The sequence below is a fragment of the Cervus elaphus genome, chromosome 2, assembly GCF_910594005.1.
Source record: "Cervus elaphus chromosome 2, mCerEla1.1, whole genome shotgun sequence".
Taxonomy (NCBI): Eukaryota; Metazoa; Chordata; class Mammalia; order Artiodactyla; family Cervidae; genus Cervus; species Cervus elaphus.
In genome coordinates this window covers 17,539,423-17,610,779 of record NC_057816.1, presented here as the reverse complement: position 1 = coordinate 17,610,779, position 71,357 = coordinate 17,539,423, and the positions used below count along the sequence as shown (strand labels likewise).

At 47.0% G+C, this 71,357-nt stretch overlaps 3 protein-coding genes across 4 annotated transcripts; all 3 read right to left on the bottom strand.

Moving 5' to 3' along the window:
- Nucleotides 1–783: 783 nt before the first annotated feature.
- On the bottom strand, nucleotides 784–2,604 carry LOC122706258 (MLV-related proviral Env polyprotein-like). Its single transcript, XM_043921350.1, has one exon. It carries the CDS (start codon nucleotides 2,602–2,604, stop codon nucleotides 784–786), a length of 1,821 nt encoding a protein of 606 aa, XP_043777285.1.
- On the bottom strand, nucleotides 2,463–5,661 carry LOC122674735. Of its 2 annotated transcripts, none has more exons than XM_043873252.1 (2): nucleotides 4,727–5,661; nucleotides 2,463–3,562 (listed from the first exon to the last, which is right to left on the bottom strand). In XM_043873252.1, the coding sequence occupies exons 1-2, from the start codon at nucleotides 5,225–5,227 to the stop codon at nucleotides 2,891–2,893; spliced, it is 1,173 nt and encodes a 390-aa protein (XP_043729187.1). In that variant the 5' UTR covers nucleotides 5,228–5,661; the 3' UTR covers nucleotides 2,463–2,890. The 2 variants fall into 2 exon arrangements, 1 of the variants encoding a protein (XP_043729187.1); XR_006335026.1 differs by lacking the exon at nucleotides 2,463–3,562 and adding an exon at nucleotides 3,793–4,584.
- Nucleotides 5,662–40,134: 34,473 nt separating this feature from the next.
- On the bottom strand, nucleotides 40,135–69,971 carry JAM3 (junctional adhesion molecule 3). Its single transcript, XM_043873239.1, has 9 exons — nucleotides 69,824–69,971; nucleotides 45,251–45,316; nucleotides 44,686–44,799; nucleotides 43,660–43,812; nucleotides 43,131–43,333; nucleotides 42,619–42,718; nucleotides 41,408–41,537; nucleotides 41,270–41,324; nucleotides 40,135–41,015 (listed from the first exon to the last, which is right to left on the bottom strand). Exons 1-9 carry the CDS (start codon nucleotides 69,954–69,956, stop codon nucleotides 40,980–40,982), a joined length of 990 nt encoding a protein of 329 aa, XP_043729174.1. The 5' UTR covers nucleotides 69,957–69,971; the 3' UTR covers nucleotides 40,135–40,979.
- Between the last annotated feature and the right edge of the window lie 1,386 nt (nucleotides 69,972–71,357).

The window sequence follows — 71,357 nt, the reverse complement described above, 5'->3', positions numbered from 1 at the left end:
TCAGCAAAAATGATGTCTCTGCTTTTTAATATGCTCTCTAGGTTTGTCATAACTTCCCTTCCAAGGAGCAAGTGACTTTGAATTTCATGGCTATACTCACTATGCAGTGATTTTTGACCCCTCTCAAAATCATGAATTATCAGAAAAAGGCAAATCAAAAGTCCAATGAGGTAAGTCCTCACATTTGTCAGAATGACCGTCTCAAAACATCTTAAAGAATAAATCCTAGAGAGGGCATGGAGAGAAGGGAAACCTTCTGCACTGCTGTTTGCAATGTACATAGGTATATCCATAAGGGAGAACAGTATTGTTAGAAAATGCCGCGGGAGAAAGAAAAAGCCGCCTCTAAGGACCGGTGGTAAAGGCCTTTTTATTAAGCGTCGCTCTCGCTCTCGGGCAGAACTCCCGGGGGGCTGGTGAGTGAGGAGACAAAGGGAGTCTGCAAGGTATGAGGGGTGGGGAGGGGTTTTATAGTCCGGGCAGGGCGTCCAGGCCAGGTCTTTTCATATAAGGAAGAAAGCGCGGGCTACAGCGGTGGTCAGTGTCCGAGGGCTGTGTTGGTACCTGATTGGACCAGGCTGCAGGGGGCCAGCCCCTGAAAGTTTAGCCAGCCTCCGGAATTTGCCTTGTAGCACTTTCCCGGGGGCATGCCCCGACCTTTCATCCCGGCCTTTTAGTTATAGGACAAGGGGCGCCGGTTCTCTCTGGCTTCTTCCTGCTGAACGGGGGCGGCGAGGGGTAGCGTGTGGCCGGGATGACAGGGAGCGTCTGCCGTTAATTTTGTCACAGAGTGTCCGTTGGAAGCCCTTGGTACTGCTGTCGCAATACCATCAGCTGAACCGTGTTGAGCCGCTGTTTGACGAAGGCCAAGAGCTTATTTAAGAGACAGGGCCCGAAAGTTAAGAGCAACAAGAGGATTATGAGTGGTCCCATTAAGGTCGAGAGCAGGGTGGTCAGCCAGGGGGAGTTTTGGAACCATGATTCGAACCAACCTTGCTGGGCTTCCCGTTCCCTCTTTCTGCGCTCTAGTCCTTCTCTTACTTTGGCCATGGACTCTCTCACTACCCCTGTATGGTCTGCGTAAAAGCAACACTCTTCTTTGAGGGCTGCACAGAGGCCCCCTTGTTGTAAAAAAATCAGGTCTAGGCCTCGTCTGTTCTGTAACACCACTTCTGACAAAGAGGTTAGGGATTTTTCCAAGGCCATCATAGACTTTTCTATTCGTGCAATGTCTTCATCAATGGCGACTCTCAGGGTGATTAGGCCCTGATGTTGTGTAGTCAGGGAAGCAATGCCCGTGCCCGTTCCGGCCGCCCCCAGGGCGAACAGTGTTGCTAGAGTAATAGCTGTAACGGGCTCCCTCTTATGTCTGGGAGCTGGGGTATCTTGGTCCCAAAAGTTGTAGAGGACCTCCTCTGGGTGGTATGTAATCTTGGGTACTACTACTACCATGACACAGAATTCTCTGCTCTGGTCGAAGACAGCCAAATGGAGACAGGGCGTCAGCCCAGTCCGTGAGCATATCCACCACCCCCCGATTTCGGGAATGACATAGGTCTTGTCGGTGAAGTTGGTGTCATTGTCAGTCTGGGCACACAGGGTTTGTTTATCTGTAGGAACCGTGCCTAAGCAGGTCCCCGAACCCCATACTTGTTTCATGGTAAGGCCCACCTTGCGGTCTCCCCAAGAGCACTGTGGTGGGTTAGAGAGAGTGGATAAGTTGTAGGTGGCATTTAAGCCCACGGCCTCGTAGTAAGGTGGGTGTGAGGTGTAACAAAGCCAGCAGGATTGAGTCGCATTAGGATTGGAGTGGTTAAGGGCCCCGTAGGTTTCTTTGATCAAGGCCCACAGGGGTTCTTGGGTTTCTGGTGGGTCTGTCTGGGTTAGCTGAAGAGAGGGGGTAGGGGTAGGCGAGGTCACAACATTTGCGGCATTTGTCCCTTGTGGTGAGGGGCGGGGGGGTGTAATAATCTGGTTGGGCCCCATAACTTGGGTCTGGGCGGGTTGTAGGACTTGCTGAACATACAATGTTGCACTATTGCTTCCCGTACCATAGGTATCATATATCACTACCCCCCAGGACAGCCCGGAAATCCATCTATTTTCAGTCCGTCCCTGCTGTGTGAATGATAGTCGGATCTGGTCGCTGCATTGCCCTGGGTTGGAGGGTCGTCCCTGCCAATCTGATTTTGGAAGAGGACCCGTGAAGGACATATTGATCAGGTCTGGCCTGGTCACCGACCACTTCCGATACCCATCATTGGAAGTAACACAGCCCCAGGATTTACAGTAGCGGCTCACCATTCCCCCACAGGTTTTTATGTTTTCTCGCTGATGTCCCGGGCAGGCATAAAACCCGAGAGACCTGACCCTACACTTGGAGTATCCTGATTGTTCGATTAATTTTGTAAGGTTAAAATATAAGTCCGGCCACCACTTATCTTTCGGTTGGGTAGCTGTGGTCCGGTTTAGCTCTTCGTAGGTCTCTCCATTTTTTAAGATCCATGTGACTTGAAAAGGCTGGTGGGGGTTTTGGTAGGTGTGCCCCCCTTTTTCCAGGACCCCCAGTACCCCCAGAGTAACCCAGAGTAGAGAGTCCCGCATTGTTCTGAGGTTGGGGTGAAGGGGGTGTGGCGGACAACCAGCCTCGTGGGTCTCGTAGGGATGGAGCCGGTAACCAGGTCAGGGTGTCCCAAGGGAATAGCACCCCAGGAGTAGGAAGCAGATGGCTAGGTATGTGAGGGCCAGGGACAGTCGAAGAATGGAGGACCAATTGCGGGGGGCCGCGGCCGCTAATCTAATGGCAAAAAGTATGGCCAGAGCTGTGATTGTTAGCAGCCACAGCGGGTGATGCCAGGTCAGCATCGGATATCAGGATGTGGTCCCCCAATTATTTTGGGATTGACGACAGAGGGGTTCGGGTGATGGTCAGTTTGGTCGGCCCCGTGAGGGTGGAGTGGTAGGAGTAATTGAGAGGAGGGGCCTGGGCCGGGGCCGCCCCTGTCTCTGGGAGACCCGGGGGAGCTCGTTTGAGCCGGGTCAGGTGATACCAGGGCTCGTGTCCCAGCAGTTTGGCTGCCGTGGGAGTGGTGAGGATTACAGTATGGGGCCCCGTCCAGCGAGGTTGTAGCAGGCGGGGACTCAAGGTTTTTAGCAGTACCTGATCTCCCGGGGCCAGAGGCTGAGTTGGCCCCTCGTCGTCTGTCGGTTGTGGCAGGACCCGGTTTGCGTGTTCTCTCAGCAAGGATCGTAGGAGGGAGAAGAGGGGGAGGTACCCCGCAAGTGGGGGAGCCTCTCCCTCTGGGAGGTGAGTCAGGAGATAGGGCCTGCCGTAGAGCAGTTCGAAAGGGGTCAAACCTGTTTTGGAGTGTGGTGTGGTGCGAATGCGAGTGAGCGCCAGAGGAAGGAGGTCGACCCAAGACAGCCGCAGTTCTGAGGCAAGCTTGGTCAGGTGCGTCTTGATGATGCCGTTCACCCGTTCTACTTTGCCTGACGACTGGGGCCGATAGGGGATGTGGAGATGCCAGTCGATGCCCAGAGCCGTAGCCACCTGCTGGGAGATCTGTGAGATAAATGCAGGCCCATTGTCAGACTGAAGGGAGTTTGGCAACCCAAATCTGGGAATGAGATGGGTCGTCAAGACTTCTGTCACCGCCGCTGCCGTCTCTCGGGCGGTGGGGAAGGCCTCGACCCATCCTGAAAAGGTATCCACCAAGACCAGCAGATAGCGGTAGGTTCGATGTCTGGGCATGTGAGTGAAGTCTATCTGCCAATCTTGTCCGGGCATATGTCCCCTTAGCTGGTGAGTCTCCTGTGGGGGTCGGAGTCCTCCTTGAGGAGAGGTGGAAGCACAGGTTAGGCAGGAGCGGTGGACCGCATATATGGTCTGTCTGAGATGTAGGGGAGAAAAGACAGGGCTGAGAAAGGAAAAGAGAGCCCTTGGCCCGATGTGGAGGGTATTGTGGATTTGGGATATTATGGCCTTAGCCTGGCGCTCAGGAAGCACCGGTTTATTATGGAGTAGTATCCATCCCGACGGGTGCCTCTGAGCCCCTTCCTGTGCCAGCAAGGCTCTGGCTTCTTCGCTGGAATAATCTGGGTTGAGGGTGGATCTCAAAGTCAGCAAGGGCTCGGGGGCTTGTTGTAAGGTGATTTGTCGAGCCACTTGATCTGCCATATTATTACCCAGAGCGACACTGTCATGAGTATTTTGGTGTCCCTTGCAGTGTATGATAGCGACCTCTTTGGGCAGAGATAAGGCATCTAACAGTCGAATAATGTGGGGGGCATTACAGATGGGGGATCCTTTAGTGGTCAGGAAGCCCCGCTCTTTCCAGATTGCCGCGTGAGAATGGGCAATCAAGAAGGCATATTTGGAGTCTGTGTAAATATTGGCCCTTTTTTCTTTTGCTAGGTGTAAGGCTCTAGTTAGGGCTGTTAGTTCAGCCTTTTGAGAGGTCGTCCCGGGTGGCAAGGGCTGAGCCTCCAGGACTTCTCGGGTGGTTACCACAGCATAAGCCGCCCTTCGGTTTCCATCAGGATCTCGCTTTGAGCTCCCATCGACGAACAAAGTTAGCTCTGGATCTGGTAGAGGTTCGGAAAACAGGTTGTGAGGTGGTTGCATAAGGGACTCAAGGACCTCTGAGCATAAGTGGGCTGGGGGTTCTGAGGAGAGGGGGAGGGAGGGCAACGAAGAAAGCGGGTTTAATTGTGGAGAATGACTCACGGAAACTTGCGGATTGTCCAAAAATACCAGGTGAAACTGCTGGAGCCTGGATTCGCTGAGGTCAGAGAGAAATCTAGAGGCTAAAAGATCGCCAAGGCGATGAGGTGAGAAGATGGTCAGGGGCTGACCATGAATCAGCTTTTTAGCATCAGCGTACAATGTTGCTGCTGCCGCTAGTGCCCGCAGGCAGGGGAACCATCCCCTGGCTGTGGGGTCAAGTTGTTTGGATATGTAAGCAACAGGCAGCAGTTCGGGGCCAATCGGTTGCACCAGGGCTCCAAAGGCTATCCCTCCCTTTTCATCAGTGTATAGATGGTGTGGATAGTTGGGATTTGGGAGAAAGAGAGGGGGTGCAGCCAATAGGGTTGAGCGTAAAGCGTGGAAGGCCTTAGTCACTTCAGTGGGGGAAGACAGTGGTCCTGTGGGAGTCTCTTTAGCAGCGGCATATAGGGGTTTGGCCAGGGTGGCGTAGTTTGGGACCCAGTGTCGGAAGAACCCCATCAGTCCTAGGAAGGACAATATCTGGTCTCCGTTGGCCGGAGGACAGATGGACCTGAGGAGGCTACACCGATCTGCCGTCAGGGCCTTAGTGGTAGGGGTGATTTTGAGGCCTAGATAGACAACAGAAGTCTGAGTCAGTTGGGCCTTGGATTGTGAGGCTCTGTAACCCTGGGAGCCAAGGAAATTAAGAAGAGTTGCAGAATGTTGTCGGGAGGTTTTTTCTGAGGGGCTGCAAAGGAGCAGGTCGTCTACATATTGGAGGAGGGTGCTAGGGCGGAGCGAGCATCTGGCCAGGTCTCGGGACAGAGCCTGTCCGAAGTAATGGGGACTGTCTCTGAACCCCTGAGGGAGTACAGTCCATGTGAGCTGGGTGGTAAGCTGAGTGTCGGGGTCAGTCCAGGTAAAAGCAAAGAGGAATTGGCAGTCGGGGTGGAGTGGGATGGTAAAAAAGGCATCTTTGAGGTCAATGACGGTGAAATGAGAGGTTTTGGGAGGTATGGAAGAAAGGAGAGTGTAGGGGTTAGGGACAAGTGGATGGGCAGGGACCACCGCCGCGTTGATCAGGCGGAGATCCTGCACTAGCCGGTAGTCTCCTGAAGCCTTTCGAACAGGAAGGATGGGTGTGTTACAGGGGGAAGTCGTGGGGATCAAAAGACCCTGTCCTCTGAGACGGTCGATGATGGGCTTTAGTCCCCTGAGGTTATGAGTAGACAAAGGAAACTGGGGCCTGGCTGGGAAGCAGGTGGGGTCTCTTAGCCGGATGAGGACTGGAGGGTGGTGCCGAGCCACCACCGGGACTCGGGTGTCCCAGACCTCAGGATTAACAGAAGAGGTTGGGGGGTCAACAAGTAACATTAGGAAGGCCCCTGACGTGGGAGCCGATCCTGGAGTCAGGTGAAGAGTGGCCTTCAGCTTAGCGAGTATATCTCTTCCCAAGAGAGGAGTAGGGCAGGAGGGGATGACCAAAAAGGAGTGGGTAAATAGGCAGGAATCTAATTGGCAGAACAGTGGTTGGGTTTGGAGTGGACACGAGGGTTGGCCATCAATGCCCATAACCGAAACCTGGGAAGGACGTAAAGTGCCCCCGAAAGAGGAAAGGACCGAATAGGTAGCCCCCGTATCAACTAGAAAGTTGATGGACTTACCCGCTACCTGGAGCGTTACCGTAGGCTCGGCTTGGGTTATTGGGGTCCCCGAGTCTGGGCGGCATCAGTCATCATTGAAGCTCAGCAGTTCCGAGGCCGGAGGAGGGCAGGAGGTCTCCCTGGGGCGCTCTGGTCTCCGGCCCCTAGAGGTCGGAGCCCGAGAGGCCCGGGGACAGTCACTAGCCCAGTGTCCTCGTTGTTTGCACAACGGGCATGGCTTGGAAGGAGGCCGCGGATTGGGGCACATCTTGGCCCAGTGTCCTTCTTGGCCGCACTTGAAGCAGGCCCCCGGAGGGGGGTTTTGGGGCCCCGAGCCCGCCGCCGGCCGGAGGGCTGCTACCAAGGCCTGGGTTTGCTGGTTTAGGAGGCTTGCCTGAAATTCGGCCTTTTGTTTGAGCCTTGCCTTTCGGCTGGCCTCAGCAGTTTCTTCACGGGCGTTATAAACTTTAAAGGCCATTTTTACCAGGTCTCGAATAGGGGTCTGAGGGCCATCCTCAGCCTTGGCCAGTTTTTTTCGGATGTCAGGTGCGGATTGGGAGATAAAACGATTGGCCAAGGTAGCTGCCCCCATGGGGGACTCAGGGGACAGTCTGGTGTATTGAACAAGGGCCTCAGTCAGCCGATTAAGAAACATGGCTGGGTTTTCATCGGGCCCCTGAGTCACCTCATCTAGTTTGAGGAGGTTTACCACTTTATGAGAGGACGTTTCCATCCCATCAAGGAGACACTCTATCATATAGCGTACCCGCAGCTGGCCGCCACCCCCTTCCTGGTAGTTCCAATCAGGGTCGGTGTCAGGAACTGCCTGAGCTCCCGGGGGGCGCTCGGGGGAGGGGTTGGCACTATGCCGCTGGTCGGCCTTAGCCCTGGCTGCCGTCCAAATGGCCTGCCTCTCCTCGGGGGTGGTGGTAGATCCCAGGATGACATATATGTCCTGCCATGTTAAGGCATAGGCGCGGGTCAGACCAGTAAACTGCTTAATGTACTGAGTGGGGTTGGAGGAAAAGGATCCCAGCTTGGCCTCAATCTGTGCTAAGTCCTGGAGAGAGAAGGGGACGTGGACCTGGGCCAGGCCATCGGCTCCGGCCACTTGCCGCAGAGGGAGTAGCGGGGCTGGGGGAGGGGGAGGGGAGGCCCCTGGAGGGTTGCTATGGGAGCGAGTGTGGGAGCTAACCGGAGACGAGTAGGGAGTGACGGGGGGAAGGGGAGGATACAAGATAGGGCTAATGGCCGGAGAATCTGGGGCCGGCGGTGAAGCCTCAGGGGCGGGAACAGGAGCAAAAGAGGCCGGAGTAGGGTTAGAGGGGGAGGGGTTAGGAGGGGCCGGAGAGGAGGGGGAAGAGGTAGGAGGGGCCGGAGTGGAAGGGGAGGGAGTAGGAACCGGAGAGGAAGGGGAGGGGGCCGTGGGAGAGGCGTAGGGAGGGGGGGCCACCAGATCTTCTGGGGGAACAGAGAAAGCAGAGGACTCAGAAGCGGGAGGGGTTGGCTTAGCTCGGGAGGGTGGAGTCGGGGGGGCCATGGTGAGTAGGATCTGGCTAGGAGCACACGTAGTGCACAGGGTGGGGCGAGAGCGCAAAGCCCAAAAGGCCTGAACATAGGGGACCTCAGACCATTTTCCCGTTCTCCGGCAGTAATTATCCAAATCACGGAGGACGTCAAAGTCTAGTGTCCCTGTGGCTGGCCATTGTGAGCCATTATCTAGGGAATACTGAGGCCAGGCCTGTGAGCACAGAAAAGTGAGCTGCTTGGGACGGATATCTCTCTTTAGCCCTAGAGTCCGCAGGTTAGCTAGCAGGCACTCTAAGGGGGTGGAGTATTGGGGATCGGGTTTGGAGGCTGTCGATCCCATGGCGACCACAGGGCGTGGAGGCAACCCCCGCTGTCCGAACGTCTTCGGACGAGTCGAGGGGAGCCGGAGGTCCGTGTAGTCGCGGGGAACGTCTTCCTCACGGCCGCAGGGACCCGGAAAGGCCGAAGCCGGAGGTCTACTCAGCCGCTGGGGACGTCTCCCCACCAGCTGGTGACCGGGAAGGCCGGAGCCGGAGGCCGAAGCCGGAGGTCTACTCAGCCGCTGGGGACGTCTCCCCACCGGCTGGTGACCGGGAGGGCCCAGTAAGTGCGCACTGGTTACGGAGCCCTAGGAAGTGATCGCCAGGGAAGGCAGGCCCCAAAGCCGAAGGGACTTACCCCGTATCCTGCCGTCCGGGGGGTTGGTCAGCCGCCTGGGTCCGGGGCTACCGCGGCGGTGGAGCTCGAGGGGGGGCCCCAACGGCGAGTGCCGGGGGCCCCTCAACCCGAGCCCCACGTTGGGGCGCCAGATGTTAGAAAACGCCGCGGGAGAAAGAAAAAGCCGCCTCTAAGGACCGGTGGTAAAGGCCTTTTTATTAAGCGTCGCTCTCGCTCTCGGGCAGAACTCCCGGGGGGCTGGTGAGTGAGGAGACAAAGGGAGTCTGCAAGGTATGAGGGGTGGGGAGGGGTTTTATAGTCCGGGCAGGGCGTCCAGGCCAGGTCTTTTCATATAAGGAAGAAAGCGCGGGCTACAGCGGTGGTCAGTGTCCGAGGGCTGTGTTGGTACCTGATTGGACCAGGCTGCAGGGGGCCAGCCCCTGAAAGTTTAGCCAGCCTCCGGAATTTGCCTTGTAGCACTTTCCCGGGGGCATGCCCCGACCTTTCAAGTATGGAAGTTCATTAAAAAATAACATAGAACTTATTTATGTTATTTACTTTAGGACCCAGCAATCCCAAGGCTGGGCATAAATCCGGAGAAAATAAAAAATTGAAAAGACAAGCACAGCCCTGCAATCTTGGCTCCACTAGGTTCAATAGCCAAGAGAAGGAAGCAAGCTACATGGACCAGGGTTTATGAATGGATATAGAAGGTGGGGTACGTATACACAACGAAACAGTTCTCAATCATAAAGAAGTAGGCTCTAATGCCAAATCCATTCACAGAGGTAAACATCATTTCAAGTGAAGTAAGGGACACAGAGGGAGACATGTATCATATAATATCACATCAAGGTGTCTCTAAAAATGGATACAAATGAGCTTCTTTCAAAGAGAGACACAGCCTCACAGACTTAGAAAAGGAACTTCTGGTTGCCAAGAAAGTAAGATGTGGGGCAGGGAGAAATGAGCTGCTTCAGCCCATATGCACACTACTGTTTATATAATAAGTCACCAGGACCCTCTGTGTAACACCAGGACCCTCTGTGTAACGCAAGGAAGCATACCGAACACTCTGTCATCACCTATATGGAAAAAGAGCCCCCCAAGAAACATGTATAGGTGTATGTGGAAATGAACCAGTTGCAGTATTTGAAAAGGAAAAAAAAAAAAAAAAGATTGGAATTCACCTATATACTCCAGTTCAAATGGAAGGAAAAAAACAGAAAAAAAGAAAAAAAAACGCTGACTCTATTGCCCTCAGGCCATAGTGACCTGGGCTGGTGTCACATCCCTGGAGCCAGTGGCTTGTGTCCCAAGGCTGGAGTGTCCTGGGGCTGAGGGAGCTGGGAGCAGGGGGCAGGTAGAGTGTCTCCGCAAAGAGCCTGTATTGCCTGTTGCCCACTGCAGAGCCCCCAGCCTAGATACACAGGCGGGAGAAATTAAGAGTTTGGAATTAACGTATGTTGGTGATCAAAGTTCATACTTAATAGCACAGGGATGTTTATGAACATACTGTAATTATCTATATATGAAAAAGGACCGAAAAGAGAATAAACACCTATGTGTAACTGAATCAAGTCCCTATACACCTGAAACAAACACAACATCAGAAATCAGCTATATTACAATATAAAATTACAAGGAAACTATGGGGGTGGTGGGGGGGTGGGGTGGTTGGGGTGGGGAGAGAGACTGTGCCATGGAGACATGCTGCTCCCTTTTGGCCATTTTCTGTAACACCACCAAGAAGAGCTGTGCTGCTGAGCTTGTAATATTCACAAGGATCCAAGGGTTGAAAGTGAAAAAACAGTTGCCTTAGAGAAATGTCCTAAAGGTAGCAATCGAAAACAAATCCAGAACAAGACAGGAGTTTAAGAAGCCAATTTCAAGTGGTAAGTTTAACTCACACCCTTTAAAAAAAAAAATCACATGAAAGATGTTAACGGTACTAAATGCTAGAGAAATGCAAATCTGAACTACAGCAAGGTATCCCATCACACCAGTCAGAATGGCCGTGTCAAACATTCTATGAACAATAAGTGCTGGAGAGGGTGTGGAGACAAAGGGAACCCTCCTTCACTGATACTTGGGATATAAATTGGTAACAGCCACTATGGAAGACACTGTGAAGCTTCCTTCAGCCATAAAAATGACAATGAGATTAGATTACTCCTAACACTGTACAAAAAAATAAACTCCAGATTGTATAAATACCTAAATGTAAGGACAGGTACTATGAAATTCTTAAGAAAAATATAACCAGGGCATGATTTGACATAAATTGCAGGATTTTTTTTGTGTGGATCCACTTTTTTAAATCATAAAAAATAAATCACAAATCAGAAACTGGACCGAACTAACCTTCAAAGTATTTGCATAGCAATGAAATCCATAACAAAAGACAAGGAAAAGGATCAGAATAGGAAAAATATAACCCACTGGACATACCCACAAGAAATGCAGCTCCAAAACATATGAACAGATCTTGCAACTCAGTATCAAAAATACATACAACCCAGGAAATAATGGGCCAAAGATTGAAATGGATATTTGTCAGGAAGCATTTAACAGGAAGCTTCCTGTGTGCTGTTCTGGATCCGTCAAGAATCCTCTGTTCCTTTTTAATTCCTGAATATTCAGAAATTAGGAGGAGAGGCAAGCCTCTCCTGGGGCTGAGGAATCCATGCATTTCCTTCCTTAGTTTTTCTATACGTGATAAGTAACTATTTACGACCCTCTTTTGTTATGGATCGCCTCTTGGCCTTCTGGCCTCTATTGCTCCTTGCTTCCTTGGTAAACTTGTAAAGTCTGGTCTCTTGATCTTTATCTAAAGAAGCTACTGGTATATATACTCTTACAGAATTCAGTAAAGCACCTTTGCTCCATCAGAGCTTGGGTCCCTGTGTCTTTCTTTCTCTCTCTCTCTCTCTCTCTATTTCTGGCTGATCCCTGGAACACAAAAGCCGGCTGCGTAACCCAGGGAATATTAACCTCTTTCCTTCTTTCACTTTCTCATCGTCGACTCTGGACCACCAGGTTCCGGTCCATTAAAAGATCAACAGATATTTCTCCGAGGAAGGGCTACAGATGGCAACTGGCACAGAAAAATATGCTCAGCATCACAAATTATTAGAAAAAGGCAAATCAGAAGTCCAGTGAGGTGGCTACTCATACTGATCAGAATGGCCTCTCATAACATCTTAAACTATACATGCTAGAGAGGGTGTGGAGACAAGGGAACCCTCCTTGCACTCCTGTTTGCAATGTACATAGGTACATCCAGTAGGAAGAACAGTATGTAGGTTCATTAAAAAATAAAATAGAAGTACCTCAGGAACCAGCAATCCCATGCCAGGCCATAAATTCAGACGGAATAAAAAATTGGAAAGCTATGTATATCCGTGTTATCTTGGCCCCACTAGGTACAACAGCCAAGACAAGGAAGCAAGCTGATTATAGCATGACAGATGATGGATACAAATGATGACATACACAATGCAATAATTCTCAACCACAAAGAAGTAGGACATAATGCCAAGTCCAGCCACAGAAAAGAAAGTAGACATGATCTTTCCAAGTGAAGTAAGGGAGACAGGGAGATACAAGTATACTATGATATCACTTCTAGGTAAAAACGGATACAAATGAACTTCTTTCCCAAAGAGACACTGCCTCACAGACTAATAATAGAAAAGGAACTTCTGGTCACTTGGAAAGGCAAGTGTGGGGCAGGGAGAAATGAGCTGCTTCAGATTAACATATGCACATTACTATTAAAAAAAAAGTCACCAGGACCCCATGTGTAACACAAGGAAACATACGCAACACTCTGTAGAATCTATAGGAAAAAGAACCCCTCCAAAAAACATGTGTACATCTATGTGGAAGTGAACTAGTTGTGATAGCTTGAAAAGGAAGAAAACAAAAATACCAACAAGATTGTAATTCACCTATATACTCCAGTTCAAATGATAGGATAAGAACTGAAAAAAAGAAAAAAAAATTCTGACTCTCAGGCCATAGTGACCTGGGCTGGTGTCACATCCCTGGAGCCAGATTGGCTTGTGCCCCAAGGCTGGAGTGTCCTGGGACTGAGGGAGCTCGGAGCATGGGGCACGCCGTGTGCCTCCAAAATGGACTCGGAGTGTCTCTTCCCCTCTGCAGAGCCCCCAGCCTAGAGATACAGCTGGAGAAAAATTAAGAGTTTGGAATTAACATATGCCATTTATATATATCAAGATCCAAAAGTAACTTGAAAAGCAGAGGGAAATTTATTGAACACACTCTAATCACCTCTATGTGAAAAAGGGCCCAAATGAATAAATATCTACGTACGTATAACTGTATCAGGTTCTTGTACACCTGAAACAAACAACATCAGAAATCAACTATATTCCAATATAAAATTACAACGAAATTACAGAATTTAAAAAAAAAACTGTGGCATGGAGAGGTGTTGCCACCTTGTGGCCATTTTCTGTAACAACACCATGGAGAACTGTGCTCCTGGGCATTTAATATTCACAAGGATCCAGGGGCCCTCTAGAAATGTCCTAGAAGTTGTCATCAAAAAACAGCTCAAAACAAGGCAGCCATTCAACAAGCCAACTTCAAGAGGTAAGTTTAATTCACACCCTTTAAAACAATAGTCACATGAAAGATGTCAGCATCACGAAATATTAGAAAAATGCAAATTTTAAACTACAATGAGGTATCACAGCACACTGGTCTGCGTGGTCATTGTCAAACACTCTGCAAACAAACAGCGCTGGAGAGGGTGTGGAGACAAAGGGAACCTTCCTCTGCTAATGCTTATGATGTAAATTGGCAACAGTCACTATGAGGACACCGCGAGGGTTCCTTCAACCATGAGAATGAGGTTAGAATACTCCCTAACACCATACACAAAGATAAACTCCAAATAGTATAAATATCTAAATGTAAGAACAAGTACTAACAAGAAATTTTTGAAAAAATATAAACAGGACACGATTTGATGTAACTTGCAGCAAGTTCTTTGTGGAGCCACCATTTAGAATAATTAAAAATAAACCATAAATCAGAAACTGGACTGAACTAACCTTAAAAGCATTTGCATAGCAAGGAAAACTCCACAGAAAAGACAAGGATATCATTCAGAGTAGGAAAAAATGTTTCCAATTGGAAACACCCACAAGGAATTCATCTCCAAAACGTATATTAAGAGCTTGTGCAACTCAACATCCAAAATACATACAACCCAAGAAAAAAATGAGCCGAAGATCAAAATGGATATTTTGCCAAAGAAGACCTACAGATTTCAACTGGCACATGAAAAGATGCTCAGCATCATGAATTATTAGAAAAATGCAAATTAAATGTCCAATGAGGTAAGCACTCATATTTGTTGGAATGGCCATCTGAAAACATCTTGAAGAATAAATACTAGAGAGGCTATGGAGAGAAGGGAATTCTCCTGCACTGTTGCTTGCAATGTATGTAGGTATATCTAGTAGGGAAAGCAGCATGTAGGTTCACTAAAAAATAACTTAGAAGTAATTTAGGATTGAGCAATCCCATGCCTGGGAATAAATCCTGAGAAAAGAAAAAACTGAAAATACATTCCTACCCCTGCTATCTCAGTTCCATGAGGTACAAAAGCCAAGACAAGGAAGCAAGCTAAACGTACCAGGACAGATGAATGGATACATAAGGTGGGGTACATATACACAATGAATATTTCTCAACCATAAAGAAGTAGGAAATAATGTCAAGTCCACCAGCAGAAAGTAGACATGATCATTTCCAGTGATGTAAGGGAGACAGAGAGAGACAAGTATCATATGATATCATTTCTAGGTGTAGTCTAAAGATGGGTAGAAGTGAACATCTCTGCCAGAGAGACACAGTCTCACAGACTTAGAAAAGAACTTCCAGTCACCCAGAAAGTAAGATGTGGGCAGGGAGAAGTGAGGTGTTTCAGACTAACATATGCACGCTACAATTTATGAAATAAGTCACCAGGACCCACTGTGTAACAGAATAAACTTATACAACACAGGCTAATAACCTATACAGAATAAGACACCTACCAAAAAAAAAGGTGTATACATCTATGTGGAAATGAACCAGCTGCAGTAGATTGAAAAGGAAAACAAAAGACTCCAACAAGATAGTAATTCACCTATATACAACAGGCTGACTCTCTTCCCCTCAGGCCATAGTGACCAGGGCCGGTGTCAGTCCCTGGAGCCAGATTGGCTTGGGTCCCAAAGCTGGAGTGTCCTGGGGCTGAGGGAGCTAGGAGCATGGGGCTGGTGGTGTAAAGAACCTGGAGTGTCTGTTACCCACTGCAGAGTCCCCAACCTAGAGATATAGGTGGGAGAAATTAAGAGTTTGGAATTAACATATACACATGATTCCTGGGTTGGGAAGATCCACTGGAGAAGGGATAACCTACCCACTCCAGTATTCTTCGGCTTCCCTGTGGCTCAGCTGGTAAAAAATCCTCCCGCAATGTGGGAGACCTGGGTTTGGAAAGATCCCCCGGAGAAGGGAAAGGCTACCCACTCCAGTATTCTGGCCTGGAGAATTCCATGGACTGTATAGTCCATGGGGTTGCAAGGAGTTGGACACGACTGAGCAACTTTCACTTTCACATTAATATATATCAGATAGATGATCCAAAACTAACTACTGAAAAGCAGGGGGAAGTTTATCAAACACACTGTAATCTCCTATACATGAAAACCACCCAGAAAGAGAATAGATAAATGTCTACATACAGCTGACTCAAGTTCCTGTACACCGAAACAAACATCAGAAACTGACTCTATTCCAATGCACCATCACGAGGAATTTACAGGAAAAAAAAAAAAAGTGTGGCATAAAGAAATGCTGCCACCACGTGGCCATATCCTGTAATAACAACATTTAGCGCTTGTGTTGCAGGTCATTTAATATTCACAAGGATTCAAGGTCTGCAAGAAAAAACAAATACCCTTAAGGAATGTCTTAGGGGTTGTCATCGAAAAAGAATTCAGAATGAGGCAGGCATTAATGAAGCCAATTTCAAGACAGAAGTTTAACTCACACCCTTTAAAAAAATCACAAGAAAAGATATCAATATAATATTGCTATTAGAGAAACGCAAAGCTAAACTACAGCAAAGTATCACTTCACCTACAGCAAAGTATCACTTCACACTGGTCAGAATGCCCATTGTCAAACTTTCAAACCATAAGTGCTGGAGGCAATGGAACCCTCCTTTACTGGTGCTTGGGTCGTAAATTGATAGCATTTTGTAGTGGAGGACACTGTGAAGATTTCTTTGACCATGAGAATGAAATTAGAAAACTCCTTAACACCATACACAAAAATAAAGTCCAAATTGATTAAATATCTAAATGTAAGGATGGTTACTGTGAATTTCTTGAGAAAAATATAAACGGGACCCAATTTGACATAAATGCAACAAGTTCTTTGTGGATTCTCCTTGATGGATGAAAGCCTACAGTGTTCCGCCAGATTGGTGGTCTCCAAAGGATAAGGTTTAACTCAGGGACCAAAGACAGTCTCAGTCACGCAGAGCTTTGTATAGTAGAATTTTTATTAAACTGATAATGGCAGAAAAAAGCTTCTGACATAGACATCAGAAGGGTCAGATTACTTCCTTGTTAGTTTTAAGCAGGGCATTGTATACTTTTCTGTTAGCTGTTGAGAATAGGAAAAAAAAATACCTCATGGCTGTGAAAATTTTTCCCACACCCTTTCCTGTAACATACATCCTGGGATGACGTCAGCATGAGATTAGTCAGAAGGAATGGGTTAACCCAGAGCTCAAGGCTGTGGAAGTTTTACCTGGACCTTCTCCCATAACATACATTCTGAGCTCAAAAAAAGCATGTCCTTGAACAAGAGACACCACTGTCTACAAGGCCTACATGTCTAAGTAAAAAGAATGTGAAAAAGAATGTTTACCTCCCCCTTAAAAGGGCCTTAGGCTTGGGCTCCTTATCAACCTGCCGAAGTTAACTCTCTCAACCTCCTAGAATAATGAAAAATAAATCACAAACCAGAAAATGGGACAGAATTGATCTTAAAAGCATTTTCATACCAAAAGAAAATTCTTAAGGAAAGACAAGGACAATCCTCAGAATAGGAAGAAATATTTACAAAGGAAGATACCCACAAGGGATTCATCTCCAAAACATACAAACGGCTCGTGCAACTTAATATCAAAAACACATACAACCAAGAACAAAATGGGTCAAAGATCAAAATGGGTATTTCTCCAGCAAAGGCCTACAGATTGCATTTAGGCACATGAAAATGTGCTCCACATCACTAACAAAGAGACGCAAATTGAAAGTCCAATGAGGTAAGCACCCACATAGTTCAGATGGGCCACCTCAAAATGTCGTAAAGAAAAAGTGCTTGAAAAGGTGTGGAGAAAAGGGAACCTTCCTGCGTTGTCTTCACAATGTACATTGGTACATCCATGAGGGAAAACAGCATGGAGGTTTGTTTAAAAAATAGCATAGAAATATACCTGGGGACCCAGTAATCCCACACTTGGGCATAAATCCAGAGAAAGCCTACAAGTTAAAAGACACGGGTAACCTTTGATTTTGGCCCCACTAGGTACAATATCCAAACCTGGGACACAAGCTAATTGTAGAAATTACAGATGAATGAATACAGGTGATGGGTCCATATACACAGTGCAAAATTTCTCAACCATAAAAAAGTAGGAAATAATGCCAAATCTAGCCAGAGGAGAGAAAGTAGAGATCATCATTCCAAGTTAAGTAAGGGAGACAGGGACAGACAGGTATCACCTGAGGTCACTTCTGGGTGTAATCTAAAAGTGGATACAAATAAAGTTCTTTATCAAGAGACATAGCCTCACAGACTTAGAAAAGAAACTCCAATCACCAAGAATATAAGATGCTGGCAGGGAGAAATGAGCTGCTTCAAACTATATGTGTATTACTATTTATAAAAACGTCACCAGAACCCTGTGTGTAACACAATGGAACTTACTCAATACTGTGTAATAACCTACATGGAAAAATAAACCAGATATATATACAAATACATATATGTGTATATATATTCGCTTCTATGAGGAAGTGAAGCAAGTTGCAGTAGATTGAAAAGAAAAAAAAAACCCACAAGATTGTAATTCACCTATATTATTTGATAAAAACAGAAAAAAAAAAACCTGACTGTATCCCGCTCAGGCCATAGTGACGTGGGCTGGTGTCACATACCTGGAGCCTGTGTGGCTTGAGTATCGAGGCTTGAGGGTCCTGGAGCTGAGCGACCTAAGAGCATGGGGCAGGCTGTGTGCCTCCACACAGGGAAGCGTGTCTCTTCCCTTCAGAGCCCCCAACCCCAATACAGGCGGGAGAAACTAACAGTTTGAAACTAACAGATACGCATTAATAGATATTAAATAGATGATCAAAACTACTGAATGGCATAGGGAAGTTTATGCACACACTGTAATCACCTATATGGGAATAAGAACCCACAAGAGAACAAACAAACATCTATGTATAACTGAATCACGTATCTTCACAACTGAAACAAACACCATATCAGAAATCAGCTATATGCCAACATACAACTACAGGAAATTATAGGCAAATAAGACTGAAGCCTGAAAAAGTGCTGCTCCCTTGTGGCCTTTTTCTGTAACAACAACATGAAAAGCAGTAGGGCTGGGCATTCAGTTCAGTTCATTCGTTCAGTTGTGTCCAACTCTTTGCAACGCCATGAATCACAGCATATGCCAGGCCTCCCTGTCCATCACCAGCTCCCGAAGTTTACTCAAACTCATGCCCATCGAGTCGGTGATGCCATTCAGCCATCTCATCCTCTGTCGTCCCCTTCTCCTCCTGCCCCCAATCCCTCCCAGCATCAGGGTCTTTTCCAATGAGTCAACTCTTCGCATCAGGTGGCCAAAGTACTGGAGTTTCAGCTTCAGCATCAGTCATTCCAATGAACACCCAGGACTGATCTCCTTTAGGATGGACTGGTTGGATCTCCTTGCAGTCCAAGGGACTCTCAAGAGTCTTCCCCAACACCACAGTTCAAAAGCATCAATTCTTTGGCGCTCAGCTTTCTTCACAGTCCAACTCTCACATCCATTCATGACCACTGGAAAAACCATAGCCTTGACTAGACGGACCTTTGTTGGCAAAGTAATGTCTCTTCTTTTTAATATGCTGTCTAGGTTGGTCATAACTTTCCTTCCAAGGAGTAAGCGTCTTTTAATTTCATGACTGCAGTCACCATCTGTAGTGATTTTGGAGCCCCCAAAAATGAAGTCTGAAACTGTTTCCACTGTCTCTCTATCTATTTCCCATGAGGTGATGGGACCAGATGCCAAGATCTTAGTTTTCTGAGTTTTAAGCCAACTTTTTCACTCTCCTCTTTCACTTTCATCAAGAGGTTCTTTAGTTCTCCTTCACTTTCTGCCATATGGGTGGTGTCATCTGCGTATCTAAGGTTATTGATATTTCTTCCAACAATCTTCATTCCAGCTTGTGCTTCATCCAGCCTGGCATTTCACATGATGTACTCTGCATATAAGTTAAATAAGCAGGGTGACAGTATACAGCCTTGATGTACTCCTTTCCCGATTTGGAACCAGTCAGTTGTTCTATGTCCAGTTCTAACTGTTGCTTCTTGACCTGCATACAGATTCCTCAGGAGGCAGGTTAAGGTGGTGTTGTAGGTGAAAAACACCTGCCCTTGAGATAAGCCCTAGGGGTTGTCATCAAAAAAGAATTCAAAACAAGGCAAGGTGTTCAAGTGGCCAATTTCAGGGTGGTAAGTTTAACTCACAACCATTTAAAAAAAAATCACATGAAAAGATGTCAACTTTTTAAATATTAGAGAAATGCAAGTCAAAACTGCAATAAGGTATTTCCTCACATGGTTCACAATCACCATTGTCCAACAGTACAAACAATAAATGCTGGAGAGAGTATGGAAAAAAGGGAATGCTCCTACACAGTTGCTGAAAAAGGTAAATTAGTAACAGCCACTATGGAGAATGGTATGCAGGTTTTTGAAATGATAAGAGGACTGAAATTAGAAATGAATGAAATAATGTCTAATGAAATTAAGAAATGATAATAGGATTTAAATTAGAATACTTCCTGACAGCATACACAAAATTAAACTCCAATTAAATTAAAGATTTAAATAAAAGGATATATACAATGAAACTCTTGAGGAAAAGAGTATATAACATGCTTTGACATAAAATGCAGCAAGTTCTTTTTGGACCCACCTTTTGGAATCATGAAGAACAAAACAAAAATAAATGGGAACTAATTCCCCTTAAAAGCACTGGCACAGCAGAGGAAACCATAAACACAACAAAAAGACAACCCTCAGAATGGAACTATATTTGCAAACAAAGACATCAACGAAGAATTTATCTACAAGACATACAAATAGCTTATACACCTCAATATCAAGAAACAACCCACAAGTTTCAAATGGACATTTATCCAAAGAAGACATAGAGATGGCCACAAAACACATAAAAAGATGCCCAGCATCTGTAAGTATTAGAGAACTGAGAATCAGAAGTACAATGTGAGATCAACTCATGCAGGTCAGAATGGTCAGCTTCAAAAAATCTACAACAATAACTGCTGGAGAGAGTTTGGAGAAAAAACAACCCTCCTCCCTGTTGGTGAGAACAAAAGTCAGTAAATCCACGAAGGAGAACAGAGCAAAGTTTCATTAAAAACAAAATAGAGAAGTACCACAGGACCCAGCAATCCCATTTTTTGGGCATCGATCCAGAGGAAACCACAATTTGAAAAGACAGGCGCATGCCAACGTTCATGGCAGCACTATGAACAATAGCCAAGGCATGGAAGCAACCTAAGTGGATAAGGACAGATGAATGGGCAAAGAAGACTGGGTACTCACACACCGAGCCACATCACTTAGCCATTAAAAGGGTGACATCATGCCATGCCCAGCAACAAGGAAGGAAGTAGAGAGGATCATAATAAGTGCAGTGAGACAAAGAAAGACAAGTATCATATGATACGACTTAGAGGTGAATTCTAAAAATGGACACACATGAACTTCTTTCCAAACAGAAACAGCCTCACAACATAGCAAAGCAACCTCATGGTTACCAAAAGGGAAAGGAGATGGGCAGTGAGAAATGATCTTATAAAATGATCAACAAGGACGCCTAATCAACACTGCATAATAAACTCTATGGGAAGGGAACCCAAAAAAGGACACGTCCACATCTATGCAAAGGGAATCATGTTGCTGTACAAAGCACACCCTATGACCTTATAAGACACCTATACACAAATACAGATTATAAAAAGAGAATGCTGACTCTATTTCCCTCAGGCCTTGGTGACCTGGGCTGCTGGCACATCCCTGAAGCCTGGGCAGGCTTGGTTCCCGAGGATGGACTGTTTTGGGGATGATGGAGCTGGGGAGGATGTACAAGGCAATGAGCCCTGCCCCATGGACCTGGCATGCCTGCTCCCCTCTGCATGGGCCCACAACCTCCAGATCCACGGGGTCCTCCTGCAGTGAAACTATGCCTACTGCACCCAAAGGATGGGGAGCCTCTGGGCTGAAAGAGCTTTGAAAAGACCCGTGGGCTCCATGTCTCCTGGTACGGGGGTTCCCACCTCCAGCCTCCTTCCTTGGGGTTTCCCCACCTATGGATGAAAGCACCCTCTACATAGTGGTGTTAAAGGAACTGAGATTTGTCCCGGGGATGGGGGAAGGAAGAAGGAATGGGACACAAGCCTGGGGTGTTTCTCCTGTCACTTTCCACTCTGACAATCCAGGAATAGGACTTTCCCTAAGGCTCTGGTCCCCCCAGTAATCAGAGTTGAGCATAAAGACATGCTGCCTTGTGGCCATTTCCACAGCAACTTTGAAACCATTGCTGATGGGCACTTAATATTCACAAGGCCTGTGGGGCTGTAAGTAAAAAGCAGCTGCCCTCAAGAACGGCTCTAGGGGAGGTCATCAGAAAAATATTCAAAACAGGGCAGGTGTTCAAAACACCAATTTGAGTAAGTAAGTTAACTCACATTGCTTTTTAAAAAATCACATGTAAAGATATCAACATTGCTAAATGTGAGAGAAACACAAATCAAAACTTGAGCGACCACCCAGAATGGCCATAGGCAGAAAACTCTACAAACAATAAATGCTAGAGAGGGTGTAGAGAAAAGGAACCTTTCTACACTGATGCTATAAATGGGAACTGAGAACAGCCACTATGGAGGACATGGGTCAGGTTTCTTAGCAATGAAAATGAGTGAATTAGAATACTTCCTAAATCCATACTCAAAAAGAAACTCCAAATAGTTTAAAGATCTAAATGAAAGAACAGCTACTATGAAATTCTTGAGGGAAAAAGCAGAACACGCTTTGACATAAAATCCAGCATTTGTGATCCACCTCTTAGATTCATGAAAAGTAAACAAATGGGACCTAATAAACATTAAAAGCATTTGCACAGCAAAGGAAACCATCAGTGAAAGAAAAAGACAACCCTCAGAATAGACAATATTTTTGCAACCAAAGACACTCACAGGGAATTTATCTCTAACACATACAAACAAGTCCTACAGCTCAACAGCCACCCCCCCCCCAAAAAAAAAAACACCTAATAAAAAGTCGTCTAAATATCTAAATGCACATTTTCTGAAAAGAGTCATAGAGATGGCCATAAAGCACATGCGAAGATGCTCAGCATCACTACTTCTTAAAGAAAGGGAAATCAGATATCCAGTGAGGTATCACCTCACATCAATCAGAATGACCATCTCAAAAAATCTACAAGTATAAATTCTAAAGAGGGTGTGGAGAGAAGTGAACCTTCCTACACTGTTGATGGGAACCAGTACACCTACTAGGGAGAATATTTTGGGCGTTCTTAAAAAAAAAAAAAAAAAAAGAAGTACCAACTGACACAGTAATTTCATACCTGGGGTAGATCCAGAGAGAACCAAAATTTATAAACAACACCTGCACCCAAAGATCATGGCACCACTGGGTACAATAGCCAAGATGTGGGAGAAACTTAAGTGTTCACAGATGGATGAATGGATACAGAAGATGGGCTATGTACACACAATGCAATATTACTCAGACCTAAAGAAGGATGAAATAATGCCATTTCTAGTTACAGGGAGGAAACGAGAGGTGATCATATTAAGTGAAGTGAGACGGGGAATGACAAGTGTCATATGATACCACTTCTGGTGGAATCTAGAAATGGACACAAATGAACTTCATTATAAAGAGAAACAGATTCACAGACTTAGGAAAGAAACTTATGGTTACCGGAAGAAATATAATAGAGGGCAGAGAGTAATTAGCTGGTTCTGATCAACATATATACCTTAAAACGGGTACTGTTTAAGTACTGCTGTTGTTTAGTCACTCAGCTGTGTCCGACTCTTTGCCATCCCATGCACTGTGGCTCCACCAGGCTCCTCTGTCCATGGAATTTCCCAGGCAAGAATACTGGAGTGAGATGCTATTTCCTTCCCCGGGTGATCTTCCCAACCCAAGGATCAAACCCACGTCTCCTGCAAGTCTCCTGCAATGCAGGCAGTTTCTTTACCACTGAGCCAGCAGGGAAGCCACAAAACAGATGCTGAAGGGCTCCTAATGGTCAAACTAGCCCAACAGGGCTTTAAATGACACCTGCCCTCAAGAAAAGTACCCTGAGTAAATCATCGCAAAAGAATTCCAAACAACCACGTTTCAAGAAGCCAGTTTCAAGAGGTAAACTGCACTCACAAGGTGAAAAAGAATAAAAGCACATGGAAACATCAAAAGATACTCCACATCGATAATTATTAAATCAACATCAATCAAAACTACAATAAGGTATCACCTCACACTGGTCACAATGACCATCATCAAAAAGATTTACAAAGAATAAATATTGCAGAGGATGTACAGAAAAAGGTATCCTCCTACAATCTTGGTGGGAATGCAAATGATGAAGCCACTATGGAAAATAGCACCGAGGTTCCTTGAAACACTAAACATAGAGATCACAAATGATCCTGCAATCCCATTCCCGGGCTTCGATACAGAGAAAATCGCCATTCAGGATGACACGTGCACCTTGATTTTTAGGGCAGCACTATTTACAATAGCCAAGACATAGAATCCACCAAAGTGTCCATTGACAGAAAAATGAAGACTAAGTGGTACATGTATACACTGGAATACCATGTGTGTGTGCTCAGGGATTTCAGTCGTGTCTGACTCTTTGCAGCCCTATGAATTGCTGCCCCCTTGGCTCCTCTGTCCAATGGAATTCTCCAGGCAACAATACTGAAGTGGGTTGCCATGCCCTCCTCCAGGAGATCTTCCTGGCCCAGGGATTGAACCCACGTCTCCTTCATTGCAGGTGGATTCTTTACTGCTAAGCCACAAGGGAAGCCCCACACTGGAATAATACTCAACCATAAAACACAATGAAATAAGGATACTGGCAGCACCATTGATGGACTGAGACATTTTCATACTAAGTGAGGTAAGTCAGAGAGAAAAAGACAAATACCTTAAGATATCACGTACAGGTGGAATCTACAAATTCATACCAATGACCTAATTTACAAAACAAAAACAGACTCACAGCCTCAGAAAACCAAATTATGATTATCAAAAGAAAGTTAGAAGGGAGGGCTAAATTAAGAGTTTGGGATGAACATATGCACACTAATAGATATCAAATTGATAATGAAAAAGGACCTACTGAATAGAACAGGGAACTCCATGGGAAAAAAACCTGCAGCATCCTATATAAGGAAAAAAACAGAAGAATAGATAAACGTCTATGTATGCCTGAATCAAGTTCATGTACACCTAAAACAAACAAAACATTGGAATTGGAATCAACTCTATTCCAATATAAAATATCAATAAATTACAAGTTAAATTACATGAACTCAGTCTAGAGGAAAGCAGACTGTGGTGCCCTATGAATTAGATACGTGATATGCTATGATTCGGACTTTCCTTGTGGCTCAGCGGGTGGAGTCCACCTGCAATGTGGAAGACCTGGGTTCGATCCCTGGGTTGGGGAGATCCCCTGGAAAAGGGAAAGGCTACCCACTCCAGCATTCTGGCCTGGAGAATTCCATGGACTGTATAGTCCATGGGGTCACAAAGAGTCGGACACGACTGAGTGACTTTCACTCTGTGCTATGATATGACTATCGCACCAGCAGAGATTCTCACTCAGCAGAAGACAGTAGCAACTCACTCCAAAGTGCCTGGCCTCAAATGAATGCAACAAGGTGACGAGAAGAAAAAGGACCACAGGTTAAGCAGGGCACCATCCTCAATTCAGATGCTGGGAATCTCAGAGGGGACAGGACACACTGCAGGTAAAGAGCAGACAGGCGTCTCCAGGTACAGGTTCCAGACCCATGCAGCTGTGATGAGACCCACACGATCCCCAGACCTGGCACCTGGGGACACATGTCCACAGTCTCCAAGGTGACACCACCTCCCCAGGCCCTGCCCCTGGGGTGGCATGACCCTCAGATAGGACACCAGTTGCTGCTGGTTGGGTCCTTAAGGTAGAAACGAGTGGGTTGTGGTAACCTCCTGGGATGGTAGAAAGAAGTGCAGGGTCAGTCCCCTCTCCCCACACTTTTCCAGAGAAGTCCTCCTCTTTTCCCTTTGGTTCTGTGTGATATTAACTGTTTTTATAGCTGTCATGATAATGTTGAACACACGACTTAGTTCTGGCAAGCTTGGTCCTTTCTTGTCCCACTGAGATGCTGAGAAAACACAACATATGCAAGGCAGGAAGACGAGGGGCAGGTCTGGTTTCTGTTGAGTAGAAGCAGTCAATCTGATGAAGATCACAGCGGCAACCTCACCTGTTGCCCGTTGACTTCTTGCCCGATCTCTGATCCCTGGAATCAATTCATCAGGTGAACCTGCCTCCCTACTCAATGTGAAGGTGCTGGAAAATTGGAATGGTTGCTAGGTAGCCCACCTGAGGCGTCTCCAGGAGCCCCAGGGAGGGTGAACCTGGCAGGGGAGAGACTCAGAGCCTACTGCAGCACTGCCCCCTGGGAGGGCCATGGAACCCCCTCAGAGAAGAGCACATTACCCAGAGAAGCCCATCTCAGCTCCAGAGCCCAGGCATGTGAGCTCTGACATTCAGACGCAGGCGCGGAGTTTTCCAGGACAGAGGCCAGGCCAGGTCTCTACCCAGGTCTCCATGTCCCAGTGCACAGAACAGGGTCAGGTGTAAATGTTCTCATTGTAGAAAGCCCATGGTCTCATCTATACATCATCAGTGTATACAGGACTTAGGGGTGTAAATCCACCATGTAGACTGAACCTGGTCAGGTGTTAACTAGCTTAAAGCTGCTCTCCCAGGAGGCACAAGTCACACACAGGCAGAATCAATCACTCATTGTTGGAGGGGGCTAACCTGCATGTGGGAAATAGGATGTACATTTTGAAGAAGAAATCGTCACTGGGCTTCACAGTTCACCTACACCAGGGAACTGAAATAATCTGTGTCATTGCAACAGGCAAAAGAAAAATGTCACCAATTTCTCTGACCACGTGATGGTCAGGATCCAGGGGAGAGCCAGGAACTTCTTACAGTGCAGCCCAGTGTCCTGTAAAGACAGGAAGTGGCCTGAATCCAGCATTCCAGGCTTCCAGCAGGAGGCAACCACACTGGAAGCTTTCTGGAAAAGGATATTCTTTATCAGAATAAAAATATATTGTTGAAATTGCAAGCATACTAGTTATTATTTGTAAACCTAAAATATTCTTAAAAGCTTGCCACCCTGATCTTTGTGGTTCCCATTGGTTCCTTGGTATTCAGATTTTCTAGGTAGAAGCAAGCCATCATTTCAAATTAGTTTCTTCTATTTATGTTATTTCTTATCAATGAAAAGTCACATTTGAAAAAAAATAAGAAAATTCCTGCAAACAATTAGTGATTCAAAGAGCACATAAGCTGCATATACTTCATCTTCTAACAGTCTCATTTTTCTCCCTGAAGAAACCTGAAAAAATAGGCCCCCTTATTTTTTGCTTCTCTATTCAAACTGAGCTAAAATGAAACTGATAGTCATATCAACAGGTAAGAGTTTCTGAGGTTTGAGATGTCATACCAGGGTGACAGGGCCTGGAAAAAAGGGTCTACTTCTACGCTATTGGTAGGCAAGCCAAATCCTAAAAATAACACTTAAAATAAAGCTTTTGGGTGCACCGTGATTCCCTCAGGATCTGTTATGAGCTGAACTATGTCCCCCTGCTACCCAAATTCTTATCTTGAAGCCCTTACCCTCAGCACTTCAAAATGTGACAATATGTGGAGATAGGGTCTATAAAGAGGTAAGTTAAAACGAGGCTCTTAGGGACCCTAATCCAATTTGACTAGTGTTAAGAAAACAGGAGGTTAGAACACAAGGGATGATGTGTGTGCAGAGGAAATATCATGGAAAGACACAATAAGAAGGTGGTCAAATGCAAGCCAAGGAGCAGCCCAGAAGAAATCAACTCTGCCAATATCTTGGTCTTGAACAGCTACCCTCCAGAACTGTGAGAAAAAATATTTCTGTTGTTTAAGCCACTTGGCCTGATACTGTTATGGCATCCTAGCAAACTGACATGGGTTCTGTTTACACTTTCCCATGTTTTTTCCTTTCTGCTCCCAGACTGGATAATGTCAAGTTTCCTATCTTCCAGTTCACTGACTCTCTTTTGCCTGCTCAAACAAGCTGTTTATCTAGTCCAGTGAATTTTTCATTTCAGTTACTACACTTTTCAGGTCCAGAATTTCTGATTTCTTTTTATAATTTCTCTTTGTTTATACTTTGTTGCTCATACAATGTTCTCCTGATTTCCTTTCCATGTCTTCCCTTAGCTCTGAGCATATGTAAGACAAATAATATTAGTCTTTGTCTAGTAAGTCCAATATCTGGGCCTTCTCTGGGATAGTTTCTATTCACTCATTTTGCTCCATTGAATGAGCCACTTTATCCTGTTTATTTGTATGCTGTGACTTTTTTGTTGAAAACTAAACATCTATTATGAAACATTTCCTATGGCAATCAAATTCTCCCTACCCAGGGTTTGCTGTGTGTATTCAAAATTATTGTTGAGGGCTGGAGGAGTCCATTTGTCTTGAGTTCCAAACATTTTTCTCAAACATTATTTCCTTTTGAGCATGATCACTGAGGTTTCTTTACCTCATCTTCAAATTAAGATTCCCCTGACTGCCAAGAGCTGAGATAAAAATGAGGGGAGAGGAAGAGAGGGAGGATCCCCCGTCTCAAGTCTTTGCAAACTGACTCTGCAAAGACGGAGGACATTTCTCCTCCTTCCCGCTTCAGCTAGGCTTGCTCTGAGTGCAGGCTTCACCATGAGATCCAACGTGGTTGCTTTCACCCTAGTATCCCTGTCTTACCACAGCTTCTCTCCTCAGCCTCAGGTGGTCTATTGCAGATACACCTCCACCAGTATCTTTTTCAGGCAACTGAGGTATTGTCATCCCCCTGTAGCACTCACAAGCAGTGCCTGCTGCCTTTCCCACCCACATCCTAAGTCATGGAGACTAAGACTGATGTCCATCCTCCACTATCCCCAAGCAGCTAAGAACAATGGACACGATAGTCTACAAACAGGATTTGCTCTGCTCCCTCCACTTTGGTGAGAGGAGGAGAAGGGGGCGAGGCATTAAGGGTGAGTACACGTGTTATGAAGCTTTCCTACCATTTGAAGATCTTTGTTCTTGATCGGGCATTTACTTGGTTACTATGAACCTTTGACCATTTCCAGGACTACAAAGTTGGTTCAGCTCCAGTTTGCTTCTCCAATGTTTCTGTTGGGGAACAAGGGCCTGGAGTTTCCTATTCTACCTTTTCCTGATGTTATTCCAGATGAGCACTGCTGCTCTTCTTCTTTTTTATTTCATCCATTCTTATGTATCTTTGCACCTCCAATTCCCTACCATCATACCTGAGATGCAAGGGTTTTTGGAAATGTTTTTGACTGCCAGTGAAGAAGAGACACGATTTCAACACAATGTAATAAATATCATGAAAGAAGCCTGCAGAGCATGACAAAGCTGGCCAGGGCACCAGGATCCAAGCTGAGAATTGTCCCACTCACTGTCTTTGCTCTTTTGGTGTCATTTCTGGGAAATGTACATTGGGAAACTGGCAGGTTTGGGTTCCATGATTTCCCAGGTTTCATTGCTTTAAATGGGACTGACTAATGTGTTTTCAATCTGGAAGAACTATGTGATCTGTCCAGGACAGAGGACTGATCAGTCTTGGGCTTAAAAGTTTCATTTTCAAAGCTCTTCCATATGCTAAAGCTAGGAGCTGACAAGAAATCTGGACACTATTTTTAATATTCCTACCTAGTCTCAGTGTGATTTTGTAGCCCTCACTTTTTCCAACTGTAAAATATTATCAGAATATTTCACCAATTGTTATTACTGTTTAGTCACTAAATCATGTCTGACTCTTTTGCAACCCCGTGAACTGTGCCCACCAGGTTCCTCTGTCCATGGGATTTCCCGGACAAGAATACTGGAGTGGGGTGCCATTTCCTTCTCCAAGGGATCTTCTTGACCCAGGGATTGAATCTGAGTCTCCTGCTGGCAGGCAGATTTTTACTTCTGAGCCACCTGGAAAGTCCATTTCACCAATAATTGATGATAAACACTTAGAAGAGGAGTCATTTATTATCATTGTTATCATTATATTTTCTTTATAGGGACCAACATCCTTCTAGTGGCCCAAGAACATTAAGTTTCCAATTTAATGGCTCTAACCCTGAAATCAGAAATTATATTAACCCTGGATACCATGAATGGAATAGTATAAATGAGAATCCCAAGAAAATTCAATGTCTGAGAAAGGAGGATTTGAGACAGGCTAAAAAAAGAAAAGGGAAGGGAAGAAGGGGAACAAGAGGAACTGAAAAGGAGAGGCCTGAGAGGCAGCAAAAAAAAAAAAAGAAAAAGAAAACATCAAAGTGATGATTCCTGACTTTACACCAAATGCAGAAATTCTAAACTTTTGAGCATCAACATATGCTTGCACTCAGCTGGCAAAGGCTGTTGGTCTTCTGGCTCAGTGGTGTTTAAACACAGCTGGGAATCAGATCAGTTCTGAAGATGCACACACAGAGTCCACTCCTGGGTGGCCTGTCTCTGAAAGTGAGCAGAGATGACAAAGGATTTATGAAATCCTACAGAATGGCATTTCCAACTACATTAAGGAGAAAACCTGACCTCAAAGTGGTCTCTTCTCCAGCAGATAATAATTACAAAAATATATCAGCTTGGTGCTGAGCCAAGGCTAAAACCCAGGAGGGAAATCTTTTTTTTTCCCTTTCTTTTTTCTTTTCCTGTAAATAACACCCAAAAGGCTCTGATTTTATTTTTACAAGCAAAAACAATCACCACTTGGCTCCCTGTGAGTGTCAGTATGTGCTTTCTGCCCAGAGGTAGCTCATACTAATCTACCAGCCACGGTGCCCACACACCAAGGCAAGAGGGCCAGGTTAGGAGCTGAGGACACAGGCCAGCATCACGGGCCTGTCTTCCTCTTCCTGTCCTCTGTGACCGTCTTCATATTATTCTAGGAGCAGCAGTGGTCATTTCATTCTCCATGGGGCCTAATTGCCTGAAAAACATTTAATTCATATCTCCAGAGGCATCATGCTTTGAAGTGGCTTATTACAATGGCATTCTTATTCTTGAAACCAAGTCCATCAGAGGTGGCACAGGCACTTCATTAGAGGTGGGGATGACTCTAACCCCTTCCTCAGTTCACCCTTAAAGACGGTGATGGTGAGTGGTATCCCAGGCTATGGAGCAGTGGGGAGGGACTGGCCTTCGCAGAGGATGAAGCTTGTCCTGAGACTCCGAGTCCAACACTCTTTCTGCTTCACTGTATTTCTACAGTTCCTTCTTGTCCCCACGACGTCATCAAAGAATTCTTAAAACGTGGCTGGTTTTATATGTGGTGCACGTGTGACAGGAAATGTGGCCGATGATGGAAAAGTCTCAGAATTCTTCCTCTACAATCTAACCACTTATTTCCGTGATGCTAAAGGACACTAAAATGGTCCCCTAAAGGCAAGGCTATTCCATGACGTGTCAGGGCCAGGCTCCATGGTGCCAACCACAGCACGTTACTAGAGTGCCACGGGCACCCACCCCCTCTCTGTAAGGCTGACATGGTATAAGCAGCAGGACTTGGGGAGGAAGCGACAAAGCCAAGACTTAGACAGGTGACACATGGACATGCCCGGCCATAAGCAGCAGCGTCTGGTACAGGTCTTCCCATAGGGAGACCTGACCAAGGCTGACTGTGGTCCTAACTGGTCACTCAGCCATCTCCACTGCATGTCTCAGACCACGGGGCAGTGCCCTTGCCAAATCTGGGTGCTGAGTCAGGGGGTCAAGGTGCTACTGTGAGTGAGGGGGCCAGCTTGGGATCCCACCCGGAGAATTCAGACAGGCCTCCAGCCAGGAGGTCTGCACTCAGACACAGACGACAGAATCATACACACAGGGACCTGTGGGGCCCGAGAGCCTGGCCTCAGCCAGAAGCCAACAAAGAGACGGTAGTGGGGTGGGCGTTTCACTGCACGAGTCACTGCGTGGACACCCTCCTTTGCCCCTTGGCTGGGGCGCCAGCTCAGCAGATGCAGAGTAGGGGCCAGAGGGCCAGGTCAGTGTCTAAGTCCCAGTGTCATCTGGTTAGGAGACTGAACTCTGGAAGGACAAGGACCACACCCCTCTGGACAGTGGTCTGCAAGGGAAACGGGTGCTCTTCCTAAGAGACTGGGGTGGGTGCAGATGAGGGAGCCAGATGGAGAATGAGTGTCAGGGTCAGCAGCGGGAGGAGCGAGGCCTGGACATGCACCAGCAGCAAGCGTGGGGTCGGGGCTGCTTGTGGCTTGACCATCACCTGCTGAGAAGGAAAACTGAACCGCTGGGGTTTTTCTCAGAACAGGACTGACGCCCAGCCTGCTGAGGAAAGAGCCAAGCAGGAGGGGCGGGAAGGCCCGGGTGCTGCCGGGATTTCACCCTGTGGGTTGGCTCCAGCACCTTCTGAACACACTGCCCCCTCCCAGGTCCCATCGGGGGCGGGATGACCACGCACCCAGCTGGTTCACATCTACGTCTGTGTTTATGTCCAAGAGGTACGGCCCCTGGACTTGATAGGCCTCCTGGTTCCGGGAGAGGGTGCCACCCACATGGGGGCCTGTGGGCAAGGGGAGTCGGGGCCACGCAGGCCCAAGTCCCCGCCAGGCTGCCCCCACAGGGCAAATCCCAATGCCCACACCTGAAACAGCATCACTCCCCACACAGGACTCAGAGCATTCTGAGGTTAATCTCATCAGTAGAAGGAAACAGCTGTACCTGGAATCCAAAACAAATACCTTAAAGGCAGTTTTACTGACCTAGACCTCACAGGATGTTTAAGTGGATTTAGCACAGTTCAGGACTCAGAGATCTAGGACAAAGAGATGGAGTCTCAGGGGATGCAGAGCCCTTCACCCCCACCCCGCCAACCCCCGGGGAGATGGCAAATCAACAGAAAACTAGAACACATGCAGAGTGCTCAACCAGAGGTGACAATCCAGTGCTGCAGGCAGAGGGCCCATAAGGAAGAGCCGGCATCAAAAGTAAAGCAACCACGGAAGGAGAAGCCCCAGTCTGAACCAAGATGGTGACTGGCTGAGCCTAGGGGCCTGGGATGCGTGAGAAAGAGGCAGAGACACAGCCCTGAAGGGTGATGAGCCTCACCTGACCGCTGGCCAGCCCTGCAATGAGGCCTCCCCGGCACCCCACAGGCCCCTTGACATAGGTCAATGCAGCCTCTCACTAAGCTGGATGGTAGGCCTTCCTGGAGACTCAGGGCTCCGTCCTCTGCCGCACTGTCTGCTCCCTGGCCTCCCTCCCTCATCTACGCAGCCCCCACTAAGCTCAGGCCCTCCAGTCCCCGCCTCCCCGCACCTCCCCACCACCACCATGGCCACGTGGCCTCAGGGCAGGTGTAGGAGGTGGAGGTCTTCAGCAACCCTTGGCCTCCTCTGCTTCTTCCCAAGGCTCGAGTCTCCTGCTCCAGCATCTGGAGGCACACAGGACTTACCCTCAGCACATTCTGACATGAAACTGCTCAGAGAAGGACATGGGGACCTACATTTTTTATAATCCCCCCTGTCCCTGGGTGCCCATTGTCAATGAACAGCAGTGGGCGCCCCCAGTCCCTGCAGCTGCTGGTGACCGCTCTCCCGCGTCCTCTCTGGGGCCGGCCTCGGCACTGGGGGCGCCTCCTGCCCCTTCTGGTGCTGGCCCTTTCGGCCGCATGCCCCTTCTAGGACCACTCTGACAAGGCCGGCAACCCACCAGGTCTTTGATCCTTCAGTGGTTCCCCTCGGCTTCCGAAGAGCTTACCTGTCCTTGCGGTGGTCTTTTCCCAAAGCTGAGCTCTGCAGTCTCACGTGGGACCAGCGTCTCAGTCCACCACTGAGCGTCTGAGTATCGTGGGCCAGTCGGTTAACCTTGTAAAGCCTCGGTTGCTTAGGTCAAATGGGGGTTCTAAACGCTCCTTCCCTGGCATTTGTGAAGATTAATTTAGTACCTGCACCAGCTGTTACCAAACGAAACTTGAGTCTGCTGGGGTGGGGGCGGGGGAATCAATAAAGCCACACTGGGGGCTCAACTCGGTACTCTGTGACAACCTAGAGGGGTGGGACATAGGTATACCTGTGGTTGATTTATGTTGCTGTATTGCAGAAACCCAATACAACACTGTAAAGCAACTATTCTCCAATTAAAAAAAAAAAAAGCCAACCTATTGATGCCAGGGTGTTGGAAAGAAAAGTTCAGCATTTATTGTAGGACCTGGCCAGGAGTCCAGGCAGCTTGTGCTTAAAGGACTCAGATGCCCCAACGGCTTTTTTCTTTCTTTCTCCTGATTTTATTTTTTTTAATTGAAGGAAATTGCTTTACAGAATTTAGTTGTTTTCCACCAAATATTCCCCAAAGGCTTTTAGTTCAGTTCAGTTGCTCAGTCATATCTGACTGTTTGAGACCCCATGAACTGCAGCACGCCAGGCTTCCCTGGCCATTGCCAGGGTGCGTCCATCGCCAACTCATGGATCTTACTCAAACTCATGTTCACTGAGTCGGTGATGCCATCCAACCTTCTCATCCTCTGTCTTCCCCTTTTCCTCCTGCCCTCAATCTTTCCCAGTATCAGGGACTTTTCAAATGAGTCAGTTCTTCACATCAGGTGGCCAAAGTATTGGAGTTTCAGCTAGAGCATCAGTCCTTCCAATGAATATTCCGGACTGATTTCCTTTAGGATGGACTGGTTGGATCTCCTTGCAGTCCAAGGTACTCTCAAGTCTTCTCCAACACCACAGTTCAAAAGCATCAATTCTTTGGCACTCAGCTTTCTTTATAGTCCAACTCTTTACTTTCATACATGACTACTGGAAAAGCCACAGCTTTGACTAGACGGGCCTGTGTTGGCAAAGTAATGTCTCTGCTTTTTAATATGCTCTCTAGGTTGGTCATAGTTTTTCTTCCAAGGAGCCAGTATCTTTTAATTTCATGGCTGCAGTCACCATCTGCAGTGATTTTGGAGCCCCCCAAAATAAAGTCTGTCACTGTTTCCATTGTTTCCCCATCTATTTGCCATGAAGTGATGGGACCAGATGCCATGACCTTAGTTTTCTGAATATTGAGTTATAAGCCAACTTTTCCACTTTTTTCACTGCTTTCCACCAAATATTCCCCAAAGGCTTTCAGGGACCATTTTAAAGACCAGGTGATGGAAGGGGGTCGAGAGATGTGTGGAACCAGGTTGTAGACCTTCTTCTGACTGGTGAAGTAATCAGGAACCAATATCCTCAACCTGGTTCCAACCTATGCAGGTGCTTGTAAGCAGTATACAGTTAACTTCTTCCACCTGGTAGGGGTTTTGGTTTCTGCAAAACAGCTCAAAGGACATGGCTCAGAATATTATTTGTAGCACCTGAGGAGGAGCTAAAGTCCTTGACTTTGTTTAATGGCTAAACTGTGATTTTGTTTTGACTTTCTGCATTTTCTCACCTCATTACATTTATCCTTTGACTAGTTTTCTATGGATGAAAGGCAGGCGGAGGGTATGGGGCAGGGGTGCGTTCTGGGAAGGCCCTGTAGGGTCCTGCTGTTACACTAACTGCTAAATAAACACTAACTGCTCCCCCTTCACTGGCGAGCTCAGTGCTGTGACTGTTGTGTTGGTTTCTAAGCAGACGATACTTTTCTCCCTAGACCCCATCGGTCACAGTGCAGGGGGCACATGGAGCCTGGCCGTCTGGCGGGCATGGTGACAGAGGTAGTGGGGACGAGGTGGGGGCATCCTGGGGCACTGGCATCTGCTCTCAGGTGGAGCCCAGGTGGAGGGGCGACCCCTCTGAGCACAAGTGGATTTGGACACAGATGCCTTTGGTGATGCGGGAGCCCCACCAGCACATGGCAGTCATGGTTCTGTGTCCTCAGCACTCACCTTCTGCTGACCGAGCACCCAGTGAGGATGTAACCCGAATGATCTCATTTAAACCCTGCAACTCCCCTGAGGGAGGTGCCTGTCTCCCTCCCAGAGACAACGGTTCTCAGAGTGGCTTACACAGCTGCTGGGATGAAAAGTCCAAGTCAGACCACGGTGGGAGGGTGAGTGGCAGTGAACGGAGGGGGCAGCGGGCAGGACAGCATCTTCAGGGGACGGGGAGAAGCGGCAGAGAGAGGGTGGGATTCGGGGGCTCTGAGCTGCGGGTAGGGCCCTCGGGCACAACAGGTGGCTGGGTAGGAGCTGAGGCTGTGAGCGCTGGTGCTTGGAAGGCAGTCTGTCGGGTCCTGCAGGGGAGCTTGAGGAGGGAGGCCAGGCTCTGGCACCGCCGTGGGCCTGGTGGACCCGCAGCTGGATGTGCACCCACCGTTGCTCAGCTTCTCTACTTGAAGGCCTTTGCTAACCTTCTGCAAACCATTCTCCTGACCAGGGACCAGCAGTAAAACATCCGGAGAGGAGAGGAAGTCAGAAACCAGTCCCTCCAGACCAGGACCAGGATGCGCGCCCCAGGGAAGCTGGACGGCATCGAAAGTCCCAGATCACGGGGGTCCCACCCCAGGTCCCATCTCCGATATACCCAGGCCCTCAGAGGCTTTCCAACCCACACAGGTATGTCCCTGCAAGGGAATGCAACATCTCCCACAAGAGGCAAGCGCAACAGGGCCCCTGGGATGTTCAGCCTCCAGAGCTGGAAAAGAAAAGCAAACTGAGACTGTTAAGTTCTCAGAGGGCGCGTGGCCACCTGCCCACACTTTAAATGCTCACCCATGGCAGGGGCTATGATGAATAAAACTGTTGTGTCCACTTGTGTGCAGACTTTTGTATGAACATGTTTCCTTTGATCTGGGACAAATGGCCAAGAGTACAAAATCTATGTTGTGGCATGGGGAGAAACTAGCTGTTTTCCAGAGTTGTGCTGGACCAAAAATTCATTGTAGGAAAGTTTTCTTTCTAAAGTTTTGTTTTTAAACTTAGTGGGGGTACCGTGGGCCACTCTGTATTAACTTTGCAACTTCCTGTGAATCTATCATTATTCCAACAATAAATTGGAGAACATGTCTCTATTTCTAAAATGATGATCCTCAAATCAGTATGGCATTTGGAATCTACTGAATATGCAAGAAAAGTGATGTAACAGTTTTAGAAGTGTTGATATTCAGACAGATTCTTTACCGTTTGAGCCACCATGGAAGCCCATACACCAGAAAGCATATACCTAATAACTAAACTTACTTAACGACTTTTACTTAAGGCCTCCTGAATTCTTTCAATGCATATGTGAGGTAAAACATCAACTGCTGTAACTGCATTCATGACCACAGGGTATGAAGGGGATGCTTGTATGGTCACGGATAATCTGCAGTGCGTGTCACTCAGCAGTCCTGTCTGAGGTCTGGCTTTTGGACTCTTGAACCATGAGGGAGTCTGCTCTGCTACCCAACTGAAGGTTAGTGAAGACAGAAAGTTAGTCAGGGTGACGTCAAGATTTCCCCTTTATCAAATGTAGCATTTTTATCTCGGGAGATTCCTACAACTGAATGTGACATGAGGGCTCTGCCTTTGTATTCCCACTGTTTTTCATTTTCCCACATCTTCACCATTATCACTATTTAAAAATATTGCTTATCCTGGTACAACATACAGAACATAAAATTTACCATTTTAACCACCTTTACGTGTATAACTCCAGTGGCAATACATTTACATGTACAGTCAACACCACCATCCATGTCCACAACCTGTTCATCGTCCCACTTTGTCCCCAGCAAACAGCAGCTCCTACTTCTCCAGAACCCGGCCCCAGGCAACCTCCAGGCCACTGTCTCTGGATTTGACTACTTGAGGGACCTCACTAAGCGGAACCCTACAATATTCTTTCTTCTATGTCTGAATTATTTCTTGTGTGGGGGGGTGTGGTTTCCAAGGTACATCCATGTAACAAGAAGCATCATTCTACTTTTAAGGTTGAAGGATATTCCACTGAACATGTACAATCATCCCTTGGTGATGAACCAATGCCTTGGTGAACCAGGGCATTGGTTCCAGGACACCTCTCAAGAGCAAAATCCATGGGTGCTTAAGTCCCTCATATAAAGTGGCCTAGTGTTTGCATATAACCAACACCACCTCTCAAGTACTTTAAATCATCTCTAGGTTACTTATAATGCCTAATATGTCAGTACTACGTAAAAAGTTGATGAGGCTGTGAGCACTGGTGCTCGGAAGGCGGTCAGGGCAGCCGCCCAGTCTTGCAGGGGAGCCGGAGGAGGGACGCAGGGACACACTGCTGTGGGATGCGCAGCTGGACACACACCCGCTCATGCTCCACCCGCCCCAGCTTCTCCCCCTGAAGGCCTCTGCCAACCTTCTGCTCACCATTCCCCTCACCAGGGACCATCACATTCAGCTCAGAAATCAGCTACATGGTCTCACCTGGGCCAATACTTCCCCTCACAGGCCAGTCCCTTCTCATCCAGTCCAGAGATCATGCCGCCAGGCCTGCTAGAAGCCCAACTGCCTGCCTCTCCCCGGAAGCTGTCACTGTAGGCAGTTCCTTATAGTCAGTACATAGCTTCCTATGTCTGATGTCAAAATCCTGACTGTAATATTTTCTATTATTTGTAAATTTCACTTTTTAAAGATTCTTCAAATGCATAAAGGTTAAGCATGGGTACAGCCGCCTAGTACTTTTAGCACAGGGCTTTTATCAGTAGTCATTTAACAGACAGAAATGTCTGAGAAGCATACAAACAAATCTTTCCCCTTAAGGAAAAGGGACCCAAGCTTGCTTTGTTTCAGGTCTTCTACCTCCCCCACAGCAGATGTCTTAGCATAGACTGCAGTCCCTGCTTAGAGAAAACCTGTTTTTCACCAGAGCAACAGGAGCACTGCTTTGCGTCTAGTCCAGAGGGCTGTCTCTGCAGTGGAGGGGGCCTTAGGCTCCTCTGCATCGCCAGTCTCCTTAAAACACTGGTGGTGTGTGCTCTGTCCGAGAATGAGAGGAAAGAAACTCGGATGGCTCAGGTTTCATCCCAGTTCTGCAGGAGCGAAAGCACAGCGTTTCTATTTGTGTGTGGGGCACGTGGAGTGGTGGCAGGATGAGAGAATGGACGCTGTCCTGACCCCTGGCTTCCCACGTGTGAGTGGACATGCGTGCACATCTGCAGAGCACACTCTGCATGTGTGCACAGTGGAGTCAGAGGGCGGCCCCTGGGGCAACGCCCTCACCTCCGTCCAGCACTCAGAACCCAGGGCGTGCCTGACACGACGCAGGAAGGAGGGAAATGAAGAGGCCGAGCTGCTTTTTTTTTAGAAGCTTTTATAAATGAGGTTTAACAAACACCAATGTACAGGTGTGTTAGTAGCACAAGTCTGTGGCACCGGGCACAGCTGCAGCCATACCGAGGCCACAGCGGCAGGTGTGGCCTCCAGGCTCCTGCCACGTTTACATCATAAAATCTCCCGAGGCTCCTTTTCTGTCTGCATGTCTGCAGTGACGGGCAGCAACCTCCCTGACCCACACTCACTCCCCTCTCCTCTGTCAGGGCCAGGGCACAGGGCAGTGGGGTGGAGGTTTTAGGGTCCAAGAAGGTTACCCCGTCACCGGAGCTGCCCCCAGGACAGAGGGCGCCTCCCTCTCCACCGAGAGGAGCTGAGAAGGAAGGGTCCTCTCAGGTCTGCGCTTTCAGGTCACAAACTCAGAGAAGACGCTACCCCAGCAAGATGAGGGGCTGCCTCCGCTGGTGCAGTTCTCGTGGCAGAGTGTCCACACCATTTAGGAAAGAAATGTCAACACAGTCTTAGTGTTCAATTAAAAAAACCCAAAGTATAAAAAATTACGACACTGAATGTTTAACCTCATGATGACTATGTTCTTCTTCGTGAAAACTGTCTGGTGACACAGAGGAGCAGGGGCATCCTTCTGCGAAGCTCCTGCTCCAAACGGCTTCACGTTGGGAGTTAACGCAGCGGCGTGTCTGAGGCTGGGAATGCCTGCTCGCAAGCAACAAAGGCCTCTGGATGGTGTTCCTGATGCCCCTCGAAGCAGGCAGCGGGTTGGGTAGACAAAGACTTCATTACAATCAGGAAACTGTCTTGGACCCAGGCTCATGCTTTGCCCACCATCAGTCGGGCCGTCGCCTGGCCACCCTTCCTGCCATCATCAGAGGCTGGCCTCACGACCCCGTACAACAGCCTCCTGGGAAGTGAGACGGAACCTGCGCTGTCTTCAAGGCAGAGGGACAGAGGAGGTCGCTGTCTTGAAACAAATGTAAATGTGGTTGACAGGTTTGATTTCAAAACTGCCTTTGGCCCTGGGCAGTCTCATGAACTGCATGAGTAAGTAGTGTATGTGTGTGTAAGTCACTCAGCTGTGTCCAACTTTTTGCGACCCCATGGACTATAGAGTCCAGGGAATTCTCCAGGCCAGAATACTGGAGTGGGTAGCCTTTCCCTTCTCCAGGGCATCTTCCCAACCCAGGGATTGAACCCAGGTCTCCCACACTGTAGGCAGATTCTTTACCAGCTGAGGCACAAGGGAAGCCCGAGTAAGTAGAAGGAATTTAAAGGCCTGACAGCAGGGCTGCTGTGTTTTCTGAGCCACGCGTAGCCAGAGAGCTTGGGCCCAGGGAAGCCAGGCTGGGGGGGCCACACAGGGGCCCTTCCAGCCCCCTTGGCGCTATCCTGGGTGGACCCACATGGCAGGTGAATGGCACCGTCAGAGCTGTTCCGCCCACGGCCCGTGTTGGGGCATCAGGTGGACGAGGAAGGGAGGGCTGGCCTGGAGACTCAGGAGCCAACGCTGCTCCGAACACACGTGTGGCCTGTACACCTGTGTCTCAGGGCCTGGGGTAGGGGTGGGGGTAGGCCCAGGGAAGACGCAGCTGGAAGGTCACCCAGGAGCCCTGTGTCTCTTCTGCACAGACACAAATAGACCGTGAGGTTGCTCAGCTGGAGTTTTCTTAAAGGTTTCCTAAGCCACCAGTGGTGTTTCCAATTGAATAGGAGCAGTTTGGGCTCCTACCTTAAGTTGAACTTTAAAAAAAAAAAAGATACAGTATTTAACGGCGTACAACAACTTATTTACAATTTAAATAGAAATTTTCAATAATCAAAATACATCTCTAGCAAAAATTTAGACTGTAAAATTTTATAAAATAAACACCCATAGAAAAGCAGAACATCATGTCAGTACCATTTCAGATTCAGCACAAGATGAAGGCTCTCCAATGCTGGGACCCTCTGTGGATGAGCAGGGTTCCCACAGCTAAGAAGATCCCTCCTTCTAACAAGCTGTTTACTGTCCTGATCTGGGCTGCTGTTATAAAATGCTGACCCAAAAAGAATCCCCCAGATGGACACCAGGACTATCTTGGCAAAGCCTGGGGATGAAGCGGCCCCAGGGCCAACGTGGAGCCCCATCATTGCAGCCAAGACTCGGGCCATGACCCTGGCTGCCAGCCCTGGACGCTCATGCCAGCGTGGCCCCACCACGGGACAGGTCACCGTGCCTCCCGAGCCCGGGCTGCCCACCTCGAGGCTGGCAGACCCCATGGGGTTGGCTTGGCGAACCCGGCCACTACCTCGCCTTGTGGTGACTTGCCCATCTCCAGGAAAACTCTTTTATTCGTGTAGCTTGTTAAAAAGTAAGAAAGGAGTAGCGGTCAACTTTGGCCAAAACAAAAGCTTTTGTGCGCGTGTCTAGCCCCATCCGGCGCCCCTTGAGGGGCTGCTCCTGGCAGGGTCCCCCGTGGAGGTGTCTGCGTGTGCACACAGCCGCGCCACCATCTAGATCACGAATGAGGACTTGTGTCTGAAGTCGCCCTGAAAGGCCAACGTAGAAGGTTAGAGGGTGGTCAGCAGGTGGAAAAGGAGCCCGACACCACTTCCCTCGATGTGCTCCTGGATGGGAATGCCCGCTAGGCCTGCGGACCGAATGCCCCACGAGCACACTGCCAGGGGGCATGCTGAGGGGCTCGTGTGCTGGACATAACTCAACTTTCTCTCCTAGGGACCCGCTCGGTTTTTGGGGGGATGTCATCTTCCCTGCTGCAGACACCGTCTCCGGGCTTCCTTACCTCCTCATCTGTTCTGATATAGTTAACTCCATCTGGCTTCCCTGGGTTCTTGTAGCTGAAACAGAGCATAGGAGCTGGGTGATGCCTGACCGGCCACAGCAATGCTCAGGGCACGCTGTTCACGTAGGACAGGCTCACCTTTCCCCGTTGCGGTTGTGGCTGATGAAGTAGCCACGTCTATAGGCACAGCAGATGCCCCCTGTGATGAGGGCCAGGACGGTCAGGACGACTAGGACCCCCCCGATGATGCCGCCGATGTTGAGGTCATCTGGAGAAGGGGAGGGGTGAGAAGATGCTCTCCCCCCTCCACCCCTCCCCCGGCCTGGAGCAGCTCTGCCCACAGGCTGTGACACCCTCCTGCTGCCCCACAGCCGCTGCAGCCACGGAGCATGGCCTGCGCTATGGGGAGTAACAAGCCTCTGGGGCAAATCCTAGAGCTTTCTTACTGAGAAACGGTTCCCCTAGAGAGACAGAACTAGGAACCAGAGTCCTAAGGAAGAAAAACCCCTAAATTTCTAGGGCTTCTCTTTGCTGCAGCTTATTTAGCTTCAAGGGTTCATTAAAAGGGCAAATAGAAGGTAAAAACGTGGCCTTGCAGCCACTAGCTGTCCCTCAAGGAGATCCTCAGCTGCACTCTTGTGTTTCAGTGTGGGGCCTGGGGCTGCATCCTTTGTGCAGATAAAAGCACAGTGGAAACCACGCAGGGGTGTATCGACCAACGCTGTCCAGGCTGGGAGCTGCTGCAGTTCTCCCTTGTCTGGTACAGGGTTCTTGATCGTGAGCATGCAGTTACTTAAAGATGCATTTGAATTCTGATTTCATAACGTCAGTTTCCAAGCTCTGTCTCTCGGGTCAGGAACCCTGGGGCACAACCCAGAAATCTTTCTCCTGCCCAAGAGCAGCTCCCCAAATCTGGCAGCAGCTGGGGAGTCCCCTGGGGACCGGCTCCACAGGTGGGGTGGGCCCTGGACCCCGCCCCCCTCCACTGAGCCCTGACAGCCCAGAGGAAGAATCACCCCAACAGCATAAAGTACTGGGGTGAGCCCTAGTTTATGCTTACTACAAAAAGGTCAGACTGGGTAAATTCCTGGAGACCCTACACAACCTTACGTTTCCATGATTCTATCAGTTACCAAAGAAATGGAGTTCAGGATACTTCAGTGAAAGCTGTGGGTTGAGGAGAGAACCTGTGGGTCAGCCCTTCAGAGGGTCCTCCCACCAGACCCAGCAGACTCCGGGGAGCCCGTGCGCCCCACAGAGAGTGGCCAGCACAAAGGGCGCTGAGGTGAGGGCACCAGCAAGCATGACCGTCCCGCCAGCCCCCAGGTCAAGGCTCAGCAGACACTCACACACTTCCATGTCCTGTTCCTCGCAGCGGGCCGAGCCCGCGTCGTTGGATGCGATGCAGTAGTACTGGCCCGAGTCCTCCTTGTGGACGGCACTGAACACCTGCCGGGGGTCGGGAGTGAAGGGAGATCCGGTGACAGGGCTCTTGCGCTGTCCCACCTCCCCACCAGGGGCTGGCCCCAAACACGACAGTGTGGTTCAGTCTCGTCCACAACACTGCGAGCAGCCCAAACACACCAGCGATGTCGCAATGTGACCATGTGGCCAGCGAGCAAGGCCCACTGCCTCCCGACTCTGCTCCAGACGGCGCCAGGCAGGGCGCCCTGCAACCCCCTCGGCCACTGTCCCCGCAGCTCTGCCCGCCCTCCTGCACCCACTTACAGGCGTTCCTGTCTATAAAGGGCGGGGGGTGGGGCGATGACGTGAGGGTCTGCAGCTCTGGTCTCCTGTCTGCTCACAGGCGCTCTGCCCACAGCACAGACGCCCACACCGCGCCTCTTCCCAGAGCTCTTACCAGAGTGCCCGTCTCAGGGTTTAAGACGAAAGAGGAGTTTCGGAAGCGGGGGTTGGCCCTGGAGTCTGTGGGCAGTGGCACGTCGTTGCGGTACCAGCTGTAGTGCGGCCGTGGGAAGCCCTCGCCCTCCTGGCAGGACAGGGTGGCCGCCTTGCCCACGGGCACGGCCCGTGGCACTCTGCACACGGGGGCCACCGGCTTCACTGCGGGAGGAGCGTGGGCGGGGGTGAGAACCAGCAGCAAGGCCTACTTTTACCCGAGCCCACCCAGAATGCTGCTCCACAGCAGGAAACCCAGCCCCCGCGGGGACCCCAGCCTTTACAGTGCCTCTGGCTTGTGAGGGGCGAGGCAGAAGCTCCACTTCCCTCCCTGCCCCCGGCCTATAGCTCTCGAAAGCCCTCCCTGCCCAGCCCCTGTGGGTCCTGCCACACCCACAGGGACGTGGCTCTGGAAAAAAAGGAAGTTGGTCGTTTCCACCAGCAGATGCAGAGCCGAGGGCAAGGGGCCTCCGCCCTGCATGCACCCCCACCTTGCACGGTCAACTCGATGACGATCTCATCGATCTCCTTGCGGTCGTTCCGAGCAACCACCTCGCAGCGGTAAAGGGCCGAGTCTGTCCTGGTCACGTTCCAGATCTTCAGAGACGTCTTCCCCAGCAGCTCTGCACGGTCGGTGAGGTCTCCTGTGGAGAGGAGAGGCACTGAGGGACTCCCTACAGATGCCTGGCTCCCCACAAGGCTTCCCCGTTAAAGGAGAAAACGAGTCGCCCGGCACTAAAAGACAAGGAGCATTCCACAGACAGTGTTGCGATCACAGGGTACCCCCGTGCAACAGCGACCTGTACCTCGACCTTGCAGCCCACACCATACACAACACACATCTTACTGCATGAGCTACAACTCCAACCCTCAGGAGGAAAGAAATGTGAATGACGTGACCTTGGACTAGACAGTGATCTCTCAGATATGACGCCAAAAGCACAAGCTCCCCACAACCCCCGCCCCGCCACACACAGTTATATTGTTCCAAATTGGTAAGGAGTATGTCAAGGCTGTATATTGTCACCCTGCTTATTTAACTTATATGCAGAGTACGTCATGAAGCTCCCTATGCTTCCATGTCTTTGTGCCCCGCCAGCACCCCCGTAAAGAGCTGGACACAACTCTACACCCCCACCCTGCTCTCCTGTGAGGTGTGATCGGTATCCAGGTGTGTGCAGTGGTCACTGCTGTCCCCCTGCTGCTGAAGTCACTGAACTTGTAAAGTCATGGCTCACGATAGGGAAGTGGCCTCGGGGAACGTTCACTAGACACCTCAAAGAGATGGCTGCGTGGGGACTAAAGTCCTCCTGAGGAGGTGATATTTACTGAAGCAGAGAGGCAGCTACAGGGAGGCTCCACCCCTATCCTCACCACTTCTGTATGCTTGAATTCTCCACAGGAAAACAGACAAAAAACCAATCCCGGCTACAGATGTAGGTCCATGCAGAGCCAAGTCTTGGCTGCAAGTGCATGCCTGGGCCTTCTGTACAAAGGAGAGGACCACAGGATCATACCCTGAATCTTGTTGTCGAAAAACACATAGGTGGTTTGTTCATCTTGGATCTTCTTCCATTCAATCCTGGGGTCATTTGTCTGTGAATCCGTAATGATACAAGATAGTTCTACACCTAATGAGAAAGGGGTTAAAAAAAAAAAAAAACTCTCTGTGAACGTGGAACAATTTCAGATTCACCTGTATACCCAGACCCTACGAGCTATGTCTATTTAGGTCTGTGGTGTAGATTAAAGATCCAGTTAGCGCCAGACTCCAAGAGAATTTAATTTTAGCCAGAAAAACAATGAAGATGATTAGCAAAGAGAGTGCATGTCCCCCTCGTCTTGTGCTTCTACGTCAGAATGCTCTTGGCCACGTAAATGCAGACGCTCCAGGGACCAGGTGGTGGCCAGCAGGGAGCCCGCTGAGTTGCCGAAAGCCGCCGAAGCCGAGCCGCGCTGACATGTGCGCACACTGGGGGCTGCCGATGGGCCTCTCGGGCACGCGTGCCCGTGTGCCTGTCTTGCATTAGCCGCCAGACCACCGAGTGATACCCCTTTGCCTCAAGCCTCCCTCGTACTTACTTTCAAATTCCTGAACCACTGGGCTCCGGTTGCTGGATTTGAGATTCACGGCCCTGATTAAGCAGCCTGAGAGGAGAAAGAAAAGTCAAGTCAGAGACGATGGGGCTCTGAAACAGCAGAGAGCCTGCACCTGAGGCCAGATTTTCCTTCATGGAGGCTGCAGTCACTAGCCACAGGGGACAGAAGACATCCTATTCCAAAACCAAGTCTCTTAGGATACGGCAGGGTGACGGCTTTCTCTGTCTGACCTTCCCCAGAAGGAATCCAGAGAAAAGAGGAGAATTTCCAGAGTGCACTCTCTTTCTGGATTTGCTGTTTATTTAACCTGTGGTTCCCAACATTAAAGGCTTTCTCCAGTCTTGAGTAAAATAAGAAAAATAACAACATGGTGATCAAGTTTAGCTGAGTGAAGCTAATGGAAGAAATCAAAACATGCTATTTGCATGGTGATCTCTTTCAAAATTAGCTCCTGACTCTCCATGAGTTTAAACAATGCTGTAATCGGTTATCATGGTTTCAAAATGTCTAAGCTCTAGTGTCAGAACAAAGACACTAGAGCTTTCGGACTTTCCCTCGAAGCATGTATTTGTGAGGGACTGTAAGAGACTATTAGGAAGAGCTACACACCGACAAACTGGACAACCTAGAGGAAATGGACAAATTCTTAAATTCGTACAACTTTCTAAGACTGAATCATGAAGAAAGAAAATCTAAATAGACCAGTCACTTGTAAGGAGATCGAAATGGTAACCAAAACCTCCCCTAACACACAAGTCCAGGACCAGACAGTTTCTCTGGTAAATCCTAACAAACAGTCAATGATTTGATACCTGTGCTTCTTAAATTACCCACAAAATTGAAGAGGAGGGAAGACTGCCTAACTGATTTTTCAAGGTCAATATCACCCCGATACCAAAACCACACAAAGGTAACGCACAAAAAGAATATTACAGGCCAGTATCTCTGAGGAACATAGATGCAAAAAATCTCAGTAAAATATTAGCAAACTGAATATAACAATACACTGAAGAGATCACACATCACGAACAAGTGGGATTTATCCAGGGATACAAAAATGGTTCTACTCAATATTAGATATGACTGAGCAATTCCTCCACTCCTGGATATTTATCAGAAGAAAACAAAACATTAACTATAAAAGATATATGCACACCAATGTTCACTGCAGCATTATTTACAGTAGCCAAGATATGGAAACAAACTAAGTGGCCATCAGTGGAAAAATGGAAAAACAGATAAAAGATGTGTGTGGCGGCGGGTATGTGTATGTATAAATGTGAGTGGGATGGAATATTACACAGCCATACAAAGGATGAAATCTAGCCATCTGCAACAACACGGGTGAAACTTGAGTTGTTATTCCAAGTGAAACGTCAGATGGAGAAAGACAAGTACTGTGTGATTTCAGTCACTGGTGAAATAGGAAAAGCAAGCAAAGGAAATGAGAAAATAAATGAACAAACCAAAGGATAATAGACAGATCAAGCAGAGAGAATAATGGTTACAGAGGGGATGGGGACAGGTGTAGGGGTGAGCAGTACAGTGACAGGTGGAAACTAAACTTTTGGTGGTGAGCAGCTGTAGTGGAAACAGAAGTATAATGTACACGTGAAGCTTATATAATGTTATAAATCAATGTTACTGCAATAAAAATTTTTTTAAAGAATTTTATCTTGCTTAGAGTCACTGTTAATCTTTTTATCATCTCCCAGATCCACACGGGCCTTCTTGTCATTCCTCCCTCTGGCCTGGCACCTTCCCAGTAGGATGGCATGGACATTCTGGGTACAGTTACCAGCCAGGCAAGGCTTCACTTCACTGGATTTGCTGTTTATTTAACCTGTGGTTCCCAACAGTAAAGGCTTTCTCCAGTCTTGAGTAAAATAAGAAAAATAACAACATGGTGATCAAGTTTAGCTGAGTGAAGCTAATGGAAGAAATCAAAACATGCTATTTGCATGGTGATCTCTTTCAAAATTAGCTCCTGACTCTCCATGAGTTTAAACAATGCTGTAATCGGTTATCATGGTTTCAAAATGTTTTAGCTGATTTTCTTGGGTGAAAAGATAAAGTAGGTACACTGACCACCTATGAAGAGTCCTTCAGCTACTTGGCCTCTAGGAAAATCTGCCATCCCCAGAGAAGGCCTTCCTGTTAACCCTGGGCCTCAGCTGACAACACAGGTAAGAACACGTGGAGACCTGTACTCTGAGCTCCAGGTCACAACCATCCATTCAACAATTCAGAGAGACGGTGGGGCGGGCACAGAGGTGTTTCACTGCACAAGTCACCACCTGGACACCAGTCTTTGCCCCTTGGCTGGGGCGTCAGCTCAGCAGATGCAGAGTAGGAGCCAGAGGGCCAGGTCAGTGTCTAAGTCCCAGTGTCATCTGGTTAGGAGACTGAGCTCCGGAAGGACAAGGACCCCACCCCTCTAGACAGTGGTCTGCAAGGGAAATGGGTGCTCTTCCTGAGAGACCGGGGTGGGCGGGGGCGAGGCTGCCAGATGGAGAATGCGTGTCAGGGTCAGCACGGGGAGGAGCGAGGCCTGGACACGCACCAGCAGCAAGTGTGGGGTCAGGGCTGCTTGCGGCTCGACCATCACTTGCTGAGAAGGAGAACTGAACTGCTGGGGTTTTTCTCAGAACAGGACTGACGCCCAGCCTGCCGAGGAGAGCCAAGCAGGAGGGGTGGGAAGGCCTGGGTGCTGCCGGGGTTTCACCCTGTGGGTTGGCTCCAGCATCCTCTGAATGCACTGCCCCCTCCCAGGTCCCGTCAGGGGCCGGGTGACCATGAGCCCAGCTGGTTCACATCTATGAACACAGAACCAAAACCAGAAGCCAGGAGTTCCAACGCCCAGTCCCTACTTCACTGCTCAAACAGTCCCTTATTTATAGAGAGAGCAACAGCAGGTGACAAGAGGATCTGGGACTGAAGGAAGCCTGAATCAGACCCTGAAGCCCCGCTCACATTCCTCCATTCTGCAGGACCTTCCTTAGCCAAGAGGCGAGGGAAACAGCCTCGAGGAAGCCTCTGAAGGCATGGCATCGGTGTCTCATCTCCAGCAGCTCCCTCTTCCTTCCGGGAAGCCGGGACACTGAATCTGGGGAGCAGAGGAGTGGGCAGGTGGGGAGGAGGCCTCGCTGGGTCCTGCAGCCTCCTGTCCCCGTCCCCCACCACCCGGACGCCTGCATCACTCTCCTCGTCTGGAACAATGCCACAACTCTGAGCAGCAAGTACATATTTCTACTTTGTTTCACAAGACCCCCAGGCTTGGGGGTCTGACGCCAGGCAAGCTGTGGGGGGATTACTTCAGGGCCCCATTTAAAAGCCCACTTCCCACTCTACCTCCTTGGCCCGAGAGCACATACCCCAAATTCTAACTCAACAGGCTGGGAAGGGCCCGGGTCTGCGTCTCTCCAAGCCCCTCATGTCAAGTCAGGGCCAACCCAAGTGCAGAGCCTGGTCCCCAGAAGCACAGGCCTGTTGCTGGGTGTGAGGACTCGGCTTGCTCCCCTTTTGCTTTCTCAAGAATCACTGGCTATAAAGTGCTTCTGGATCCTCAGGCCGAAGGAACTGATAACAATAAAAAAGTCATGGAAAAGCAGACTGTGAGCTGGAACAGCTGCTGAGGTAAGGCCATCTCGGCCGCAGGCAGCCAACTCCACAGAGGGTGCCCTGCTCTGGTCACTTGCCCAAGAACCCACACCGGTGCCTGTGTCCTGAAGCAGTCTGAGACAGAGGGAAAATGAAACCCCAAAGGCACCACCCAACCCACATTCATACACATCAGGTGGCGAAGTGCAAACTGCCCGTCTTCTCCTCCTATGGAAACAAAACCAATCTGAACAGCAAGACAGGCCTGCTGGCTCCTGGGCCGGGCCAGGCGGGGGCCTTCTTTTTGCTTTCTGAGTGCCTGCAACCATCTAAACTGCAGAGACAGCGCTCAATGAAAAATCACACTGATCTGAGTTTACATTCATTACTGTAAACCAAACAGGGGAAAGAGACTCTGTTAGAAAATGTTTCCACTAAAGCCGGATGCTTGGCTCATTCGGGACTCGCCTGCCTGCGTGTGTCTGTAAAGAGTTATATTTAGCTGCTGACATTCTGTCCAGTCCAGTGAGCGGGCCTGGGGCCGCGCGGGCGCACAGCGGCTCCACTGTGAGCCTCCTCGCAGGTCCCAGGACTCCGGGCTAAATATAAACAGCAGTGCGGGCCCTCCAGTGAGAAGGCTGCACATCCGCCCTTTAAGACCACGCCTGTGTGCCTGCTGAGCAGGGCCTGTCCAAGGAAGAAGGCCTCCCATCACAGCACGTTTTCAACATTGCTTCGGTTCCTTAAGCAAGTTTTACAGGAATCTAAGAGCAGGGTGAAAGGTCCATGTCAGTGATATTTTCCAGACACACAGCAGAGAATCCAGAGTAAAACCATCAGACCCGGGCTCTGATGAGAACATAGGCAGCTGAAGCTCTGGTTAAAGCTGGCCTGTTGTTACTCTGGCTCAACTAAATGGTGATCCAAAGAGACCCTTAAAAATCAAGTAGGAAGAGACCCAACCAAGCATCATGGAGTTCCAAATAAATCTGACTGTGATGGTCCAACTTTCAGCTTGAGAGTGTTTTTGTTTGTGTGTGTGTCTGTGTGTGTGTATATGTGTGCGCACATGCTAAGTTGCTTCAGTTGTGTCTGACTCTTTGCGACCCTATGAACTGTAGCCCCCCAGGTTCCTCTGTCCATGGGATTCTCCAGGCATTCTCCAGGATTCTCTACTCCATGGAGTGGGTTGCCGTTCCCTTCGCCAGGGGATCCTCCCAACCCAGGGATACAACCTGTATTCCTTATGTCTCCTGGATTGGGAGGCCGGTTCTTTACCAGTAGTGCCACCTGTGATTAACATTAAATTGTGGACTTTTAGTGCACTGTCCTCTGTAATGGTAGGGAAGCGGGGGCAGCGCCCATCCAATCAGTCAAGAGGCATGATAAAAAATGCCAGTCACTCAGGCAGGAGCCCTCCTGGTCTCCGGCTTGCAGGCCTTCCCTGCAGAGTTTCAACTCACTAGCCTCCATAATCACATGAGCCAGTTCTTAACAGTAAATCTCTGTATGTGTATAGAACATACATAGGTAAAGGAAATGCATTCTGTTGTAGACACACACACACACACACACACACAGACACACACACACAGACACACACACCCGTTTGTTGCAATTCTCTGGGGGGCCCTGACTCACACCCTGGCCACGGAGCATCTTGTCTTGAATCCCAGGTTTATCGGGAATGGCACGTGTACCCCGTGACTCTAGACAGAGTCTCAGCACCATCACATCCTGCTCCAAGGCTCTGCTAAGCAGCAAGACGTCAGCGGGTAGCTGCTGACGCCAATTCAGATTGCTGTTTCCTTTAACTCATCTCCAGGCAAAAGCCACGGAAGATTCCTGACCACAGGTCCCACTAACCAGGCCAAGTCAGAGCAGATGAAAGTCCATCAAGCAGTAACCTGGAGAGTGTCTGAAGAGCTAATGCCCTGGCGGGAGCCCTCCCCTCACCCTCCCTTCTCAGGCAGAGGGGTTCACACAGTCCAGGGAGCCCTTCCAGGGTCACAGTGGGAGGAGTCCCATCACTAAAGGAAGCTGGGGGGGACAACCTGGTGAGTGGGAGGAGGAATGGCTGGGTCCTATATGTCCCTCAGCATCAAACCACCCAGTAAACCAGAGCCTGGGGGGTCGGCCTCAAAGGGCAGAGGAATGGGGGGCACACCCAGGGTGGGGGTGGAGATGCTGGGGTGGGGAGGTGGAGGGGTCTGTCCACACTGGTTTTAATGCTGCTGGACCTGAGGTGGAAGAACACATTCTATTTCTTCTCTAACACCGGTGTATGAAAACCTTTTTCTACTGATGGCGACTGAGTCATACACATAATAAACAAATTATTATGAAGCAATTTAATTTGCTTTTTCTTATCTTAACAAAGAGTGAAACATTCAATCTACTTATATTTTAAGTTCAGATCAGATTATACATTCAATAAATACAGCCAATGCAAAAAAATAAATATTTTTAATTTTACATTAAAGCTAGTTGTGAGGAGACAGAAACTGGGCAGTATGAGAGAAAAATCAAGAGTTTAGAGACAGAGGCACAGCCAGGACAAAATACATAAAGTTTACTATATAAATACACATAAAAATAAACATAGAAAAAGGGAGAAAGTACAAAACTGTTAAAAAAAAAAAAAAGTAGTAGATAGAAGAGGAAATGGAATACAGACCAATAGTCGGCACGAGAGATTGCTGAAACATCTGCAGGGGTGGCCTCGGTCTGATTTTTTTAAACTGGTCTTCACCTGCTCCACTAGGGACAGGAAAATCAGACATGCCTGTCTGGAGAGGAAATTCTTCCCTGGGAAGCCACATCAAAGACACTATCATTCCGGGACAAAAATTGAGTAAAGCCATGGTCGTCTTCACTTGTTTTGCTAACAATTTCAACCTAACAAAACAAGGACTCCAGCTCTGGATGACCTGCACAGTATTTCATGTCAAAAGCTGCTCTGAAGAAACGACTTTAGCATTACATGTTTTATTTTAGTAAAAAAAAAAAAAAAAACCACTACAGGGACCCATGAAATCATTTATTCTAATGAATAACTTCACTTTTAAGAAGAGGTAAGGGGTTGCCTGACAGATGTAACAGGGTGTGGTGCTGTGATGGTGCATCCATGGCCAAGTGTTCACCAAACCCTTCAGAACTGTATGCCACAAAGAGTGAACTTTATATTTCATTAACACTGAAAAGTACGGGGACTTCCCTGGGGCTCCAGTGGTTAAGAACCCATCTTGCAATGCAGGGGGCACAGGCTTGGTCAGTGGTCAGCCCACTGAGATCCCACGTGCCAACTAGAACAACTAGGCCCGTGCACTGCAAATGGAGAGTCCATGCACTGCAATGAAAGCTGCGTGACACATTGAAGACCCAGCGTGCTGCGACTCAGACCCGATGCAGACAAAAATACAGGTACATATATATATGTGTACATATATATCATACAAGATGTCCTGGGAACCAGGATGGAATGCACGCTCTGACAAATGAAACTAACTGTATTACAAGTAAAACAACCTCACTTAAGGGGGAGGGGAAGAAAGGGATTGACAAAAATAACTTTGGAAAATATGTTCTGACTGGATACAACAAGGCTACCAAGAGAAGAACGTTGCACAAACACTGCACTCTAGTTGATAAAGTTACGCCTCACAGCAGTATAGGTGAGCAACTCTGAAAATACTTTACACATATTAACTGGGTTGAACAAATAAACACTATAAAGGCACCATCAATAATGAAAGCCAAATTCCTCACAGTCAGAAAAAAAAGAAGTTATGAATATGCAAGGGGAAGCCAGAAATAGCCCTGTAGCGCTGGATCAGTCAGAGAGGCACTAACACAAACTAATGTTTATTTCATATACACAAGTACAGAAATAAATACAAACATGTGTGCATACATGGGTCGCTATAAACACACACACTTCCTAGCCCCATTTACCAAGAGCCTAGAGTCCTGACACCTCCATAACAAAGAGCACACTCAGTACTCAGATCCTGATTTCTAAATACCATTCCCTGGTGAAGGGAGCTAGAATTCCTTGGAGAAATGGCTAATTCTAAGGCTGGGGTGGGGAAAATATTACAAGATAAGCCTGGAACATCTTGTAGTGCCAGAAAGTGAGGAAGTGTTAAAACAAACAAACAAAAATATCAAAGGACCAGAAGCCAAACTAAAAGAGCTTCCAAAGACTAAAGCTGGAAGATCTGAGCACAAAAAATAAATGACAGACGGTATTACAACACAAAGAATAAAATAAATATCCACAAGTCCATATGATATGCATATGCTAATGAATATGCAAATGGATGGGACAGAGAGAACTTTCTTTATGGAAGAATCCCAACTAATAATGTAGAATGAATGAGGGAAACAGAAAACCATCTTTAGAATAACAGAGTAATAGTTGCTTCAGGCAAGATCCATTGATGGTTGCCAAAATTAGTGGGAAAACTTTAAGGAGAAACAGAACATTTGGACAGTTTCAGAATATCTGATCCCCCAAAAATTTAATAGCTATTGTGGTGGTTTTACATATGAACACAGATTATTTGATATTCTGCCCCGCAGGAGGTGAAGTCTAACACCCCTCTCCTTGAGGCAGGCTGGCTGAACCTCAAACAGTGTTAAGGAGAAATAGTAACTTCACAGGGTAGAAACCCAGAAGCCATCACCTAAACCCAGAGACTCAGGCAGCATTATCAGTGACGTGTCATGGTGATATAAGAAAGGTGCTATACCTCTGTGGTATTCACCCAGCCACCCCCTTAAAATCTATGACACAAGTCTAATCATTAGAAGACATCAGAAAATCTCTGAGGGACATTCTATAAAATATCCAACTGCTACTCTTTCCCTTTTAATTTTAAAAAGTGATTACAGGTTTTTCTATTAGATCCTAGTTTAGGGCTTCCCTGATAGCTCAGCTGGTAAAGAATCTGCCAGCAATGCAGGAGACTCCAGTTTGATTCCTGGGTCAGAAAGATCCTCTGGAGAAGGAATAGGCTACCCACTCCAGTATTCTTGGGCTTCCCTTGTGGCTCAGCTGGTAAAGATCCGCTTGCAATGTGGGAGACCTGGGTTCGATCCTTGGGCTGGGATGATCCCCTGGAGAAGGGAAAGGCTACTCACTCCAGTATCCTGGCCTGGAGAATTCCATGGACTGTATAATTCATGGGGTGCAAAGAGTTGGACACAACTGAGAGACTTTCACTTTTGTTGATATAGACTTCTATTATTTTTCTGTTGACCAATCATGATACAATGGTATTAAGTGAGTAATAGTTATATAATCACAATAACTAAAAGATGTTTATCAGTTTTCACAATCAATAGCCAAACAAAGATAATTACAACTGCAAGCCATAATGGGAATATAATTAACAATATAAAATAATTACATACAACTTGGGGGGGGGGGTCAAGCAGAGTGATGTGGTAAGTGGAAGTGTATAAATGCACGTTTTCATCTACCCAGCCAGTCTATGTCTTTTGGTTGGTGCATTTAATCCATTTACATTTAAGGTAATAATCGATATGTATGATCCCATTACCGTTTTCTTATTTGTTTGGGGTTTATTTTCTGTAGGTCTTTTCCTTCTCTTGTGTTTCCTGCTTAGAGAAGTTCCTTTAGCACTTGTTGTAGTTGGTTTGGTGGTGCTGGATTCTCTTAACTTTTGCTTGTCTGGAAAGCTTTTGATTGCTCCATCAAATCTGAAGGAGAGTCTCGCTGGGTAGAGTATTCTTGGTTTTAGATTCTTCCCTTTCATCACTTTAAATACATCTTGCCATTCCCTTCTGGCTTGTAGAGTTTCTGTTGAGAAATCAGCTAATAGCCTGATAGGAGTTCCCTTGTATGTTATTTGTCATTTTTCCCCTGTTGCTTTTTTAATATTTTATCTGTTTTTAATTTTTGTCAGTCTGATTACCATGTGTTTCAGTGTGTTTCTCCTTGGGTTTATCCTTCTTGGGACTCCTCGGTGCTTCCTGGACTTAGTTGACTACTTCCTTTCCCATGTTTTAGAAGTTTTCAGTGATTGTCTCTTCAAATATTTTCTCAGGTCCATTCTCTCTTCTCCTTCTGGGACCCTTATAATGTGAATGTTGGTATGTTTAATGTTGTCCCAGAGGTCTCTTAGGCTTTCTTTATTTCTTTTCATTCTTTTTTATACCTTCTGTTCTGTGGCAGCGATTTACACCATTCTGTCCCCCAGGTCATTTATCTGTTCTGCCTCAGTTATTCTGCTATTGATTCCTTCTAGTGTATTATTCATCTCAGTTTGTTCTTTAGTTCTTCTATGTCTTCGGTAAACATTTCTTGCATCTTCTCAATCTTTGCCTCCATTCTTTTCCTGAGATCCTGGATCATCTTCACTGTCATTATTCTGAATTATTTTTCTGGAAGGTTGCCTATCTCCACTTAATTCAGTTGTTTTTCTGGGGCTGTATCTTGTCCCTTCATCTGGGACATAACTTTCTGCTTTTTCATTGTGATTAACTTTCTGTAATATGGTTGTTGTTTTAGCTGCTGTGAGACTGTGCTTCTTCTGTCTGCCCTCTGATGGATGAGGGTAAGTAAGGCTTGTGTAAGCTTCTTGATGGAAGGGACTGGCATGGGAAAAACTGGGTCTTGCTCTGGTGGGCAGGGCCTTGCTCAGTAAAGCTTTAATCCAATTATCTGCTGATGTGTGGGTTTGCACTCCATCCCTTGCAGTTGTTTGGCCTGAGGCGACCCAGCTCTGGGGTCTATGATCACTTCTTAAAACCCAGATGCATATCAGAATTATCTTGAAATTTTTTGAAAAATACAAATGCTCAGGTATTGTTTTTTTTCTCCAGAGCTCCAGATTTCTAATGAGCAGTCATGTTTAAAACAACTAGACTATATGATGATCTTTTACTTTTATCTAGTTTGTTTCACTTTTTCTATTTCATATTCAGTGCTCCTATTTCATTTAGTTTATGTTCTCCAATTTATCAATCTCTTCATTTTTTTTGATGTTTCTTCTCAATTTTTATCAGGTGTAGTATAAAAGCTTTTGTGTATGTATATATATATGTAAATACATATACATGTTTTAGAAAACTTAAGAATTTTTGCCTAACTAAAAAAATTATATTTTGATTCTACTTGTTTGACTTAGTATGACTAGAACGCTAGATTTTTAATTAAAAAATATATATTCAATAAGCAACAAAGGTTTACTGTATAGCATAGGGAACTATAGTCAATATCTTGTAATAACCTATGATGGAAAATAATTTCAAAAATAATATATGTGTATTTGTACAACTGAATCACCCTGCTGTGCATCTGAAACACTGTAAGTCAACCATACTTCAATAAAACATACATATTTTTAAAAAAAAATCACAAATTAAAAGCAAACTGTATACAAAATAAACGATGTCTTACTGTATAGCACATGGAATTATATTCAATATTTTATAATAAGCTACAAGGGAAAAGAAACTTAAAAAGAACAGACATATATGTATAACTGAATCACTGTGCTGTACATGTGAAACTAACACATTATAAACCAATTATATTAATTTTTTAAAAATAAGTTACATGGCATATATACGCACTCTTTTTTATTTTTGTCAAAAATAAATAATTTGTAAAATGAAAAAGTAAAGCAAAGTTGAGCCTGGGAAAAAAGTGTTGTTCTCAGTCCAGATAAACAATAAAGCAGGAATCTCTGTGTTCTTTTGAGATAATTCATCTCAATAGAGAAGGATGTCATTTTTTGCTTCTGTAGACCCACAAATTCAGAGAAGGAAATGGCAACCCTCTCCAGTCTTCTTGCCTGGAGAATCCTGTGGATGGAGGGGCCTGGTGGGCTGCTGTCCATGGGGTCGCACAGAGTCAGACACGACTGAATCGACTTAGCACGCATGCATACATTGGAGAAGGAAATGGCAACCCACTCCAGTATTCTTGCCTGGAGAATCCCATGGACAGAAGAGCCTGGTGGGCTGCCATCTGCGGGGTCGCACAAAGTCGGGCACGACTGAAGCGACTTAGCAGCAGCAGCAGCAGCAGCAGACCCACAAATTACCAGGACACCCACACACCCGATTTCCCTCTCTTGTAACGCAGGTCCACTGTGGTCCCTGAGCCAAGCCACAGGGCGACGGGGACCCAGCCTCTCCTCCCCCAAACCTCCTTTTATCACACGGCTGTGATTTTGGAACCCAAGAAGACAACAGGTCTCTAGAAACAGAAAAATAGCTTGTACATGACAGGACCCATCTCATGTGGCAAAATTTAACAGGGGAGAACAATTTAAAATGAGCTGTACACTCTGGATTGGAAATGATGTGCAGGTTCCAAGTCAAACTACAACCACCATCTAAACAAGAATGCAGTGTGTATACTTGTTCACAGAGATACACGGGCTATGCACCATCTCACACACATGCATGCTGACGTCCCCAGGAGCATTCCTATGTGCCAAGTGCTTGGCGCCCTGGGAGGCAGAACTGTGCTGACTCTCCCTCCCCCGACAGAGAGGCCACTGGGGGAGAGGGTCAGCCGTGGCCCCAGACATGTGCTCTCGCCCAGGCTTGTGACTTGCTGAGTCCCCAAGGGCTATTCTTCATTTTCTCCCTACTTTCCCGGGACCTGCCCCTAGCTGGGGCTCCCACGGTCACCCCAGCTCCCCATCTCGGGACGTGGGATTCCTGTGGACACAAAGTCCTGTTTACTCGCATGACATTCTCCTGAACTCATCCATTCTTCATACTTATTCATCTAAAAAGATGCTTATTTTTAATGTAAACACACAGATTTATATTGGCAGCTTCTTCACTTAAAGATATGCTGGAATTTCCACTGAAACTTTTTATTATTCAAAGTTTGCTAGCGCAGGCATAAAAATTTCCCCAGGCAAAAGAGGTCTAATCTTCTCTACAAACATTGTGGAACCGCTTTTTAAATACAAGAAAGTCAGATAATTTCTTCTTTACTCTTGAAACTTAAAACTAGACTTTTGGGGTTTTTTAAAGAAAAAAATCAGGACACCAATCTGTACTTTAGATGAAATGTCTCTCCTATATAGAAAAATGTAAAAACTTGCTGTCTCATCAAAATAAGCCATCAAGGAAGCTTCAATATGAGAAAGTTCCTCTAAATTAGGATTGTAGCCTAAAGAACTAGAAGACTAATGAAACTCAAGGACTCACAGGAAACAAAGGAGAACGGTAATGTTTACATCTGCACAGATTTTAAAATGTACAGACCACTTGCACACAGTCTCGGCTGACCTCTGGAAAAACGCTGAAAACCGGATGTTATCTCCTCTCCACAGATAGAAGGCTCATATACATTGCTGTTGTTGTTCAGTCACTAAGATATACTAGCAGACAGGTATAGCTTCAAAACTTGAACATATCAGAGACCAAAGTGGAAACCAGGTCTCCTGACTCGAAATTATTTTAAAATAACAGTTAAGAAACATACAAGGATTTCCCTGATGGTCCAGTGGCTAGGACTCCACGCTCCCAATGTGGGGGTTCCAGGTTCCATCCCTGATCAGGGAACTAGATCCCACATGCTACAACTGAGAGCTCGCAGGCCACAACTAAAAGATGCCGTAACAAAGATCCTCCAAGCCAGAATGAAGACCCAGCACAGCTATATAAATAAATAATATTAAAAAGGAAGGAAAGGAATACACGAAGGAGGCCATGGTTTCTCATCTGTCTGGGCTGTTATATGTTCGAACAGAAATATCTGTCATCCCCTATCTAAAATGGCCAGTGAAGCCCCTGCCTCTTTCCCAAACAAAAACTAAGGACAGACACTCATCTCCCTGTGCTGGGCCAGTGCAGGGCCAGCCAATGTAAGGAGGACAGCAGAGGGGAAGAAGAGGACACTCTTACCTGATTGTTGCTAAGGCGGCTATGCTCTGCAAATCTGAGGATACTGCTAGGATGAAAGTCGGGGCTTTGAAAGGGGCCTGATGAGGTTCACTTTCAATTTGCCTCTGAATAACTGAGGATCAGACGCACTGCAGTAACATAGTCATGGGCTTCCCTGGTGGCTCAGTGTTAAAGAACCTGTCTGCCAATGCAGAAGATGGGGGTTTGATCCCTCGGTTGGGAAGATCCCCTGGAGAAGGGAATAGCTACCCCCTCCGGTATTCTTGCCTGGGAAATTCCATGGACAGAGGAACTTGGCGGGCTACAGTCCAAGGAGTCACAAAGAATAGGACAGGACTTAGCAACTAAACAACAACATAGTAATAGTATTAGCAGCAGCAGTTAGCACTGACAGTAAATCTCTACAACCAAATGCTGAGAGCTTATCATTATGCCTGACCTCTGCTAAGCACGTATGCAATTTACACTAGTAATTGTACTGTTACTATATTAATAGGTGTAATTTTTGTTACCACTCATGCAGACACTTTGATAGGAGCACTATACATAGTCACTGGGCTGCAAAACAATCCTACAAAGTTATGTGTTTTTCTACTCTTTTATGGATAAGGATGTTGACTTGGACAGGTTGTACAGAGGAGCTGAGATTCAAACTTCATTCTAGCTTATGTTCTTCCTGCTGAACGTGAATTCAGAAAGGAAGAGATCGCTCCAGGCTAGAGAGCTAAGAAAGGCTTTATGGAGAAGTACGCTGAGCTGGATACTAGGGAACGAGCAGGACTGAACAGGAAGAGGGTGACCTGCATTGGAGTGGATGGGCTGTGATGATAAAGCAGAAACACGGCACATAAGGTGACTCAGAAGCCGGTGATGAAACGCCTTACAGAGCCCAAGACCACGTTCCAAATTGTGTGTTCCCTGATAAAACTGAATTAAGTAAATACACTGTAAGGATCAATTTTTCTCTTTATGACAAAACCGTAATCTTATAAAAGAAAAGGAAAACGCTACGCTTCTCTAGACTCTAACTCCTCTATGGAGAGGGTGAGTGTGGACACCCAAGTGCCTCGTCTTCGTCACCCCAAGCCCAAACCCCATGAGTCCTCACAAAGGCAGTGTTCCCCACTGGAGCCCAGGGCTACAGAGCCCAGCCCCCACAGAGGTGGGGCAGGCAGGAGGACCAGGACGGGTCACCCCAAGTCGAAGCCTCCAAGTGCCGGTTAAAGCATCTTCCTCAAGGGTTCATGAGAAGCAGTGTCAAAACTGAGCTGCTCATGAGGACGGAAGCACCAAATCCTAACAGGTTTTATTTACTCTGCGTTACTCTGCACGGAGAAAGCGTACCTGATGAGAACAGCACAGAAAGCAAAATCTGTGAGCTGAAGGGAAAACAACACACTTACAAACACAGTCCTCCTGGGGAAAGCTACCAGCCTGAGGATGCTGTGGGGACTGGGGGTAGGGGGTTAGCCACATGGCCACCAGGAAGGTGTTTGTTCTGGCTTCTGTGAAGGCCAGATCCCCATCTGATGTCGTGAGATGTCATTTAGGCCTCTTCCCTCATCCCCACTGCCTATGGTAGAGACAGACAGACAAGGACACTGAGGGAAATGGAAGGGCGGGTGTAACCCAGAAAGGGTTACACTGTTTTTCCTATGGCCTCATCCTGCACACCTCCTGGAGCTCCGCTAACATGATGAAGCACTGCAGAAACCATCCCTACAGCCATCTAAATCAAGTCTTCCCTCTGACCTAACCATAGAGTGAGGTAAACTCTCAACGTACGGAGATTATGACCAGATGTTTCACACCAATAGTCACCATCTGTAACACAGCCTAACAGAAAATTTGGGCTGGACCAGAGTTAAGGGGAAGAAGAAACAGCAGAATAATAAAATAACCCTCCTGGATGTATGCTGGTCCCAAACCCTGCATAGAGTCGGCATCAACTCAGAACACATGCCCTGTGCCCTTGAGCAGGCCGCTCCACCTGAAGTGACCTTCTGGGGGTTGTAAACCGCCCCCCCCAAGACAGCATATAAAATGTCCATATATGTACATGAAAGTACCATGTGGAGGGAAGGGCCATGAGTTCCACCACCTCCTACAGTGTTCACAACTCTGCAACATAAACAACTCTAAAACAGCACCCGGTAAATTAAAGACACGAACACTTGTTCTTACTGAACTGCTGCTTCAGAGATTCATGGTGAAGGGGCTCCACCAGCAGTGGACTTAAAAGGGAGACCGAATGTGGTCAGAGCGAAAACTCCATAATCTGTTGCGATATCAAACGGTAATCACCAACCCAACCAAACAGTGGTCCACTGTTTTCTTCCTGGTAAACAAACATAGGAACTCTCAAAACACTAGATCTAGTAAGTAAGGCCACAGCAGAATAAAAAACAAAAAAACCCCCAGAAACCTGAGGTTCTGAAAGATGAACTGTCCTAACCTCTTGGAGTAGAAGAGGACTTAAAACCAAGGTTGTGTGTGTGCACCAAGTCACTTCAGTCATGTCGACTCTTCGCAACCCCATGACTGTAGCCTGCCAGACTCCTTTGTCCATGGGATTCTTCAGGTAAGAATACCGGAGTGCGTTGCTGTGCCTTCCTCCAGGGAACCTTCCCGACCCAGGGATCAAACTGGTGTCTTTTGAATCCTGCACTGCTTTCCTGGCTCTAAAAGCTTCTAAACTTTCAGAAGAGGAAGACAATTCTATGAACTAGGCTTTCAAAACTTTCACTTACACTTGTAATTAACAAACTAATTCAACGAATCCATGAACAGAAATGTAAATGTGTTGGTGGGAGGGGGAGAGGAATGCTGCTTAAATTACTTTAAACTGACTTGGATTAAAACCAATATAATTAATATTTCCCCAAGGTCCCCAAATGAATCACATGCAAAGCTGGGAAGCGGGTCCAGAATGCCTGACACCCACAGAGGCTCCCTCCTCCACCCAGAAAAGGATCTGGGAGGCAGTACACAGCATAGCCTGGGGTGGGCTATCCGTCTCGCCTCATCCAGCAAGAATCTGAAAATCTGGGAAGCTCCTTCCCCGTGGAGAGCGGAGAGCTCCTCCACCAAACACTTGTCCAGTATGGAACAGCAGTAATTCTCCAAATTTCAAGTTGCTGGGCCTCGAATCATTGATGCTCACTGCTCTTCAGATAAACCCACCCGCAGACAGGGATGACAGTTGTGCAGTAGGGGGTGTGTGTGTCTACAGGACATTACAGCCTCATCCTGGCAGCACTGATGCTCAGCAAGGTTCCTTCAACCCCTCCCCCTAAACCTATCAGAACCTCTGTGGGGGCATATGTGTCCCCCTCCCCCCTCAAAAAAAAGCGCCAGTATTTTAACTTCATCTTATACTTGAAAAATGAAAACAGAAGCATTACCTTCATAATATAGAAGTTTGAGGATGGTGTGTGACTTAAGTTTTTCAGGAGGCCAGGGTTCCTGTTTACAGCAGTGGTTTAACTACACTCCAGTGAGACCTCATGCAGACAAACTGTAGTTTTTACTGTACCTCTGGGCTCATGGGAAACAAGTGAAATAGCTGTAGGCTGAACCCAGCAAGTAATAGGATGGGTGGGCCGTGACCCTGAAGGTCATCACAGAGACTGCACAGCTGGGCTAACGGGAAGGCAGAGCTGAACCTGAAGTTTCCAAACAACGCCAGGGACCCTGAAAGCCATCCCAGATGACCGCCGCCCAGCACCAGAACATTCTCTCACAAAACGCATCCCAGAACTGTATAGATTGCAATCAACCAGACGTCAGTTTATGTTTACAAGGAAAGAGAAGCCACTACGAGTAACGCTAATGAGAAACAATAAGCATCAGGTTTAGACTCCAGAGAACTTCAGATATTTGAAGTCTCACATGTAGAATATAAAACAACTTTGTGTGAAATGTTTAAAAATAAAAAAGAAATGAAAAATGAGCAAGCAAAATAAACTAGATTATAGGAAGAACCAGGTGAAGTTTTTGAAATGAATATAATGGGTTAAAAAAAAAATTCATACACTGGTTAAACAGATTATAGACATGGTTGGCAAGAGACACAGTTGTAAAACAAAACTTAATAAATAACCCAGAACAGCAAAAAGAAAGAAGAACATGAAATTATGACAGAAAGGTTAACAGTCTTGGAAGATGAAAGACTGAATATATCTAATCAGAGTTCTAAAAGGGAAGAATTAAGAAAATAGAAGCTAGGCAGTGGTTGAACTGACCCTCCCTGAGAATTCTCTAGAAAGATGTAAACTCACAGATACACAACTTATAACAAATTAACAAGGAGAATAATTAAAAAGAAATGCCTCCCAGACACATGTAGTAACATTGCAGCATGCCAAAGAAAAGATGAGATCTCTAAAGCAGGTGGAGAAAGGCAGGCTGATGGCCTGATAGCAGTTTCACAACAGGAGCAAAGGAAACCAGACAGCATCATATCATGGAGCCCAGGCTCCGAATCAAAACAACTGTCAACCTAAATTTATGCACCCAATAGATCTACATCTCAAGAACAAAGGTAAAAATATATTTTTCAGATATGAACAAAACTGAATTCAAGAGACTTCCCCTAAGGGGAATGGGCATGAACTACTCTGGAAGCTTTCTAACTGACTCTCCCTCTCCAGCCTTCTTGAATGTAGTATCAGGCCAACACACCTAAAAACATTCGATCAGATCACTTCCTGCTCCAAACTGCCACATGAATTTCTAGAACATACATGACAAGGTCCACATTTTTCAGCCCAGCACTGAAAGCATTTTTCAGTCTCTGTCGAGTTACTCTGCGACATTCTCTTCCATGGGTGATCTGGTTCCTTGATTTACCAGCTGTGACCGGGGCCAGGTGACCAACCTGCCCAAGTGTCAGGTTGAGCACCTGCAAAGTGAGGCCTATAAGGACTGCCTGCTGAGATGGACTAAGACTCCCGTGAGGTGGCACGGTCAGCAGTGCCTGGCACAGCCTTCCAATAACTGGCAGCTGTCCTTAGTTATCATCATAACTCACTGGTCCCAGAATACAACACACGCATTCCCAACGCCTCTGCTTGTGGCATTTCCTCCACTTTCCTGGACCCTAACACCTCTACTCCCCCAAATCTGCACTAAGTCAACCAAATTACCCCAAAAGGTGTAAGTATTTAAGTAAGTGCATAGTCGCTCAGTCGGGTCCGACTCTTTGCGACCCTGTGGACTGTAGCCCACCAAGCTCCTCTGTCCATGGGATTCTCCAGGCAAGAATACTGGAGTGGGTTGCCATTTCCTTCTCCAGGGGAGCTTCCCCACCCAGGGATTGAACCTGGGTCTCCTGCATCACAGGCAGATGCTTTACGCTCTGAGCCACCATGGAAGCCCATACCTGGTGCTGCTTCTTAAAATGTCCCTCTACCAGGTCAGCCCGAGTTAAGAGCTCTCACTTCTGTACATGTAAAACACTTACTCGAAGGGGTGCTCTGTTTGTTAACCACCTAAACTGTGTACCGCTTCTAGTCTGGGGAAGCACTTATGTTAGATGTCTCTGTTTTGCTGATGTGAAAATGCCAGATTGTGAAATAATTATGGATCGGCTGATTAAGCTCCAGCACCCTGGTAGAGATGCTCTACAGGAGGATCAAGGGATCGAATTTAAAAAAAAAAAGAAAAGGCAGTTGTCTTAGATTGTGCGGCATTATTTATAACCCTCCAGACAGCTGCACTTCATTCTAAAAGACGTCAAGTTTCCCTTAGAGAAAGACATCCAAGGAGGAAGTCGTGGTGGGCAGGAAGACGTGGTAAGGGACCTTCAGCTCTCGGCTGACTTCAGGAAACATCTTTCGGAGTCAGTTTCCCAAGGAAGTCAACTTGACCTGGTATTCCTATCACCCAAGACAAAGAAAACAGGCCCCCCAGGAGCTGCCCGGCTGGCATAGAGGAGGGGATCCTCTAAACACGGGCTTGCGCCAAACAGGCAGACCAAAGTGGCTGCTTGGATGATTTCACTTGTGTGTTCAAAAACAGGGAGAGGCAGGTATTCTCATCAGCTCTCTCTGTCTTCCCACCAAGCACTTGCTGAGGACACCACAGCTGGCGCCCCAACCCAGAAGCGGTGACAGCAAGTCTCTCAGATGAGTCACAAAGGATGCCTGATCAAACCGAGCTCCAAGGCTGCCCCTCCTCCTCGCTCTGCAGCTGGCATTAACTCCGGAGACAGAAGGAGCCACAATCACAGACTAACACATTAAACTGGTTTCCCATTTTAAAAGAAAATCCTTAACAAGTGTCAAACTTAAAAGTCCGAGTTAAGTCTACTTAAGTCTACTATGTTATTGGAGGACCCCCAAATGAAATTTTTTCCATTATATATATATATATATAAATCCTTATAAAATAATCAGCCAGGTAAATAAGGGAAAAGTAGAAAACAAACAGCCATAAGACCTGCCACTGAAAAACAGCACCCCCATCAACATTTTGATTATCTTTCAGTTTTGATTATCTTTTCAGTTCCTCTAAACATCCCCCCCGAGATGTTTTGTGTTGTTGGAATCATAAGGTATATGACTGTGTCGCTTAAATGACTTCACAAGCATTTCCCCATGTTTTCCTTCTTAACTTCATATAACCGCATACAGTGGGTGAGAGAAGATGTTTAAAGTAAACCAAGTTGAGAAATACTTACCATCCTCATTCTTCCACAAAAACTACTGTAGTAAAAACCAAGAATCTCCAAAAGTTTCTGGGGTCATTGGAGATAAGATACATGAAAAAATGCTTGGATGCATTGGAAGTGTTTAAGAAATGTTAACTGACTTTCAAGTGACAAAGACAATACTTACTATAGCCATCCCTGGAAAGATACAAAAGAAATTCAATTCAGCCTCTGCTCCCAATGAATTTTTAATAACATTGAGAAGATAAAATGTATTTACACCCAATAACAAAAGTGCAACGTAATTCAGTGGGCAGTCATCCTGGCTTGAGGAGCCTTATTCCTGTCTGCACCCCTAGCACAAAGGACGTATTACAGATACACAGTCAATGTCTGTTGTACTAGTACAGACTACAAGCTATGCTGTTTAGAAATAGGAAGGATCACTGTGAGCTGAGTGAAGCTGGGCAAAGCAGACAACACACACATGGCAGAACTTGACGTGGGCAATATTCTGCAGAAAGCAAGCTGACCCCCACAGAAGCCTTGGGATACTCTGAAAATGAAAGATGGTATAAGAAAAAAGAAAAAAGGACTTCCTCGTAGCTCAGTCAGTAAAGAATCTGCCTGCAATGCAGGAGACCCAGGTTCAATTCCTGGGTTGGGAAGATCCCCTAAAGAAGGAAATGGCAATCCACTTCAGTATTCTTGCCTGGAGAATCCCATGGACAGTGGAGCCTGGCAGGCTACAGTCCATGAGGTCACAAGAGTTGGATGTGACTTAGCAACTAAACCACTACCAATCTATTAACAAGTTTGATGTTTCCACATTACGAGCTTTGAAACCTCAGCTGTACATATTAGCTACTCATAGGAATATAATACATAACACATAGTTGTTGTTTTGTTCCTAAATTGTGTCCAACCCTTTTGCAACCCCGTGGATTGTAGCCCGCTGGAGTCCTCTGTCTATGGGATTTCCAAGGCAAGAATACTGGAGTGGGTTGTCATTTCCTTCTCCAGGGGATCTTCCAGACTCAGGGATTCTTTACCCCCGAGCCATCAGGGAAGCCCTGCAACACATAGTAGATACTCCTTAAAGACAAACACACCAACACAAAGTTCGACAGTATTCCTAGACATCAGAAACAAAGGTTAATTCTCAGAAGGCTTTCTGTGTGTCAGAACATGTTGGAAAGATGCAGTAAATTAAGGCTTTAGAACTCCATATAGAGAACCACAGTGGATACTGTCCTTGCTAAACTGGGTGTAAAAGAATGTGCTTACCAAAACTTTCTTTCAGGAATGCTTTAGAATCCACTGAAGCTATTTGTATATACTGTGGGCATCCAGAAAGTAGATACATGAGATGTGAAATCTGTGCTCGGCCCTCACAGCATCACATTCACCACCTGATCACAAACACATCTTGAGAAGTGTCCAACTTCACGACGAGGGTATCAAGCAGACTCCATACCTCCTGACTTCATCCACGCACAAACTTCTCTTTGTTTTACCACACTTGTGCTTGTGAAAAAATGCAAAGAATTTGTGGGGAAGGAATTTGCTAATATTACATCTCTAACAGCTGCTGGCTGGATTGTACTAAATCCACAGCCTCTACAGTCATATTATATGGCCATCTCAAAAAGTGGGTGTTAAGACACATCAGGTTTCTTTCAAAAGAAATGATTTAAGCCTACCCTGTGAGGCTGCTTAAGAGAAAGTTTCCCAGAGTTGGGGTGGCATGTGTGATCTCTCTGTCTAGATATAACACTGCAATTACTTATGATTAAGTATCTCTAATAGCTTCCCACTCAGTTTCCCCAGACTGAAGCACTCAGAACAAATGCCTTCAACAGGCCCTCTGGGAATGAACAGCTGGTCTGAAGCAGGGCATGCTTCAGGGCAGGTGGTCGTTGTTTTTCTGAACACACACGTGCACACACATGTCTGATAACAATCATACCAGATATAATTAATTCAAGAGACTGAAAACAACATGAAAGAAGACGTCATTTTAAAATGTTTCAGAAGTCCAAACAAATGCAAATGGAAAATTTAGAACTTTTTTCAAAAATTTCCTGAAATTATGATTTTCAGATTTTGCTAAACTTTAACAAATTGTCTTACCCCAGGAATACAAACTGTAACTCTCTTATCTCTAATGAAGCATCTCTCTACGACATCTGAAGATTTGGAAACCCAATGGCAATTACCACATAATCATTCAAAAAAGACGTGTGGCATAACATTTGCAAAGAGGAATTGCACCTGTCACCAATTCAACAAAAGAATACGTTATCTACAAACCATAAAGCATTGAACATTTAATAATTTGGTTAAAATGATCCATAGCAAGAACTTCACTGTCAAATGGAACAATTTAAGTAACAACAACAACAAAAAAAGGATTAACACAAATGGTTGACAATCTCCAAACTGGCAGGCGAGGGATGTCACCCTGAGCAAGTTACTAAATCTCTCTGTAACTCAAAATGATACTAACAACCTCTTAGAGTTGTTATCAATGTTAAATGAATACATATTAAATTTTTATAACAGAGCCTGGCAAAGGGTAACTAATAAGAATGTATTATATCAGGAACCAGATTTTTTTTAATGAGAGCACTCAAAAATAATAGCAATTAAGAAGCGTAATCATAAAAATAAGAGATGCAGCTGTGATGCCCTGTGAACGAATAGTTTTCAAGGTATTACTGTATATTCACAGCATAAACAAAATAATAGAAAAGAGCTACATCCCTTCAGAGCCTATTAATACACCCTACCACCTTTACTCTTTGTCATTAATCCTACTATGCAAAATCTGATTAGTCCTCCTATGCTCCACAGGTAAATTCCAATCTTTAACATCAAGGAAATCACAGAAGTAGCGTTTCCAGGAAACCAAAATAAGAAGTTAGTAAAAATAAGTTTACTGGGATTTCCCTGGTAGTCCAGTGGTTAAGAGTTCTCACTACCAAAAAAAAAAAAAAAAAAAAAGAGTCCTCACTCCCAATGCAGAGGGTACAGTTTCCATCCCTGGTATGGGGACTAAGATTCCCCCATGAGGCATGGCTCGGCCAGAAAAAAAACTTTTTTTGTTTAACTAAAATTAAAAGAAAAAACGAAGCTGATGTGAAGGCCTTATCATCCATTAGTTTTACTAACAAACCACCGACTTGAAACTCATTCCTGAACGAAACTGCCAAATGTTTCTGCGGTAAAAACTGCAAACTTTCGCGTGAACAGATCTTTTCAACAATGGGGAGTTGTTCCAGTCTGTGAATAGGACAGTGTCCGTGTGACCAACAAAGCCGGGAGGGGACATTCCTGACACCCTTGTCCCCTGGCTAGCCTTTGATCATTCATCTCTCCCAAACACACGTTTATGGAAACCACTTTCAGGCGCAGTATAGGGACACGTATTCCCTGAACTCAGCCCTTACCACCGAGTCCTGCTCCCCGGCTTCTGCGGGGACCCTCACTGTTCTCGCCACCCCTGAGGACCACTCCCCTCACTGAACCTTCAACACAGAAGCCTTTGTTTCCCTAGTGCGCCCACCCCACCCCCGAACAGTCTCTTGGGGCCTCGCTGTGTACACTCTGAAAACACCATGGGATGACGATGGCAAGGAAGCAGACGACAAAGTGACCCGGAGAACTGGGAAGTCCTGCGGATGCCCCAGGCGAGCCGGCGCGGCGCCGGGGACCGGGTCTGAGCGTCCCCTGCTCCTCAGAGTGCTTTCTGGACACAGCGTTGAGGACTACGTGGGACCGCGCTCTCCAGCGCCCAGCGCACGCCCACGGCCCCCAGCGTGTGGTCCGGCCGTTCGGTTGCCCAGGGCCTCCCGCCGGGGCGCGGGTCGGCGGACAGACCAACGCCCGGCCCCGGCGGCCCCCGCGCCACTCCTGGGCGGGCTGCAGGGCTCGGGGCCGGCGGGACAAAAGGGGCCGGGGACAGTCGGCTTTGTTCGCAGAGGGACCGAGCGCGGGTCCACAGGACCCGGGCCTGACCCCACACCCCGGGACGCCCTGCACCCAAACCCCCAGGTCAGATCCCCTGGACTCCCAACTCCGGGGCCCCCGGCCCCCGGGACTCCCCTATACTCCTGACCTCCACACCTCCCGACCTCTTCCCCGACCCGCAGCGCCTACCCCGACCCCAGACCCGCGACCCGCACCCCTGGGACCCCGCACCTCCAGGACCGCTCCCCGCTCAGCCCGAACGCCGGGACCCCCGCATCCCTGACCCCGGACCTGAGCCGGACCCCCTCACCCCCGAGACTCCTCCCTGACGCCCCCCGCAGCCCTGAGCTCCGGGCCCCCGCGCCACCAGACCCGCTCCCCACGCCTGGTTCCCTCGGCCCGCGTCTGGCGGAGGCCTGCGGACTCACCCCGCACGACCAGCAGCAGCAGGACCAACGAGGGCCTTCGCCTCAGCGCCATGTCGAGCGCAGCTGAGGGGCCGCGGGCCCGCTCCCCGCGCACGCGCCCTGCCCGCGGTCCTGCGCCCGCCCCGGTCACCATAGCGACCACGGCGGCGAGCCGTCGCCATGGTGCATGGGAAGCCCGAGTCTGGTTGCTATGGAGGCAGGGATGCTCTGGACCTGGCCCCTGGGGTCTCTTTCAAAGAATTTGGTGCGAGGAAGTGAAAGAGCGCGTTCAAGAATGGGCGGGTTAATTCCCACATTTACAAAATGAATCCGTCACTACAGATCCGGAAAGGAATGCTCCGTTAAAATTTGAGAAATGAAGTTCTTATTTCACAAATAAGATTGGAGCCCAGTTGTCCTGGAAGCATTTTTGCCTGTGCCTTTTTTGGAAAGAAAAGTTAAAGCGTTAATCGCTCAGTCGTGTCCACTCTTTGTGACCTTTCCTCCTCTGTCCACGGACTTCTCCAGGCAAAAATGCTGGAGTGAGTGGCCATTCCCCTCTCCAGGGATCTTCCTGACACAGGGATTGAAGCCAGGTCTCCTTCATGCAAGCAGATTCTTTGCCATCTGAGTCCCTTGGGGCCTGATTCTAAATGTGATGAGAGGGGAAAGTGCTGAAATCTATATAAAACAGAAGGAATACATGCATTATGTAGTACATAAAAGTGATATATTTCTAAAATAAAAGTTTGTTAGATCAAAAGCATGGTAGTATATTTATTGATATGTTAGTTCAATAATCATGACAGTTTATCGCACAGAAAAGCAAGATAATTCTTTGCTCTTATTTCTGAATATTGAGAAATGGTAAGGTTAGGGAGGAAAAAAGAAGAATTTTATAAGGACAAGCACACAAGATGAACAGAAGGATTACATGTACTGGAAATTGGACCCAAGGATGCAGAAGATGTCGAGTGTCATTAAATACTGTGGGAAATGATTGTAATAACTTATTTTACATCCAACATAGTATATCTCTAATGCTCCAGGAAACAACAAACTCAAAACAAAATTCTTAGTATGGTTATTAGCAAAATAATGCAGTTTCCAACAACTAATATTTTTTTAATGTTTAACTTAGGAATGTCACTTTTCACACAGTCATCCTAATTTTTAAAGTATTAATATTTTAGTATTTTAGTTTTTACAAAGTAGAACAATGTGTCTATAAGTATGCATATACATATATAATTTACATATATACTAAATTATGGATGTCAAGAAACATGAAATAGATTGAAGTTGTTGTCAAGGATATTCTTCAACTGCCATCACTAGGCGATTTTCTTTATAAGTCTTTGTTCACACTTTTGTTAAGTGTGAATTAATTATATTCCTTCAAATCCCATAAAGACAGAATAAAAATTTAAAAATAACTCAATCACCTGTTATGATTCTATTGTCTTTCCTTTCCTAAATCTTTTCTGCTCCAGATCACCATGTTCTAAAATCACAAGTAAAAATATGTAAAAACTATTTTATAGTGGCAGCCTCT

Coding starts and splice junctions, on each gene's coding strand:
- LOC122706258 (XM_043921350.1), bottom strand. CDS start 2,604: ATGCGGGACTCTCTACTCTGGGTTACTCTGGGGGTACTGGGGGTCCTG.
- LOC122674735 (XM_043873252.1), bottom strand. CDS start 5,227: ATGGGGTTCTTCCGACACTGGGTCCCAAACTACGCCACCCTGGCCAAA. Junction 3,563..4,726: donor TGGACAATCCGCAAGTTTCC/GTGAGTCATTCT, acceptor TTTATCTCACAG/ATCTCCCAGCAGGTGGCTAC.
- JAM3 (XM_043873239.1), bottom strand. CDS start 69,956: ATGGTGACCGGGGCGGGCGCAGGACCGCGGGCAGGGCGCGTGCGCGGG. Junction 44,800..45,250: donor AGTGGTTCAGGAATTTGAAA/GTAAGTACGAGG, acceptor CTTTCTCATTAG/GTGTAGAACTATCTTGTATC. Junction 41,325..41,407: donor CACAACCGCAACGGGGAAAG/GTGAGCCTGTCC, acceptor GCTCTGTTTCAG/CTACAAGAACCCAGGGAAGC.